Raw genomic sequence first — 72,089 nt, 5'->3', positions numbered from 1 at the left:
ATGCCAGGTGAGCATGAACAGAGAATCTTTGCCTCTAGCACTCCTAGCAATAGTCTCCCTAATGTGTAGAAACTGAATGCTGAAGGCACGCAACTGATGTGGGGGGTCTGCATCCACAGCTTAATTAAGCTCCCCACATTCTACACAGTGTCAGGTACCAGTGTCCAAAATTCATCCACAAAAGATGAGGTAGTACTTTCTTATTGACAAAGCTCCGGCTAATCCGCACATTCTGCTTCTGACAGATTGAGAGTCTGCCACACACTATGGCAGCAGTTTCTTTTCAGACATGAGATGCCCTCCTAAAGCTTGTGGTGAACTTTGCATTTGTGCTGTCATCTGGATAAGGCTACAGCTACAATGCAACCTGCAATCAGCCAATACTGGTTCAAAAGTCTGGATACAATTCTTGGCAAAGTAGTCATCATTGCTCTTTCCATTGGTTTTACTGTGGAGCTTCACATGACTTAGTAAAGAAGTATGAAAGATCCCTCTCAAAATAAAATATTTTGGGTTAACAAATGCTGCATTTTCCTAACTATATCTTAAAGCATTATAGTCTTAAACTAGCCAATTCTATTGGGTAAAGTCTGTCATATATTGAGGGGCACAACAAGCAATTCAGGGTATGCTGGCCAAATTCTCAGGAATCACCTCAGGTATAGAGCTTCCAGTGTATAACGAGACCAGTCTGGGGCTCAATCCTGGCAAGGCAAAGATTGGCTCCAGTAAGTCACTTCCCCAATGTAGAAGCTGGAGGGGGGGGGGTAGTAATGGAAGAACAAAATCCACTTTCCTTTAGCTAACTTTGTGAGTGGGTTGCTGGCAGTGATGTAGGTATAGTTTTCTATGGGGTGGGTTTGGGGAAGGAGTCATGAGCCCACCTGTCCCCGGGGACATGGCCACACCTTCCCAAGCCCACCCCATAAATCTATATAAATCTATATTTATATCTATAGAAAATCTATAGGAATAAGTAAGTAAAGTGAGTAAGTAAATAAATCAACATGGAAGAAAATCATAACAATGTCTAATTAGCACCTATTCTCCTTCACATTTTGCCACATATAAACCCCAGGTCTAACAGAATACATTAATGTATTCACAATGGGCAATTTAATATTTCAAAAATATACCATAGGCATTGCTCATCAAATTTCTTTTTTCTTGATTAAAAAAAGATTCCTAATATGAACATCTCTTGATGTGGTAATCCCCTCCCCCCACAAAAGGTACCATTTGCAGTAGTCCAATCATTAACATGGGATTTTGAAGCTTCATTACAAGCACATATGAAACTATTTTTTTTCCAATTGAAAATCTTTCCTCTATGGTTCATGCATGGTTCAAAGGCAAATGTAATTTATTGAAAAATGACTTTTTAAAGATGAAACCCGAGTTGTGCTTGGGAGCCTCACAGAAAATGTAAAAAAAATTGGTTTAAGTGCCATGGTTTATGCAAGAAGGGGGTAAAAATATATATCATAAGTATTCTTTAACAGTGAGTCTCTCTAGGGCCACTTCTGCACGGCCACGATGGGGGTTGGGTCAGTGTACATGACAGCGACCCAACCCCCCGGGACAATTCGCACGAATGGTCCCGGTTGCAGTGTGGAAGACGGCGCCATGGAGCACCATCATCCAATCGATCTACCTTCTCTGCGACTGTCCGGCGCATCACCGAGGCCAGGGGACACGCCCCCCTGCCTTGTGTGACCGCTCCGGCGTCGCAGGGCAGGGGGGCGTGTCCCCAGGCCTCAGCGACATGCCAGACGGTCACAGAGAAGGTAGGTCGACTGGGATGGCACCTTCCAGCTGCTGCCATTCGCACGGCAGCAGCTAGAAGCCACTGTTTTCCGTAAACCTCGCACGGGAAGCAAGGTGGGAAAACGGCGGCTTCGCACTGCTTGGGAGGAGCAAGGGCGGCGCGGCTGCGAAGCAGCTGCTCCCCCCATGCAAACGGCTCCCTGGGGACGGCGTTTTTGCCATCCCCAGGGCGCTGTATTAGGCCCGTGCGGAAAGGGCCTAGGCTTGTAGTGGTTTGCATGAGGCAGTCATTAAGAGGGTGGCAAAAGAGAAGCTCTAATTCCTTTCTCCTGTAGTTTCTTTATCGTTGGACCTCAAACATTACAAATAAGTTTATCACAGCAGGCTTGAACTGGAAGCCTGTCTTATATATCATAAAGAGTGTTCTTTAAAAAATCTGTAGAGGGAGGGGAAAAATTCTACTAATCAATGAAGCCCATTTTATGTTTCCCCAAGAAAAGGTGACTCTATTTTTAAACATTAGTTAAAAATCATACTCTGCAATCCTAAAAGAATCAGTTGGTTTAGAAGAAAGAGTGTAAATCTGCATCGTTAGCCACCTAAAATGACCTTGGAATTGAGCCAGAGTTGGACATGTTAGAGATCTGGTCAAATTGGACTGAGCTTGGGAAGGCATGCCAGAATCCTAATACACATTGTTGTCTGCAGATTGTGTAAGATACAAATTATCTCTTATAAACTCTGAAAGCCCAGTTTAGATAGATCTGATCAAATCTTGAAAGCTAAACAAGACCAGCCCTCATAAGTAGTGGAATGGGAGCCACTAAGGAAATCTCAGGTTGCTATGTAGAGGCAGGCAATAGCAAACCACCTGAATGATCCTTATCTTGAAAATCGTATGAAGTCACCATACATCTGCTGTGATTTGACAGCAACCCCCCCCCCCGCACAAAAAAAACAAGCAACAAACCCACTAATTTGAAGTATCTTATCAGATGTTCAGGCTTAATCAAGACCTTGGCAATCATGGAACTTTTTTTTAAAGTAACTGCCTATATTTACTAGGCATCTAGAATATTGTACTAAGTAGTTATGGCAAGAGACATCAGAGCAGAATGGACTTGGTATTCTGTTGGAGTTGCAACAAATCTAATAAAATATTGTTACAGCTTCATCAGTACAAGTGACTACTTGACTCACTAAACATCTGTATGAGCCAAGCGAACACGTGTTTGAGCTTGGGCTGAAATTCTGTTTCATCAAGCACAGACTTGGCCAGATTTCTGAATCCAGGATCATGCAGTACTATATTTTGAGATATGTGTCACGCAAATTCAGTAGGGGCAAAAATGCAGAGTTTATGAAATCTGGGAGATTCTGAAAGAGTTTGATAGAATGTACTACATGGCACTAAAAATGCCTTAAGGAAATAAAGGGCAATGGAATCCAAACTATTAGGCATCCAGCAGAGTCTTCTATTGCAGTTGCCTCCTAATCTCAAAAACATCTGTTCATTTTTAAAAGTCTGTACACAATTTACATTTCAAGAAGTGTTAGTTTCCACTTTTCAATTTCCTTTTGTTTCTTGATCAATCGCTGTATTTATAATGAGGGATTTTCGTTTTCTTTCTTCTGGCATCACCTGTACTTCTAGGGATGAAATTGATTTCCCTCCTCAAAATCTATTTACATTTTTGAAAGCAACGTGCTATAACACAAACTCCTTTAAGAGAAGGAAAGTTCCTTTAAGAATGCAAAGGACAATTTCTTTTTTTTCCTCAGAAAGCCAATCCCTCCGAGCAAATGCCACTCCCAGAACATGTTAGCTGTATTCAGAGGTACAGCTTGAAAAAAAAAAGCCAGGAGGAGTAAAGTTAACAAAGCCCAAATGAAATCAACATGCTCTCTGACAGTCTAACAAGCTAATTACTGTAGTCATAATTAACACCTAGTAAAGCACACAGCACAGCACCTAAAAGCGGCTAGGAACCTGTTAAGCGAGAACAGGATACACCTTAAAAGCAACACATTAATCTGCACAGAAACACACTGCTGAAATCATACCGCTCATAGTTGGGGGGGGGGGGATCCATATGCAATTAACTAACCATTGCAGAATGGAAAAGAAGAAGTCCAGTGGACAACAAGAAACACTGTCTTCTTTCTGGCACCTTTTTTCATTACAGATTTCCTCAAGTATCCAAAGCTGGTTACTGTTGGAGATAGAACACTGGGATGTTTAAAATGTTCATATGTGCATGGCTACATTCCTGTCTTCCTGATATAGCATTTTCAAATGCTCAGATGCACATATTCTAATGAGAATTATTCCCAAAAGAATGAAATGATGATTAACCTGAAGGGAACCGCCCCTATCCCACCCAGGAAAAACATGCAAATGTTGAATCAGGCAACACCAAAAACAGAACAATGTAGTAATTCTCAGGTAAAAGAAATAAATCATGAAAAGTAAGAATGAGAATAAAATTAGAATAAAACAGACAAGAAGATGACTTTGTTGTCGTTTTCTCTTTTCCCTTCAGAATCGGAAAAGGTCTGTTCCTTGACTGATATTCCAAGCTAGTTACAGTAAAGTTGATTCTCTTCCTTTGCCTTCCAAATAAGCATGCTCTTCTTCTTCTTCTTCTTCTTCTTCTTCTTCTTCTTCTTCTTCTTCTTCTTCTTCTTCTTCTTCTTCTTCTTCTTCTTCTTCTTCTTCTTCTTCTTCTTCTTCTTCTTCTTCTTCTTCTTCTTCTTCATCATCATCATCAAATTACAACATTAGGACAGCTAAAAATTGGTGGGAACACTGTCCAGAAAAAGTCACAGAAAATGAGATGGGCAAGATCTTGTGGAACTTTTGTATCCAAATGAACAAAGTGTTGGCACAAAATACACCAGACATCACAGTGATTGAGGGCAAGAAAGTACCTGGTGACAGCAGGGTCATTGAAAAATAACATGAGAAGGTCACTGAAATACCACAATTTGTACATCGAAATACAGCGACTATGGTACAAACCAGCTGAGATCATCCCAGTGGTAATCGGCACCCTGGGCACCATTGTGAAAATGCTAGGGCAGCACTTAAAACATCTTCAAATCGGCAAAATCAACATCTATCAAGTTCAGAAGGCAGCCCTGTTGGGATCCGCGTTAATGCTATGCCCATATATTACAACATCCTAGGCCTCTGGGTGAGGCTTGAATTGTAATGAAAAGCCAGTTAAAGAACTGGCAGCTGTGACATTAAAAATAATGATAATAATTTGTCCTGATAGCTTCCCAGCAGCAAGAGTTTTTTTTAAAAAAAAAAAATCTGTAAAAGGGAAGGAGAAGCTGGACTTGCTTACATCGTGAATTATTTTTAAAAGTTTTTAGCAGATGGTAGCATATAATTTTTTTAAACCTACTGATGTGTAGCCCTCCACATATCCTTCTGCTTCCTCAAGCCCAGGGAAGGAATAGGTTGATAGGCAGTCATTCAATCTAGTTGTTCACTTTAGGTTGATTTTAGGATAATATGTTTCCTCCATAGAGAAATGCATGCAAACAATGTCATGCCCCTTGCAATTCTTTCAGAAAGGAGCTGTTAAAAATAGTGGGATAGAACTAGTTCCTAGTGCATAGCATTTCTGGTCAATGTGATTTTAAAAAAAATGTCTATATAGTATCCTATGTCTACCACCTGGGGAAAATATTTTACTGTCCCTTAATTCCTGATACACTTCCCATTTCAACTAAAAAAATGCTTCTTGTGCATAATTTTTGCCTCTCCTATTACGTAGCTTTAACTGAAGAATAACATCCTACATCCATTCATGTCTGTGGCAGGACTAACATCAACAAATCAGCATTTTACTATTCTCAGTAACAGACCACATTTGAGCATAATGATGTACAACAGGCACAAATCCAGAGAAATCCAATAGTACATAATGGGTGCAATAATCAAGAGAAAGATAAGTGTTTTTTATCTGTGAGTCTCCATTGCATGCTATAGCCCTGGCCAAATGAAAGAACAACGAATATCGACTGTGAAGAACTGGATATGTTTTAGGATGCATGATAAGCCAATTATATAAAAACTTTGGAAATTCTGTACAAAGCTTTTTTGTGCAGACTTTCTTTTTTAACCAATAGTGTGTGTTTTCAGGGTAAATATGCCACATACTGCCCCATAGTCTGTTTGTATATCAAGTTTTCCCATGAATCAGATTCCCACATTGCTAAAGAACAACAGAGTCACACAGTGAGCCAGTGTGGTTACATTTGTCTGTGGGAAAAAAAAGATTCAGGTCTCTGCTCAGGTGTGAAACATACTAGATGGGCCTTGGGAAAGTTACTAAATCTCAACCAAATTCATCTGACTGGTGACATGCTGCTTTTTGGAGAAAAAGCAGGATATGCACAAAGCAAATGAAACAATTATGCCCGACTGCCAAGATGGCATCCAAGAAAAGGTTCTACTGTCCATCTTATTTTGTGTTTTCCAGTTTTCAAAAACTGATCTGATCATAAACCAAAATGAGCTCTCAGCTGCAGTCTAATTAGCACAAAGTAACCTCTTTTTGCTTGCTGTGCCACTAAGTATAAACAAGTTGCAGAGACAATAGGGTCATAGATGGAGCACAGGAATATTGAGTCCAATATTCTACTATATCTGTCAACTGAATGACATTCCTGGTTATATAAAATAATAATTACAGCTTGCATGCATGTGGAATCTACACAAGCATAACATATTAGCAATTGATAATTGTCTAAAGAAAAACACTGCATTTCCCTACACATCTCTAGGTGGATGCTCTATCTAAAAATACCCTAATGAAGCAAAACCATCCAATTACTTGTTTCTTGGATGAATCCCTTATTAATGATCTTGCAGTGCGAGGGAAAAACATTAATTACTGGACACAGTGGGATCTTTTACATTCTGCCTACTCTGGACAGCACCAATTAATAGCACAATTATTATCAACTATTGTGGCAGGTTCATGGGGCAGAACATCCAGCTGCTGATTGGGTGGGGAATATGGGACAGCTCTCCCACTGTGTAGACTCCTGACATGGAAGGGCCATTATGCTGCTAATAGAAGACATCAGTATAGATATTTTGGAATGTGATTTCCTTGGTCCACCTAAAGCTGATATTCGTCTCATTGACTTTAAAGCGTTCAGGAGGGAACAACTCTTTCTCACAAATGCATAATAAAGCTGCAAGAATGGCATATTAGAGTGAGGAGTTTCAGTTATCCTTCATCAGTGCAGTCAGGCCTAGGTTATGGAATAGCTACAGATGGGGAATACAGATGTGGAACATGAGGTAGGACACAAGTTGGGTGAACATGCATGAATTTTTAGGATACTATGTTTATTTGTTTTTATTTATACATTAAAATATTTATATCCCACCTTCCTCATGGTTCAAGGCAGCTTGCAATAATAGTTGAAAATATTTTCAGCTAAAACCAACAATAAAATAGCGAACTCCAAATCTCTCCTCCCTATCTCCTGTTATTCACCCCCCCCAAAAGGCAAAAAGGCAGGCCTTGCAATGCCCCATGAAGATCTCCAACCAGCCCCTGCCTTTTCAGGGAGCCCATTCCACCCATGATGGAAAAGACCCAGTCTCTAGTCAATGCTAGATAGACCACCCTAAGTGGTGGCATAGTCAACAGATGGCTGCCTGTCTACCATAGATGGTGCACAGGGAGATATGGAAAAACAAACTCTTTCAAATATGTGGATCCCAGGTCATTAAGGGATTTAAAAGTCATAATCAACACTTTGACTTGTACTTAGAAACAGACTGTCAGCCAATGTAGTTGTTTCCAAATTGGCAAAATTTGTTCTTAGTGGTTAGCGTGGTGACAATAGTGGGGCTGCCATATTCTGGACCAGTTGTAGTTTCTGAGTTGTTTTCAAGGGCAACCCCCCACAGAGTGCATTGCAGTAATCCAATCATGACATTACAGAAGCATGGATCTGACTGGCCAGATGGCCTGAGTATAGATGACAAGAGAGAGTACAAGTGCTTCTGGTTGAAATATGTTGCAGAACTGAGTAGAAAGGAATTGTCTTATTAAATCTTCTAACATGTTTAGAGAAAATGAATCTCTTTTTGTTGTATTGGAAAATATTGTGCTAAAACTACAACAATATGAAACCATGATCAATGTTAAATGGCTCTCAAAAGACAATTTGGGATGCACCAATGAACTGCAGAAAATTCATGATATGTTGTCAAAAATCTGAGGTCATAAATGTTGGTTTTATCTCAGAAAACTAGATACCAACTCTTCCATTTGATACCAGTGAAGGATATGAATTTCATTGGGATAGCAATTTCTGATCAGTGAAAATAAGTAATTTTTCAAATTATGCTAATAACTCCAATGTTGATTCTTGTGTTACCCATAAAACCTGCTTATTCCCACATTCAAATAAAATGACACCTCAAAAGGTATTGCTTTGTATAAAACTTTGTATGGTTTCCTCTTTGGGAGCAAGAGCTTACAAAGTTTGAAGATAACAGCAAATCACATATTTATCATCAGGGTCAAACATAATTTCTCTGGGTCTGGTACACATTTATAGCACAGTCTTTCTCCCCAACCTGTCACATTTATGCAACTTCATGAGTCACATCTACCTCACTTAATTTCCACACCACTCTAGTACATTTCTTAATGGAATAAGGTAAGTTCCACTCTATGGAAGCACTCCTAAACAGGTCTAAGAATCTTCCCAGATCTAATTAATGTTGCTTACTCTTAGTATTGCACTGCATGTATATCTATGCACCCACACATACTAAATAGTAAAGAACAATATATATCTATCAAAATCCATGTCTCTGGATATGATTTTCCAGTCAAGATCATCATCCCTTTCAATGACTTTTGTGTCTGAATACAAAAGTCATCTTGTATACACATCTCTCTTATAAACACTCTATCCCATCACCCATGCTTTAATAAAATGAAGACATGATAAAATACTCTCAATTAGGGGATAATCCATTTCCTCAGTAAAATCTAATTCCTTAAAGCTTCACATCTGTGAGGTACGTCTTCCAGAAACAACATTTACAGCACCAGGGAGTTGGCCTATCTAATTCTGAAATATTATTCCTGGAAAAGATGAATGCTATGTCTGAGGGTGGGGAGGTATTTCGTCTGGAAATATGCGGAAGAAGATTCCCACACCCACCTTCCAATAAGATGTCATGTCTGATCTGCACATTTTCCCCTCAAATGGAAAGAAATCAGTATAAGTAGATGACAACAATGGTGTTTTTTTTTAAAAAAATGCTGGTCATAGTGGCCAGCATTCAAGAAGACAGTGTGATATTTTATTATCATTAGAAAACCAGTGTGGTGGGAACAACCTGGCCATATTCAGCTTATCTGCCAGAAGGAGAATAAATTATGCAATTATGTATTGGTGCTTTTAAAAAACAAAAATGGAAACAAGTTATTTCAAACTGACAGAGATTGCTAATAATACCAGAGGAATTCCATTCATCTGATGATATGACCTCTGATTCATGGAAGCTTATTCTGCTAAGTTATACTGGATCATGTTAAGCTAGATGTTCTGTGAATTATGATAATATTAAAAGGTGTCATAAGGGATATTCTGTGGTAGCAGAACTGGAGCTCAGCTCCATGGGGCAAGATCACCCCAGTCAGTGAAAGCATTCATTGAAATAAGTGGATATTAAAATTCTTAGAATTGGTTGGAAAGATACTTGAGAGGCACTGCTAGTTCCTTTGTTCTTTTTCAAAAGTGGAAGGTTTTTTTGTATATATTTTTAAAATGTATGGGGAGGAGTAATAAAAAGAATAGCAATAATACATGTAATATGACTGCAACTAGAGCCTTTGAAATTAATGTATTTGTCTGAATGAAACAGGCAAAGGCTTGGAAGGCTTGTTGGCAAACCTTGGCTGCCTGATCAATACCTGCTGCTGGAAGCTTTGGGGAAAAAAAAGGAGGCAGGCAGTACTTCATCAGGTGTGAGGAGGAGGCTGGATGTCAGGAGATAAAAGGAGGGCTGGAAAGGAAATGTTTGGAATGGCTAGGTTCTTTCAAAAAGTTGGAGAACCCTCAGGAAAAGTAAGATGTTTCCAGAAAGTTCTCCGAAAAAATATTGAAAAGCTTTATAGAAAGACTAGCGCGGCCCTGTCACGCGTTGCTGTGGCTTATTGTAGTGAAATGGGAAAGGAACAGTAGCAGCAAATCAATTGCAGAGGCCAGCAGTATGTGCTCATGCAAATACGCAGCCTGATGCTGTGCGATGTCAGTGATCTGTGTGCCCGCATTCCTTGGGGGGGGGGGGATGGAAAAGCACCCCTTCCACACATCTAAGGAGGCTACAGCTGAGTCATGATCAGCTTTACCTGGGAGTAAAAGTTTGGTTGAGGTGACAGTGGGTGTAAGCTTCTGAGGGAAACCCTCTGAGAGCAGCGATGCAGCCATTCAAAGAGAGTATGTCATGGCTGCTGTGCCCGAGGAGCTTACTCCTGAGTAATGTCAGGCCTTCCCTGGTTTTCTCTAACTGTAACTGCAGTATTCAGGGGAATCTAGGGTGCCTGGCGCCTCCCTCCCATCCCTTGCATGTAAGCCCCTCACCCCTCTTCCACTCCCCTCACTTCTCTTCCCTTGCATGCCACCCCTCCCCCTCCCTCCCTTCCCTTTCCCTCCCTCAAGCTTCAGGAATTGGGTGGGTCATATCAAGATGCTGGGCCCCCTGCCTCTCCTCCCTTGCATGCCACCTCTCACTGTCTCCCCTTTCTCACTTCTCTTCCCTTGCATGCCTCCCCCTCCGTTCCATTCCTTTCCCTCCCTCTCTTCCCTTGCATGCCACCTCTCCCTCTCCCTCCTTTCCCTCTCCCTCATGTGTGTGTGTGTATGTTTTTCACTTCCACTCGAGTGACTGCCTATGTACTGTTTCCACTGTTCATATCTGGCCATCTGAGTGAACATTCTAAGCAGCACAAACATTCTAAGGGTGACAGTTACACACAGGCAGCTGCATGTCCTTCACCATGGAGCGCCAGGAAAAAGGAATTTTACCTGTGCCAGGTGTGAAATTTTAGGTATGTGAACATCTAAAAACACTCTCACCTGGCTGACTATAGTGGCTGGGAATTTTCAGAGAAATTGGCCCAGCAGTTACTGAGTTATACTATCATCAACAAAAAACACTGTTAGCTTTTTATATGTAGAGATGGAGTGAGGAGAGTTTGGCCCTTTCCCCACTTACTGATTGCTGCGCGCTACTCACGCTGAATGACGCGGGGTCTAGCAGCACTCCCCATGACAGGGGCAGCGACAACACAGCCGCCCTCACTCTGCCACTCTCGCGCCCCCTCAGCACGGGTCATTTCTGGCGCTGTTTGGAACAGCGCCTTTTGAATGACCCCGCACGGAGCGCGCGGCAGTGGGGAAGCCCAGGTGGTTACCCCGGGTTTCCATTTTCTGCTGCCTGATGACATGGACCCTCCTGTCCAATCAGGGCATGGCGGGGCGTTCGCGATGCAGCAGGAATTTTTTTTAATTTTCAACTGGACGAATCCTCAACTATTTGTGGACACAAGATGTCAACAAGATGTGTCCACAAATAGTCGTGGATTTGTCCAGTTGAAAATTTTTTAAAATTCCTGCCACATCGCGAACGCCCTGCCATGCCTTGATTGGACGGGAGGGTCCACATCATCAGGTGGTGGGAAAATCGTGAACGCAGTGGCCAATCAGGACACCCCCTGAACAGATTGTGGGGAGTCCTGCCTGGCTGCTGCGTGGCTGCCAGTGCTCATTTAGGAAGGGGCAGAAGCTGCAGTGGGGAACATGACCCTACGCTGAAAAGGTCCCGCAGCAGACGAAACCGGTAAGTCTCCACGTTATTTTTAGAGTGGGGAAACATCCAAAGTCCATCTCAACATCCATCCATCCATTCACATCCTGTGGCAGAAAGCTGGAGAAAAAGAAACATCAGAGTAGGTCTCTAAAATGTTATAATTAGCCAATTTTAATGCCCAAAGTACAGACTCATTTATGTTCCAGCCAAAGAGAAGTGGTTCTCTGTATCAAAATCAAAATGTATTGGAAGGACCAAATGGATTCTGTTCACTTCCTGTATGACAACTTTAGATATGAAAATAGAGTATTCCCTGAACTATAATTTTTATTGGGCTCTAGTCTCCAATATGAAAACAGCACCTTCCATCTTGCTTTCATATGAGAAATTTCCTGCCATACCTAAAGAATTGTTGTTTTGTCTAGTTAAACATTTTACATTAAAATGCTAATAATTAAACTATTATGACTAATGAACTCTACCAGCTATGGTCTTGTTAGATTCCTCACATAGTGAGGCTTCCTTTGTACTGAAAATCAGAGGTGTAGCTTGGTAGACTGGAGCCCGGGGACAAAACTTGAGTTTGGCGCCCCCGCCCCCCGGTGTGGGTGGCCATTTCCCCCCCCCACAACCAAACAATGATTTTTTGCACCAGGTCATTTCTAAATCACCATAGAACATGCCCCAACACAGCAATAGTCTATACCACTCAGCAAAAATCAAACATTTAGACAATTTTTTCAAAATGCTTTCAAAATGTTTTACTACAGCAGTCGTCCCTAGGCAGAAGGGAAAGTAGCTGCCACATTCCTCCAAGCCAGGCAGTGCAAGTAAGCATGTAAATCTCTCACAAATCACCCCCAGCAAAACATTTGCCAAACGAATGTCAGCGTCATCTCTCACAAAACACCTCCCAGCCCCAGCATAACATACATGGCTCTCTCCCCAATCAAATGTCTTTCCTAATTTTGTCCTCACACCAACCCTATGAGGTAGGTTGTTAGCCTGAGAAACAGCTCCCAGCCAGTGCAAGTGGGTATTAAGCATGCAAATCTCTCAAAAATCACCCCCAGACAGCTCTACTCCAGCTGTCAAGGATGAGTGGTGTCACCACCACCCCCTTCCTTGCCAGGCTCGTATACAGTGGTCCATGGGCTTAGATTGGAGAACTCTGTATAGCAGTGGTGGCGAACCTATGGCACGGGTGCCAGAGGTGGCACTCAGAGCCCTCTCTGTGGGCATGCACAGAGTCACCCACAGACACACACATAGCACAGCATTTATTGGTAACTGAAGTTAATCTGAGGATTTAATTATCTGCAATGACTGCATCCCAAGAGGAGGAGTCACCCGGTATTATTTCCCCAGCATTCCCGCTTCCTCTGGGTGCGAGGTATCACTAGAGTGCTTTTTAAAAACATTGCTTGGCTGTTGCTATTGCTATCACACCATCCTGAATTAGCCCAGTTGGGTTCAAGGGTTGTCAGGACTTAGAGGCTAAGTAGGGTCACCCATGGTCACTACTTGGATGAGGAGGAGACTACCAAGGAGAGACCAAGGTTGCTATGCAGAGGAAAGCATAATAGCTAACCACCCTCTGTTTCTTGCCTGGAATGCTCCATGCAAAGGATTGTCATGGAGTCGAGTTGCAACTCAATGGAATGTTCTCTTTTAATTTGTATTCCAAGAAGTGTGCACTTGAAGTTCTAAAATCCTTTGCCATGATCTCTGAATTCTCAGCTTTCATTAACACCCCCCCCCCTCAATGAGAGCTTATTCTTTGCACGGGAGTTATAAAGCTAGAAATTCCAGAAATCAGCTGCTGGTAGTATCTTTGGTAGTACACACACTTTCTGACCTCCCTAGAAAACCTCATTGTGAGGCTAGGGGATGGGAAGAAGCAGTGGTGGGATTCTAATTTTTTTTTAACAGCTGGATCTTTCCCAACCAGCTGGAGCAGCCTCCACTTGGAAAGGAGAGAGTTGCTCAAGCCAGCAACCCTCACCTGGGGGGCTGCTGGGGCTTCTCTCCTACAAGGAGGGCTGGGGAAGAGGTTGGCTGGGGGGGAAGAGGTAGAAGAGGGCACCACAGTTCCATCCACACGCGTAATTTTAAGCACTTCACTATTTGAATTTTTTTAAACAGGATATGTTGGGGATCCAGTAATAAAAGGGCAATCTGCAGGCTAAATCTCCTGTGCCTGTCACAGGCCCCCCCTCCCTGGCAGGGGTTGTCCCCCCCCCTACAAAAGTGCTCCCTAGAGGAGAGACTCCTAGTTTGGTACAGGGTGGGAGACCTTGCCCAGCCTGTGTCCCGCCAGGAGATTCCAGCTTGCCAACTTCCCTGCCAGGACTTTGGTCCCTTCCTTGTCCCAGCCCCCCTCATCATAAAGGCGCCGAGGCTGGCATCCCACCACCACCCTGAAGTTTTCCTTGGGGTTTCTGCATCACCTACCTGCACCCGCTCTAAGCCACTACTGCTCCCACAACAGTTGCCTGGCATACCCAGCCACAGGAAGGAATCAGGGAAACTGCCTGTTGGGGCCAGGGGGGGGGGAGGAGGCGATGGAGCCCACGAGAGGAAAACTAAACAAACCTTCCTGGTGGAGAACCAACAAAGCTGCTACTAGGACTGGAGTCCCCACTCCCATTCCCAGCCCTATTTGGGCGCCTCTAAATAAAGGGAGAGGGAGCTGACCAGGCCGTCCTAGCGCCCCCCCCCGGAGCCATTTGCCATGCACCCGCACCCCGTGAGCGTGTGCTTGCCGTCTACTCCACCAGTCCCTCTCCCAGCCCAGAGCGCCCTTCGGTTGCTGCCGCCCGCTCGTTCTCTGCTCAAGAACAGGAGGCCGTGTGAGGCGAGCCGCATCCCTCTCCCCCCGCAAGTGCATGAGGTCGAATGGCCGGACCTCCAGCACCCAGCCAGCAGCAACCCCCCTTCTTTCTCCCTCCCACTCCCTTCCTAAGCCTCTTCTAAGGCCAGTTGTTATCCTGCACCAGGGGAGGGCAAGCAAAACTAAACAAACCTTCCCTGGTGGAGAAGCAACAAAGCCCTGCAAGGACTTGGAGTCCCCCCTCCATGCCCACCTATTCCAAGGCGCCTCCTAAATACAGGGGAGGGGAGCTGACCAGGCTGTCTGCGCCCCCCCCCCCCCGAGCGTCTGCTTGCCACCTACTCTCTCAGCCAGAGCGCCCTTCCCGGTGGCAGCGCAGCCGAGCCCAGCTGGGCGTGCACGCCCGGCTCGTTCTCTCTGCCTTTCCAGAACAGGAGGCCGTGTGAGGCGGCCGCATCCTCCCACTCCAGTGCATGAGGGTCAGATAGGCCTCCGGTAGCCCAGCCAGCAGCAACCCTCTTCTTTCTCCCTCCCTCAGCCTCTTCTAAAAGGCCTTGAGTGAGTCGTTATGCCAGGGGGGGGGGGAGCAATGGAGCCCGCAGGGAAGAGCTAAACAAACCTCCCTCGAGGGAGAAGCAGCAAGCCCCTGCAGGACTGGAGTCCCACCTCCATGCCCTTACCTATTCCAGAAGCCTCCTAAACACCCAGGAAAGGAGGCTGGCAGCAGCACCCGGCCCGGCCCAGATGGGCGTGCTGCCCCGGTGCCCCTGTTTCTCTGCTCCAGAACGGGGAGGCTGTGTGAAAGGCGACGCATCCCCTCCCCGCGCAGAAGTGCGAGGTCGAGATGGCGCCTCCAGCACCCAGCCAGCAGCAACCCCTTCTTTCTCCCTCACTCCTTACCCTGAAGCCTCTCTTCACAAAGGCCAGTTGTTATGCCAGGGAGAGGGCAATGGAGCCGCCGGATGAAAAAAACAAACCTGCTTCCTGTGGCTGCGACTAGGAGGGACACAGGCTGTTAGGTCGGCACTGTAGCGGGACTTCGAAGGCAAAGCCCGAGCCAGCTTCTTTTGCCACTTGCGATGCCTGTGCTGCCTGCTGCTGCGGCTGCTTGCTTCCTCCCGGGCCTTCTCTCACCTCTCCTTCCCTTATGCGCTGCTACAGTCACTCAGCAGGGGAGGAGGTTTGTGCAACCTCCGACCACATGCGCTGAGAGAAGGAGAAGGAGGCAAGGCACGCTGGGTCAAAGGGAGGCGGAGCTTCCCCACCCTTCGACTCTGGTGGCTTGTCTGAATGGTGGGACTGGCCCAGAGAGGCTACCGTCCAGGGTGGGCGTGGCTAAGGCAGGCTGCCGACTGCTATGTGCTTGGCTTCACATAATCTGGTGCAGTCTGGGGAGGCGGGGGAGGGGCCCGCCGCCCGACATTTTGGCGCCCCCCATGTGACCGCCATTGTTGCGCCCGGGGACAAGGGGTACCCCTCGTCCCTATGGAGAAACGCCACTGCTGAAAATGTTAAAGGTTTAAGAGCTCTTGAAAACAGTAGAATCTAGAAGCAATTAAATTTTTTCCCCTGGAAACTAATGGTTGTTACAATAATATTTCAAATCACACTTGGAAGAGTTCCTATATTAGGAGGGTAATTCATTGACCACTAGAGTCAATAAGCACCTGCCCCTCTGATGGGTTAAACTGCTGCGTAGGCTTCAAATCTTGTATATTGTTAGTGGCAACAAAAGTGCCAAAGCCCACACACACCTTGATTCAGTGATCTTTTAAGAGATTGGAAGGATCAATTGATCAAGCAGTTGTGCTTCCACAAAGAGAATCAAAATGTATTGTGAAGAGCTCCAAACGGATCTCTTGAATGTATTGTTGAAGGCTTTTTTTCAACTGGTTGTTGTGGGTTTTCCGGGTTCTATGGTCATGGTCTGGAAGATCTGGTTCCTAATGTTTTGCCTGTGTGGTTGGCATCTTCAGAGGTGTATCACAGAGGGAAGTCTGTTACACACTGTGTCGAGTGAGAAGGGAGTGTTTTAATGCGGCATATATGTCCCTGTCCCCAGGAGGGACTAATCAGTAAGTGTTTGGGTGGAACTTGCTATGCAAAGGTGTGGTTGATAGTATTGTATTGCGGGTGAGGTTTTTCAGTCCAGGGAGTGGTTCACATTTGCATTCCCTGCAGCAGCAACAGTCTTAGTGAATGCAAACCTTGTGTCTGGGTGGAGTCCATTGTCCATGAACCTAGCATGTCCTTGGCCTTTGATTCTGGTGTTTTTAATTACTGGTAGCCAATTTTTTTTAATTCTCAGAGTCTCTTCCTTCTTTTTGAAGTTTTCTTGGTGTTTATGGATTTCAATGGCCTCCCTGTGTAGTCTGACATAGTAACCTTCCAAGTTGTCCAGAATTTCAGAATAGAATATTATGTCCAGTTTTGTTTAGAGCATGTTCTGCTACTGCAGATTTTTCAGGATGGTTAAGCCGACAGTGTCTTTCATGCTCCTTAATACGAGTCTGAATGCTGCGTTTTGTAGTTCCAATGTAGACCTTTCCACAGCTGCAGGGTACGCGATAGACTTCTGCAGAAATAAGGGGGTCTCTCTTGTCCTTTGCTGAGCGTAGCATCTGCTGTATTTTTCTGGTAGGTTTGAAGATTGTTTGTAGGTTATGTTTTTTCATCAGTTTCCTTATTTGATCTGTGATTCCCTTGAGGTATGGTAGAAATATTTTTCCTGTGGGCGGCTGTTTCTCCTCAATACTCTGGGTTTCTCTTGGTCTTAAAGCTCTTCTGATTTCTGTTGTGAAGTAGTCATTAGCCTGGGCTCTGGCTACCAGTAATTAAAACTATCAACCACACCTTTGCATAGCAAGTTCCACCCAAACACTTACTGATTGGTTCCCCGCCCTGGGACATGGACATATATACCCCACTAAAACACCCCCTTCTCACTGGACACAGTGTGTAACAGACTTCCCTCTGTGATATACCTCTGAAGATGCCAACCACAGATGCAGGCAAAACACTGGGAACAAGATCTACCAGACCACGGCCACCCAGCCCAGAAAACCCACAACAACCAGATCTCTTGAAATTAGTTAACTGGGTAAAATGAGGATTGAGGTCTAGGATATGTGTAAAGAGATGTGTACTGCAACAACAACAATAAAACCTCAACACTTTGCATCATACATTGGGCCCCCACTTGCAGGGACCTCCAAAATGTCCTACAGTTAACTGTCTTGCTCAAGTGTTGCAAACTAATGTCTGGAACTTCCTTTATTGAGTCAATCTATCCCATGTTAGGTTTTCTTCTTTTCCTACTACCTTTAATTGTGGCTTTTGCCACACAAGCAAAATAAAATGTTTTGAGGCAGGAAATAAAACATTTCCTCCACAGAGTTCCACTACGTTTTAACCCCAAAATGTTTTATTTCCAGCCTGAAAATATGGAGAGGGCTTTTCTAAGGGATTCTTTCACTGAAACATTTTCAAAATGTTTTGGCTTGCTGTGTGTATCTCTTTAAAACATTTTCCTTGCCTTTCTGCAGCACCCAGACTTTTTCCTCGGTGCCATTTTCTGTGTTTAGTCTGTCGCCTTGCCTGGTAATTTTCTTCAGTGTTTGTTTTTAATTGGGAGGTAATATCTTCAAAGCTTCAAGTGTACAACCTATGAAGAATCACAGCACGAGACTTTGAAACACTGAAGCACTGGATCCATGGAAAAGAAAGGAGAAGCAAGGAAAAAAACTTGGAACAAGCACAAAATTTTGGCCAGGGGATGAATGCAAACAAACTAGGGAGCGGGGGAGGTTGAAAACATTTTGGAATTGTTGTTGTTTAGGCTGTAGACCAAAAGACTAGCAATAATAGCATCATGTGAGGAAATATCTTCAAAATTTTAGACAAGTTATAACTTTTGCATAAATTAAAAATTGCTTGACCTTTGCCATCGCTGCTTAGAGTTCTTCAAACCTCATTCCATTACCCCATTTTAGGTCCTAACTTTGCCCTGTGAATATTTATTCCACTGAAACAGTACACTGTTTCCCTTTAACTACAGACGTACATTTCTGCTCCCACTTACAGGTGACATGAATTTGATTATCTCACTACTCAACCACCCAATAAGAAACAGCAGCTCCCACTGAGAAAACAAATCAGCATGAAATCACACAATTGATAGGGTTTCCTCCAAGGTGCCCTTAAAATTAATTACATTGCAAGGCCAAGTTACTTTCTTAAACCAAAAAGGCCCGACCTGTCAGCTCAGAATGAGCTGTGTTGCTTTAAGTATTCACACCAGCTCGGCCTTTAACTTTTGCAGATTACAGAGGAAAGAAGTTGAAGGTGCCAGCAAAAAAAGACACATCATGCACCTGGCAAAGAACTTATATGTGTCCTGCCTACATAGTTAAGAAACCATGCAGCTGTGTGAACGATTTCATGGGAATGATGTGGGGAAAATACATCATTGTTATAGATTTATATGTATATATGTTTATTTTCATTTAAGGTTATTTTTCAAAATGTATACACTGCTGTAAATAAAAAAACATTGTGCCAGCTCATGAGTGTTAAAATTAATCCCCAGTTGGCCTAACATCTACAGGCTTGTGGTTATTAGAAATGGCTGGAAGGGAGCCTATGTAATTTGGAATCTTGATCTACCATCAAGAGAGACCCCATTCATGCCCAGTCTGACTAGATCTTTCCTACATTTAGAAGATGGGTAATGCATATAGGGTGCCCTATATAATTTGGAATCTTGATCTATCATCAAGAGAGACCCCATTCATGCCCAATCTGACTAGATCTTTCTTACATTTAGAAGATGGGTAATGCATTTTTCCCCTCCTACCAGATTTTTGGAATTGAATCATTTCCACAGTATTGAATCATTTCCACATTATTATTTTTTAAAGCAAGGTTCTGTGTTACTGAACTGGTTTATATTTTGTGGGTGTATACCTCTTCTCAAAAACACAGAATTTATTATTAAACAATTAAAATTGATATTATAACCATGAAAGTAAGATTGAATCAAATGTCCAAATTATACATTAAAACTTATTTTGATGATTCATGCAAAACATGCATGGAATTTTATAAACTCAGCTGAAAAAAAACAACACCTTTCCACCAGATGAAATGGAAAAAATGAATGAATTTGTTAAAAGAATAATATTTAGTCAAACTACAAGCTGCATTTGGATGATGCTACCACATCGTTGGGTCACATAATATCACACAAAACAAATCAAAATACGAAGCAAATTCAAAAGCAAGTTGTGAGGCCTTTTACATATGTGAATACTCAGTAACTGGTTTGAAAGTACAACTGCTAATTTCAAACTAAAAGTAACTCTGGGCAGTTAAATATTTTCTCTAATGTGATAGAACATTGGCCTTTGTCCTCAACGTTGTTACCTAACCAAGACTTTATCTCTACCTTGGAAATATCCATTATGCTCTTTAGAGACTGCTACTGCTTTATGTTTGCAAGTAATATGGCTTTGATCCATAACAATCGAGACTGAGTAAATCTCAAATGACTCTTTTGCTTCAGCCATCTGGGTATGGTTTACCAAATGTATTCTTTCATTAGCAGACCTCACTGAAAGCTGGATCTTGCAAGATATTTTATACTCAGTTATGGATACTTGAGCACAAATGTGGTTTTTCATTTCCTATACTTATGCACAGGAGGTGATCTTCTGCCATTTGCTGTGCTGAGATATTTTAAAGAGGAAACATGTATCCATGTATTTGTAATGGCACAACATATCTCATGCAAAGCAGTTCTAACCCGAACATTGCTCTTGTTGCACATAATACAGGTAGAGCTTTTATAGTTATCTGGGGATGTGTGATAATGCCTGTGCATCTCTAGAAAGGATTAAATGTAAATGCTTGTGTAACCTCAGCTTGTGGGTTCTGTGGGGCAGTACTTGGAAGGAGTTGCAAAGAACCAAATTTAAACAAAACAGTTTACTTTACTTAACAAATAACACTTTTAAAACATTTAACATTTACACTTTGCAGTCCTGTTAAGTTTGCATTTTCAAGTCCTTATTTACAGTCTACTGATATTGCCAAGTCCAATTCTTCTTTGCTGGTGGTTGGTTTTGAAGACTTCTGAGGCTTGGTGAATGGGCTTCAAGATGATGAAGGTTCCCAGAAAACTCTCACCATTTACATACACAAAAACCCTTAAACAAGGTGTTAAGGGCTTAATAAAATCAATCAAGGTCCCAGCCTGGTAGTCTCGCTTCCTCCAACCTCATGAGTTCTGCAGCATTCTACTTCATTTCAGACTCCACCCCTTTCTGGGTCATCCCATTCTGACACAGGGGTTACACTTGCATTCCCAAAACCAATGCCACAACTTGTTAATTATATAATAGTTTGTAAAATTTGAAGACTTACCCCAAAATTCACTGAGAAGTAGTTTGTTATAGCAGTATCTCATTGGCAAAACATGTTGATACAGAATTCTTAGTTGGGCTAGCAGTGGATCCCTTAGCAGCTGGATCTCTTTGTCATGTTTGCGCTTGATTTTGTATGAGCACAATGATCAGTCTCCAGAGAGTACGATGCAGAAGACATTATGGAGAACCATGTACATGCACAACTAGCCCCAGGACAGTGGTCTGCCTTCATTTTAATCTAACCACAGAGGTTCTGTGTTTTCATATAGGCTATCTCCATAGCTGTGTTAGGTGCAGAAGTGTATACCAGGTTACAGCATAGAAATGCAGCATCTTTCATACCCCCAACAGGGCATTTATTTCTCATAAACCAGCTAGCTTATCTGTGTAGGTTGCTTTTGCCTGGACTACATGGAAGATTCAACTAAAACAATTCTTAGATGGAAGGAGCTGCTTGGGGAAAATAATTGCAAGTTATGGATGCATTCTAAGTCAGTATTCTAGGGCCACTTCTGCATGGCACAATTATACCAGGTTACAATCAGTATCTTACAATCCAGGTCTATTTTATCCTGGTTTCTCCCTTTCCATGGGTGCCCATTTCTGTGAAGGAGTTGAGATAAGATCAGGAGGAAATACTCCAATTTATTTTGCAAGAGCCTGGTTTTTTTTGTTTTTACAATGTAGATACAGCACGCCTGCTCGAACATCCCTGGTGTGGTGCATTCTGATTGGTTCTCCCCCCCCACCCTCCACAAAGGCAATGCTTCTGACTGACGGATCCACAGCAACCACAGGACATACACACCCCTTTTCTATAGATTTGGAAAGGAGCTGATGTAGTGAGCAACATGGCAAGCATGTTGTGCTACACAAAGTAAAAACTTTTGACCAATACTGGGCAGAGCACTCTGTCGCATCCACATTTAAAGGGGTGCAGGAAACCATAGCATGAGACACTCACTCAATATTTGACTGGTCTTTGGGGCTGTCATGGAATGAGAGAATCCTGTCAGGCAGGCGCTTCCCCACCCCTCCCCTCCCCTCCCCTCCCAGGATCCCGTTGGGAATGTGAGTTGGGAGCTGCAGGACTGGGCTGGCTGCAGCTTGGCTAGTGAGCGGCGCTTGGTTAGAATGAGCTAGAAGAGGGTGAGCATGATGTAAGGCAGGGAGATCATGTAGTGGGGTGGGAAAAATAAATTGGTTTTGTTCCCATGGCTTCTGCACGGAAGTGATTCAATGCGGGATTTGGGGGAAAGACCAACATTTTAGCAGTTTTTTTAAAAAAAAACAACAACCGAGGGATGAGGGAAATATTGCAGGACAAACCCACTTTAGGATTGGGAACCATGCAAACTTTTTGGCCGAAACGGGATATTTGTCTTGCTCAACCTGGGATATTTGGACCATGAAGAAACAGCCTAGGAGCTCCTGTGGTGATGATTTGCAGCCTGTCTTAGGCTCCTGTACATGCAGGATTGCACCCTGTAGATTTTGGTGGAATTGGAAAGACCTGCAAGTGCAGACATTCGTTAGGTAACACATACACCATTTTAGCTCTACTTTTCAGCATTTAAACACTGCCATAAAATTATGAGATTGGATCCAGTGGTCTGCCAGTGAAAGGTACTAGCAGAAGCAGATTTTCACTGTGTTCCCCTTCTCCCAGAAATTCTGTCCAACATTTAAAAAAGTGATTCTCAGGTTTCAGGGACCACAGGAACAAAACAGCTGTGCAAGTTGTGAGTCTGCACTGAGGTAAGGAAGGGGCTGAAATCACTCTCCTCTCTTGCCCATCAGTGAAGTTTTATTTTTGGGAGACATGGAAGGGGCCATTTTACTTTTTTCTCTTTCATACTGCAGTCCCCTGACCTGTATGTTTATCCTCACATTTGAGAGGAAAGATCTCTCCAATAAAAATTTCACTATCTCCTCCTTAGGAGGTTTTGAAAGAATGTCACCTCCAAGGGATATTTTTACAATTCTGGTCTGAATTGATTTAAGGGTCTCATAAATATTTTAACAAAGGTTCAGAATTGTCTTGTTATTACTGCAAAACATACCACACAGATTGATGGAAGGAGGAAGTGTGAAAAGGAAAAGGAAGAAAACAAAGAGAAGAAGCCTGCTTCTTTTTCATGTTTAACACCATGATGATAAAACAGATATGTGTGGCTGTAGTCCACTGCATGGCTCACTTCCTTAAGATATCTGCTTTACATGCATTTCCCATTTCTGGCTGCTGTGCAGTTGTATTTGATTATGTTGTTTTGCAGGGGCCTGACATTGTGAGAGGATGGTATTGCTTGGTTGTAGCGGTCTAATAAACATACACAATTTTACATGCTTAGATGAAGAAAGTTTTGGGGGTGTTTGAGTTCTTGGCCCACCAAGGCTTCACTCCAGCTCTTTTCTGTGCCAGGACAAATCAGGTTTCCTGGGGAATAGCAGAATCCCCACCCCCCTTTTGAAAACATCAGCCACCTTTGTAATAGGGAGGACTTATTGTATGTATGTGCATAATAATCTTCCCTCTATCACAGTGGTGGCTAATGCTTCCAAAAGCGGGGGTTCTACTTTTCCCAAGAAGTCTCGTCTCTGTGTTTGACATGCAGGTAAATAAATAAGCAGTTCATTTGTGTGAAAGGGCCATCCCAAGCAGATTCTCAGCTTCTTGTCCCAGGGCACTGAAGCAAAGATTGCATATCCAGATGCAAGCCAAGGCTCTTATGATTGGCACTTGTACTTGCTTAGAATTCCATTTACCTGACAACCTGGGGGATGTGTAATTAATACCCAATAGAAAGGTTACAGAAAAAAGAAAGGGGCACGAAGCAGACAAGTTTGGGGGAGGGAAGCACCCAAAACATGTTTGGTATGTAGAAATGTAGAAAGGACCAGATGTTTGCAATTCAGACACATGTGATTACATTAAACTTGGACATCCATAGATGTAAACAAATGCCTCCATAATATATCCTTCAAACTTAAAATACTGTATTTGGTTAGAGATTCACATGAAAACTTCTGTAAACGTTTGGGGACATTTGTCTCTATATATGCTGTGGGGGTGGGGAAGCAGATAGCAGGCCACCTTTTAACCACGAAAAGTTCAAAGCAAAACACTGCTAATGCCAGGCTCCAGTGGTGATGGGCTGTCTTTGTTTTGCGTTGCCATTCTAAACAGAGTTACTCCCTTCTAAACCCATTTACTTCAGGGGATTGAGAAGTCAGTTGCTCTGCACTGAATCACACTGTTACAGATTGCAGTGTTTGGACAGAAGGCTGGCTATAGTTAATGTATTATAAATATTGTTTTTATTTACTGTAGACCTGAAGTACCCTGGCAAAAGGATGGAGGTGTTGGGAAAACACACCACCTGCATAAAATCAAAGCAGTAGAATCATTCCTGTGTTTGTTTTCATTTGCATTCTGATTGTCTCAACATTGCACCAGAACTGGAGCAGACATAATTGCCACTCATGAGACAGTTTAACAGTGTAATAATCTCTAACCAAATCATGCAGGAGGCTGACATGGAGAAAAGTAGATTCCTGGAATGTAAAGTCATGGGATATAAATTTACTATAAAAGCCCTTTATATTATCCTGGCTGAATCTGGCAAACGTTTGAATAATCGGCCTCTAGGACTGGAATGCCTGTCTTCTGTTTCAGCCCCTTGCACTTTGGGAGGATCCTCTGCACCAAACACTTTTATCGTGATAGTCCACTGATGTAACGTTGCACATGGTGCAGCATGGAAAACAATCCCTGTACACAGATCAAGTTTATTCAAACAAACCTAGATGGATCAGCTAAGTGAGGGCCTAACTAAACAACAAAAGCTGCTTTGGGAGGAGCAGAAAAGGATGGGGAGGGGAGGGAGAGGGAGTAGTTCACCCATATCCACTGCTTTTCTGCTCTGAATTTCTCCCAAAATGCTTTCCACCTTTCGTAGGGTGTCCATGAGGTTCAGCAAACCTGGTGCTTTCAAGTTAGGGTCACCAACCTCCAGGTGGTGACTGGAGATTTCCTGCTTTTACAACTGATCTCCCTACAACAGAGATCAGTTCACCTGGAGATCATGTCTGGATGTGGATTCCATGGTGTTATACTCCACTGAAGTTCTTCCCCTCCCAAAATCCCCCTTCCCCAGGCTGCCCCCCCCCCCCAGGCACCAGCTCTCCAGGTATATTCCAACCCAGAGATGGCAACTTTGTTCTGAGTGGAGAAGTGACAAGTTGGGAAAGAATTAAATGCATTTCTTCCCTTGACTGCTCCAAATCACACACTCTTCTTCTCAAAGAAAATCAATTTAGATTCGCACCATAAACACTTGTGGTATTTATTGCATCTCAATTATGGAGCTTTCAGAGCACAAAATAATGTTAATATTCAATTCTTCAGTACCATCGAAATCCATATTTTTGAATTGAATGTTAATATTCAATTCTTCTGTACCATCAAAACCCAGGTTTTTGCATCCAGTTTTATGTAGCAGGGCAAGTTCCTAACAACCCCCATTCACTTCCAGCATCTTATAGGTTGGGGAATGAGAATAGGGAGAAATTGCCATATCCTTCCTTATGGTCACTTTATCTTTACAAAAATCCACTCATCCCAATAACTGCCAGGATTCTGAGTTTCCTCCAATCACAGTGTGTATTCTCATATCCCTCCAATAGAGAACAATTTTGAACTCCCCAGGCAGGGACAGAATTCTATACATGATTTGGTCCAATGACAGAAAGGCTCCAAAAAGCCACCAGTTGATTTATCCACAAGGGGATTATCCACCAGGGGAAAAAGGATAAAAAATAGTATCCCAGGAAGAAATGAAATTTAATCTGACCCCCAATTATTGCTCCTTCCATTGCACTCCCTGAACAGAGACCCCCTCCTTCCACTTGGATCCCTTTCCTCACTACTCTGGATTTCTTCAACCACATTAGAACTTCTCGACCAGGCACTATATGAAATGTTATGTTCTATTTTTTTACATTGCTCATTCCTCCTTCTACTAAGGTCCCACACTCCAAGTGCTGTTGGAAGAGAACTGGCACTCTCTACCCTCCTATCTGACCTTGTTTCTGGATAGACTGCACACTAGTAACACCACAGAGAATGGCTTCTGATTTTCTAGACCAGCCTGAGAGAAGAATATCCAATCTAATTAGTATGACTCTCATGAGGAATCTTCTGATTTGCTTGTTGTTGCTAGTTTCATATATCCTGGCATGCATCTTATGTTCTTCAGTCTACATACTTTATACCTTGAGCTACATGGCCTAGACTAACCTGATCTTGCCAGATCTCAGAAGCTAAGAAGATTCAGCCCTTCAGTTAGTGTTGGATTCAGTTAGTGTTTGGATGAGATACCACCAAGGAAGACTCAGGTTGGTATGTAGAGGGTGGCAATGGCAAATCTCTTCTTTGAAGACCTTAAGTTCTCTGTGACTTGACAGAACTTTGCTTCACCATTTTAATTTCTAGTTTGGTAATCTCCCAAATTTAATGTCTTCTATTGTTCTTTCAAACTATTAGAATTTTTTCTACTTTCCCTCCTGTTAGTTTTAAATCTTCATAAAGATTCAAATTTCAGTATTATTTCACCCTGCCACTTCAAGGCCCTCCCTAAGGCACTGTCCAAGTTTGCACTCATTTCTAGCACAGAAATATCCCCTGATGCAGAAATCTAGGAGTGCCTGTGTGAACAGAATTTGCATGTGCACTCTGAGCAGAAACAAAACGTGTACTCAAAAGGTGGTTACTTGGAGAACGTGCACCAGCAGCTTTGAAACTGTACCAATCCAAAGTCTTGGCCCAGCTACTGTATGGCATTTATTCTGGACTTCCAACCTCCAGTCTAACCCTATTAGAGAGGATAGAAACTAAGGCCCATCCTGCACAACCCAAATAAGATGTCCTAAGAACATGAAAAAAATGTCTTGTGGAGGATCTCTGCACAGCTTTTTCCCCAAGACATTCTCAAGATGTCTTATTTTAGCTAAAGACGTCTTTTTTAAAAAGTTGCTTAAATGTGCACCTTTTCTGCTTAAGCTGCCTGCATGACGTCTCCTGTCTGCTATGTGGCACTCAGGAGACGTCTTATTTTTCTGGCCTTCTCCTCCCTCCCATTAGCGCACTTACTTTCATTGTCATGGAAGCTTGCCCCTGCCATTTTCTACTGCTTGAGAGTTTCCCTGCTGCTGCAATTTGCAGCATTTGTTTCCCATGAGGGTTTCCTCTGCTTGCAGCTCATCCACTTTCTATTTCCTAGTAAAAAGTTTATGAATTAAGTTTGTTTTCCCCGGAGACCCCACAAATGTGTCATTCTCTCCCCCCTCCCTTTTGTTGTTGTTTAGAGGGAAGTGTTTTCATATCTACGCAGACAACATGTGAAAATCACAGCTGATTGGAGGATTGGACTAACTCCCTTTAAGAAACATTGTGTAGACCTGTCCTCCAACAGAATTGAGACTAGAATGACTCTATTATCAATCTTTTTTTTATATATAAACCTTTAATGGCATAATTAAAACAGCAGCAATATACCAGAAAAATGGCGACCTCAGTGTAATGATACAATCTCCAGTACAGTTATAACCGTTTGCTGATGACAGAGCACAAAAAGTTAGCCAACGCTTCCAATACACTTGCAGAACCACAATCCAACATCGTTACCACAATTGATAGATTAATATTATCAATGGGGGGTTTTAACCACGGGTTTAGATATTTATTCCTGGTTAATCTGTGTAACGGGCAGTGTAATATCACGTGTTGGATTGATTCTTCGTAAGCTGAACTGCAGGGACAAAATCTTTCTCATTAAAAAGGCACTTTCTGTAGTATTCTGCCCTGAGTGGTAGCTGAAGGGAGAATATTGCACCTAGCAAGGAGTCAGGGCTAAATCATAATTTAGGTTCCTAAGACCAAATGGAAATGCTTGGCCATGGTATACCAGAGGGTTTTTAATGGTATACCCAAAGTGCAAGGGAGAGCAAGCGTTTATTAGCCTGCTGCGTCAGGTGACTATACTAGAGATCATACAATCTCTTTTTGATAGTCAGCTTTAGCTCATTGGCATTCATTAAAACCAATGCATCCAAGGATAGACCCATTTCATGGATTTTCGCCTCAACAAAGGACCACCACTCGGTTTTGGCTATGAAAGAAAGAGCCTGGTAGGTAAAACTTTTGTGACAGTTGTTAAAGCACAATCGTATCCAGAATACGAAGGAAGGAAGGTCATGCACCATGCTCTTGTATGGAGTAGATGTTGGCCCACCTCCAAACAGACCGCAGCATATGGGACTGAGTGAGGTAAGCCGAGTATACTATAGAGAAAGCATGACTGAACTCTTTCCATATCGCAGCTCCATGCTTGTATCCACAGTGGCTATCAGTGGCTCAAGGTACACTCTGATCATAACGGCCTTTCTCCCTTAATAGTACAAGATGCCTTCCAGCCTAGATGGTTGCAAACATATATAATCTATCACCCAATGCCTTTATGGTGCAAACTAATGCTCTGGTGAAGTATTGTTAACCAAAGGGTACGAGATATACAGTGCCAGCAAGATTTGATGAAGTCACTTAGCTCTATGTCTTCTCTGACATGAAGATATTATATGACTCCCTAACTAACATATCTAGATGTCCCTCCTTTAGGAGACCCTTTACCCTGGCAAAGTCTGCAGCCTTGCTGTCTGTTGTTCTGGAAGGCAAATATAAGAAAATCCTTTATTCAGAAAAAAAATATGCCCTTGTCGTACAGGACAAATTGAGACTATGGGTCACGTTTTCTTCTGCTGCCCTTTTAATAAGGAGTTCCAGGCAAAGATTGTTCTCTTCCTCCTTTACAGATTTCCAGCATGTTCAGACAAGGCTTGTTTCTAAAAACTGTAAACCGATGAAAATCCAAATATCTTGAAGCAGGTTGCAAATTTTTGTGCCTATATACTTAAAACTCTTGGCTAGCTTGGTCATATTGCATTTTAAAATTAAATATTGTTATCCTTTAAGTAAATTTTTTAATTTAGTTTTAACTTCAAGTTTTATTGATTAACTCTATTGCCTTTTATTTTTCCCTATTTTTTTAATTGCAAGTTGTTTTTATTGTTTCCTTTGCATGCCTTCCATTTTATTATTCTTGAACTTGGGTTGTTTTACTCAATGTTTATTATTGGTCTATGACTAAATAAATTAATCACCAATCACAAAAGTGTTTACTCTGAGCAGTTACAAGGTAGAAACCAACTCCTAGAGAGCAATTGTGGTATAGAAGATACTGTTGGGTGTTGCTTGTGGGAAATACCTTCGCAACTCATTTGAGGTTTTTTAGGCAAGTCAATTTTTGTTTGCCTTACCTACTTGTCAAGGCTGGTGTTGCACTGAAGACCATAAAAAGGCTGTTTAAAAAGTAAGAAATAAAGCAAAGAACAGTAAATGAACCACTGTGAATGTTTTGGACAGAATGTCAACAAATCTACCAATAGATCATGTTACTCTGAATGCCCTTCTAGTCAAAAGAGGTCCTGGGGTATGGGTGACCAGGCTAGACTTTCATATTACAAAGGTCAGTTTATACTTCCATGTTTGTTCTTTGAATCCATTAAATTTAAAATAAGAATCAAAGTTAATTCTACAAATGACACCATCCTTTTGTCAAGCAAATGTCAGGAAGTAGGCAGCATTTTCCTTCCCTTTCACACACTTCTGTAAACAACTGGAAGAGCAAAATAAGTCTTCATTTTCTTTACTTATTTGCACACAATAACAGATGCTGTAGTTTTGTTTTCAGATCAGTTAGACTTTTCAATAAAGTTCAAACACCCTAATTGAATTAGCGTGGGTTTAACAATGAACTAGCAGTGACCTTTTCCCTTAAATCCTTTCTCCTTGAAGCAGTTGTGTGCCTTATTGTTGAAGACTCATGTTCATATCCTATTTAAGGTTACATATGGAAGTCAAGTTTGGTGGCCTTGCATAACCTTCCTATCCTCTCTCTTCCCACAGACAATGACCCACTTCAACTGGTGAAAACAGTCCAGTCAAATCAATGGAGACTTCTCAAAATTCAAAGCGTCTAATCTCAATGGATAAGATGAGGAGATGTGGTCTGGTATGGATTATTGGTTTGGCTGCCATCACTTGTCCTGCCTATTACCTGAAGTCCTATTTTATTAGCATAATGTTTATATAACATTTTGCAATTGTGGAAGATCAAAGTAGCTACAGGTATTATCCAACAAAGCTTGCTCTCTTCATACACCGCCGGCATTTCAGCAAATGAGTCAGATTCCATTGCCCTATTGAAAGAACTCCCATATGATCTATGTGTGCAGTGTACATCTGAGAAGATGTGGATGAGTTTATTGTATTTGTCTACTTTTGTTATAATTCATTACTAAAGGAGAAAATTGCAATGCTAAGGATCCGTGTAGGTCCATGTGAAACAATTCCAAAAATTGAGTGGGGAGGGAGAGATCCAGTAGTAGAAATAGAAAATATCACACACACACACACACACACACACACACACACACGTACGTTCCAGGCTTACACATGCAGATGTAAATTAAGAATACACTATTTTCTCATCTAAAATCATGAATTTTTATGAAGTATGCCCAGCTTTCCCATAATTCAGTCGGGTGCACTTTGCAGACCCTAAATTGCTGTCACTACCGAAGGTTTCATTGCTTGCACCTGCTAAAACATTTGAGGTATTTGAGAGGCAGTGAAACACATTTGCTTTTCATTTTATCTGACTCTGAAAATCTTTGAAGTGTTTAATAGTAGTTCAGAAAAGATTTCTGCCTCTTAATCATTTACTTGTAGGGCACATTCTCCACTGGTAGCTTGTCAAGCAGAAAACGAGTTTAGTCCAGTTTTATTAAGTGCCACATGCCGAGTCAGTGTTCATTAAAGGTGTTTTAAGGTTTGAATTATGTAATTTATGAGAAAAAGAAATAAAAAATTCCATTGTTTTATTAATATGCAGCACAGGATATACTGCTAATATAACATACATTTTAAACCAACTCTTTTATAAAAAATATTCTTTACAGGAGGCCCCAGATAGGTTTTAAAAGCTCCCTTTCACTGTTCAATAAAATTCAGATTTTAATTCAGTCAACATAGATTTGGGAAAGGAACTATTCTTGACCTTTCCTCAATGCCAATTTTCCTTGAAGCAGACTGCACTCAAGGGAGGGATTTGAAAAATCTATTTTTAAAAAACAGAAACTACAATACACATAATTCTAAACTCAGGTCATTAAACCTCAAAAATTGTTTTAATTTGTTCCCCATATATTCTGAGCTAATAGGATCTTTCAAATTGTTCTTGGGTTAAGCTGAAATGTTTTGGTAGCCCACCAAAATATTTTACAGCTGATCCTGGATTAAGACTGTAAATAGACTTCTGAGGGAAGGAAAAAAGTTTTTAAAAATGCAGACAGATAAGAGAATAAGATTCCCCCTGAGATTTATCTGATTTAGGTTATTCTAAAACCTGAAAATTACAAATCAAATCAAATGAACGCTTTTCAACTATTCACGCAAACACTCCGTGCTACTGTTGCCAGAGTAATTGTGACTGATAGTATGAAGCCATGAATGAACTTTCTTTGAGCAGCCCCTCCTCATTTTCAGAAAAGGAAGAATGTGTAGGGAGCTAATGGGAGGAAAAAGTGAATACTGAGATACATTGGGGAACAAGACTTATTTGGGGGTGAGAGACTAAAAGCTGTAATGCTGAAAGCAGGTAAACATTAGGAATTCCTGCCATTACTGATATGTTTCAAAGTATGAGGAAAGTCTGAGGTACACTGAAAAACTAGTATGGCAGAGTGTTGGGCTAGGATTTGGGAAACCAAGGTTTGAATTTCCACTCTGCCATAGAAACTTGCCAGGTGGTCTAGGGCCAGTTGCATACTCTTAGCCCAACTACCTCCCAAGGTTCTTGAGAAGGTTAAAAGGAGGAAAGGACAATGATGTAAGCTGCTTTGGGTACCCATTGGGGAAAAGACTGAATAAAATAAATATAAATGCTTTTTTCAGTCAAAGTTTCAACAAATAGACCACATGTACATTTACAATCATATAAAACCACACGTTTGAGAAGGCTTCTATGAGGACTCAACATCCTATGCAACCAATGAACTGTCAGTCTACTGTTGACATGGCATAGACTCTAAAAGCCAGCGTGGTGTAGTGGTTAAGACTGATAGACTCTAAAGAACCGGGTTTGATTCCCCACTCCTCCACATGAGTGGCAGACTCTTATCTGGTGAACTGAGTTTGTTTCCCTGTTCCTGCACTTGAAGTCTGCTGGATGACCTTGGGCAAGTCACAGTTTGTTCAGAACTCTTTCAGTCCCACCTATCTCACAAGGTGTCTGTTGTGGGGAGAGGAAGAGAAAGACATTTGTATGCTGCCTTGAGATTCCTTACAGGAAAGATGGGGTATAAATCCAAAACTCTTCCCCTGTCTATTGAAATATATCTTTTTTTGAATGAGTCTGATCCATTTGGAAGCAGTAATGTATATCACACTGTTGCATATCATTGCAATCCCACATACATCGTCTGCTCTTGGATTTTTAATGCAAGATACGATCTGACTCAGAGGAACAAAACATGTGGCATTAAAAATGACACACACCACATACTGCTCAGTTCACTCTTCAGAAAAGATCAAATCAAAAGGTCGGGGGAAGCATTTTGTACAACTGAAAAGATTTACACTTTCCTCCTTGAGGGCAGCAGATTACATTTACCTGTCAAATGCAAGCATTCTTTTGCATGATGAAGTAGCAAAGCATTTTTGAGACCACTTACCAAGAATAAGCAACTTCTTTTAGGCTTAAACCACATAATATTGCAAGCTGTGTCTTAGCATGGGAACAAATAAAGTCTTCACCTTATAACAAGGGAATTAGGCTTGCTGATTTGGTAAAGCTGTATCAGGTTTTTTTTTCTTTTCTTTTTTTACTGGTAAAAAGCCCCAGGTGTATACAGCTTTTAAAATACGTTTGGGGCTGAAAAAGCCAAACAACATTTAGCTTTTTAGGCTTTTCAAATCTCTCTCCCCTTCCCCCATAATTTCCCAAGCAAAATCCTGCATGCGGAGCTGATGTAGATCAGTCCTGCTTGCAAGATTTCTTTCACAACGGTGATTTTCAAGCTTTGCTAGACGAAAAGCACCAGTGGGGGAAAAGGCCTGCCAGGTGATGCGTGTGGGGCCAGAGGCTTACCTAGAAAAAATGGAGCCCGGGGCAAAACCTGAATCCACCCCCCCCAGCGCCCAGGTCTATTGCCCAGAGCCAGTGAGTGTGGCCCAGGCCTGGCTCCCCTCCACAGAATTAGATGGTGTGTACCCGGGGACATGTCCCTCTGGCAGATACACCCCTGTGTGGAGCTGACTGCCATCAGCCCTACATGTAGATCTATCCCCCGCTAGCACTCCTCAAGGCTTGGAAAAAAGAATTGGGGAGGGGGAAGAACTGAAAAATGTCAGGGCAGGGGTTTTAACCTCGGATATTATTATTAATAATAGAATAAAGTCAATGGTTAAAAAAAGGAACCCAACATTTACTTAAATATTATATATATATATTTTACTTATATTTTCTATAAGCTCAAGCCTCAAAGAATGTCTGATCTGTTCTTTATGTCATTTTCTTCTGCATGGCCTTTCTATTATAGACTGTGTTTACAAAAGCCTGATACTGGCAGGCATCCTTGGCCATACAGAAGCTGTAGACAGATGCTATGATCGAATTATTACAGAAAGAAAAAGTGAGCAGACTTTTTATGTGAGTCTTGCTAGTCTTTGTAGTAGCAATGCAGCAGTTGCAAAAGTGTGAGTCAATAGAGACAGACTGCTTTCACTTTCAACCAGCTTGCTCCAATGAAGTGAAGGAACTCTGGAACCAGCTAGATCTCTGACTGAGCTGGCCATGAATAAATGTTGCTGTCATACCAAGAGAACACTAAAAATGATTGACTCAAGCATTTATATTTCTTTGTCAAGAAATAGTTACACACTAGTGTGTCCAGTGCTATGCTTTGCTCACAGCACAGCACTAACTCTAAAACAGCAACATAGCAGTTACTCCAGAATGCAATAAAATGGACCAGTGGTAGTGTAGTAGGAGACCTTATCTTTACGTCTTGATCTTGGAAAAGCCATTCCTCAGAGTTAATGCCACAATGTTATAGCGGAACATCCAATTAACTTTACTCACAGGTATTGTGTCCCAGTGGCCTTCTGCAATGGAAAATTTCCAGAAAGACAACAGTAAAGACTGAGCTGGAAGTAGGTGTATAGGACTTGAACACCTAACTCTAACCCCTCCCTCCCCTCCCTTGCATGCCACCCCTCCCTCCCCTCCCCCTCCTCTCTCCTAGCATGCCACCCCTCCGTCCCCTCCCCTCCCTCTGCTAGGGTGGGTGGGTCATGTCCAGATGCCGGGGCCCCTCCCCCTCCCCTCCCTTGCATGCCACCCCTCCCTCCTCCCTTCCTCTGCTAGGGTGGGCCATGTCCAGATGCCGGGCCCCTCCTCCTCCCTCCCCTCCCTTGCATGCCACCCCCTCCCTTTCCTCCCTTATCTCCCCTTGCATGCCACCTCTCCCTCCCCTCCCCTCCCCTCCGCTAGCATGGGTGGGCTACTGGTGTTACCATACTGCCCTGGCATAGCGGGGGAGAGTACTTATTCACAGGTATCCCTGCCCACGTGCCAGCCTAAATGGTGATGTTGGCATTGCAGAGATGGGGAGCTCATTCTCTGGCAATAGCCAGGTCTATCTACAAGGGTTGAATATTGGAAAACTCTTCCTTTGCATTGCTTGAAGGATTATGGCAGAACCATAAATTAAAACTGATCTCTATGACTGTCAAACATCCCTTTTCACACTATGATGCCCTTCTGTGTGGTGCCAGCACAGAAGTAACAGAATTGGCATTATAGTTATATTATTTGTCCAAGAGAAAAGCTCAAGGCAGAACATAGTTTGGTTAGGTGTTTTTTTTTAATATTAGCAAGAAACAAACCAGCTGGGTTTTGCATGAGCACAATGCTAAGCAAATGTGAAGCTTGCTGTAAGGAAATCAGATCATCAGCACTTCATAATTGTCCTGGTGTTTAATGTGCCACATTTGATTATCCTCATCTGTTCTGAAAGGTCTCTTTGAGACAGGAGTAGATAGCACCCTTTCTTATGAAAAAAAAAGGAAAATTATACCCAGGGGCAACATCCCTGCACAACAGGAAAAGGCCAGCCTCCTCCCAGGAGATATGGCCCCAAATTAAATGCAAGTAATTTCCTGGCTAACCTGTGATTTCTATCTGGTTGTGGCTTCTGGCATATAACTGAGTCTCAAGTTCTGCTATTTCTGTTTAGCAGCTCTCACATGTGCTCTTGCTTTCATTTCCAAGCTTTAATATGCAACAGCCCATCCACAGAAGGCAGTGGAAGGCCAAATGTCTTGGCTGCTGCACTGGGAGTGCGGCTGGCTGGTTACTCTGCTGTAGCACTTTCCCTCACCTCCAAATACACCAACATACGACTGCATAATAACTGCATACCTGGCAAAGTGCAAGGAAGTTTATGAAATCACCTGTGCCATCCCCTAGATACATGGTATCAGTATAATTTTATGTATCATGCCAGAAGTCAGTTGTGATTTAACTGCACAAACACATAAGCCCCAGTAATCAGAAATATGTGTGTGTGTATGTGTGGGGCCGGGGGAGAATAGCTGACTCCTAACAGATAAAGAAATGGGGGGAATCTGTAGTCATCCAAATCTCATTGACCCAGCTGTCTCTTTCCAATTGATCTGGCAGACATAAAAGTGAAAAAAAAGAATGACAAAGTATTTTGGTTTATATTGCAAGTGCCTATGTAACACAGAAACTAGTGTAGTTTTAATCTGTTATAGCATATGTGTTTTGAACTAGGGCATGTCCAATTTTAACTTCCTTGACTATCATATGTAACAAAGTTACAAAAGTAATCAATATGACTTTAGAATGCCATGCCACAGCTAATAATCTACCGGTGGGAAGTAAAATCTGAATGATATTTACAGTAAGTAGTTTATTCATGAATTCATGAATTTGAACCAGGATTTCTCACTACCATTCTGAGCATGCCATCCCTTGAAGCAGGAGGACTCTTATATTGAAACAGATTATTTGGGATCTACTGGAAACCTTAAGGTGTACTGTATGAGATTTTTAAAACCTGTTTTCTTTGAGCCCCAGCCCCATACCTTGTTGCAAGCTGCTTTTGAAAGTCCCCTCATTTTCAACCATGATTTGGCCATGATTGGGATCTGAATGGGCAGTTCAGTGGATCCTGGAAGTTGGAATGTGCCTGTGTGAACTTTCATCATCAAAGAAATGTACATGGATCTCTTGAGTACCATTCATTCACCAACCACAGTGAATTCTCATTTGTTGTGGTAGGTGCTAGGCAGAGGATTGTAATGCATGCTTTCAAAAAGGAAATACATCTTCATTTAATGCTTTAGCCTTACTGATTTTGCTGGGATATGACCCCTTTTGTGGTTTCTTATGTTATTTGAAAAAATGGTAAAATTTCCTACAAAGCCTTGCTATTTTAATAACATTAATATACTTACAGTTGTAAACCTGTCTAGGTTTACGCAGCACCTCCTGTGATACATTCTAGTGATGTCATTAGTCCCTGATTGGCTGGAAGCTGAATACACAAGCAAGTTTTATTGTAAGTATCATTTACGGTTTTGACAGTTTTACAAGGGTTAATGGCTTTGTATTAAATACATTTTGTGTGGAGGAAGCCCAACATCTTGACATGTCTTGTAGGTCTTTTAAACAATATGCCAGGGTGTTTCATCTGAAAGGGTATTTATATAAGAAAAATGGAACATGGCACTCAAGTTGTAAATGTTGCCTTATTATACCCTGGTCACTATTGCTGACTTATGAGAACAAAGATCAAACCAATAGTTCTATGTCACACAGAGTTGCATTCAAATTGCTATCATAGAGATCATCTATATGGTTTATGTTGGTAAAATAAAGTGTTGAAACAAAATTATACCCAGATTTGGCACTTGGTTTAAACTTAGGACCAGATTCAGTGTTACCTTAACTTACTTGTGCTCGTGACTTGATGGCACTTATGCATGTAACAGTGCCTTGAGACCACTCGCTGAAAGACTCCATGTGCCCCAGTCCCTTTGAGCTCTCACACTGTCTCACTCCTATTTACCTGTCCTTATATGCAGTGGTGGGATTCAAATAATTAAACAACTGGTTGTTTACAAACACCATTTTAACAACCTGTTCTGCTGAAGTGGTGCGAACCTGCTGATCCCACCACTGCTTATATGGTTTGATAATGGCCAGGTTTTCCAGCAACAAATATATTAGAGCTTCAGTTCTGTGACAGCTTACCAGATAGTCCTGGAAAAGCCCCTGTCATCTCCTTAGTAGAGATACTCCAATTTGAACCCCATTCTCCTCCTGAGAATTTTGAAGGGCACCCTCTTGGCCCTGCCCCGCCAGGCCCTGCCGCCGGCTAAGGTAAGTGGGATGCAGGGGGTTGCAGGGGGCGAGGCATGGGGGCAGCACGGGGGCCCATGGTGGGAAAAGAAAACTCAGAGTCTGCCCCAGGCTCCATTTTCCCTAGCTATGCCCCTGCCTAAATGACTTGGGTCCTACCTACCTAAATGAGTGCCGACCCCCATATGAGATGACCCATGCATTGAGGTAAAGTTGGGAGGTCTTCGTGATGATCCCTTCTGTCGCCAAGGTGCGGTGGAAGGGGCACACAGAAGGACTTTTCTGTGGCAGGCCCCAAGCTTTGGAATAGCCTCCCTGCAGAAATTCACCAAGCCCCAGCACTTTATGGATTTTGGCACCTGGTTAAAACTTTCCTCTTTACCCAGGCCTTCAATGGGTGACCTCCAGGGTCCCCTGTATCGATGTCAGCTGAAGGGTGTGAGGGGTGGGGATTTTTAATGGGTGTTTTTATTGACTGTTTTAAAGATGTTTTATGGTGGTTTTTAATGTTTCATGTTTTAATGTTTTTAATGTTTCATGTTTTAATGTTTCATTATGTAAGCCACCCAGGGACTTCAGTGCAAGGCAGGGTATAAATGGAGCAAATAAATAAATAAATAGCAGTATCTGTACATCTGGTATGCTGCCATTTTTTGCTATCAAATCACATCTGATTTATGGAGTCCCCTGGTGGGAGTTTCAAGGCAAGAGATGTTCAGAGATGTTTGCAACTGCCTTCCTCTGTGTCACGACCCTGGTATTTTTTGGAGGTCTCCCATCCAAATACTTGCCATTCTAAGATCTGATGAGATCAGGCTAGCATGCTGCCATGGCCAACATAGAGGTCTCCACACAACACCCTAGTAATTTTGAATACTAAAAGGAAAATGCAACAATTGCATTAGAGTGAGAAGTTGCTGATCATGGATGGTGCATATGTATTTACAAAATTTACATCCCATCTTTCTGCTCTTACAAGAGCTGCCAAGGCAGCTAACAATTTCAAACATATCTGTTAAAATTATATCATAAAACCATAAAAATATCCCCCAAATATACCTCATTAAAACAATGTTAAGAAGAGTTAAGAAACAGAGTTAAAACACACAAAAACAGTTAAAATACAAAACATTTAAAAAGTATTTACCCCTGGTGGAAGGTCGCAACTCAAAGTGACAGACAAATCTCCCTGGAGAGAGAATTCCAAAGCTTTGGTGCCATGACCAAAGAGACCCCTTTCTGGGATGCCTTCCACCTAATCTCAGAAGGTGGGGACACCCAAACCACAACCTTCAAAGACATCCATAACTGTCTGACAGGTTCATAAAGCATTAGCTGGTCCTTCAGGTAAGTTAGCCCTATTGATATAGAACTTTGAATGTCAGGACAAGCAACTTGAATTGTGCCCAGACAAAAATTGGAAGCCAGTGTAGTTGGTCAAGACTGGAATGATATGGCCACTATGGCCCAGCCCAGTCAACATGCTGGATGCAGCATTATGTACCAACTGAAGTTTCAAACACTTTTCAAGGGCAGTCTGCATAGAGCACATTACAGAAATCTAAATAGATTTAACCAGGACATGTACCATAATGGCCAGATCTTTTCTGTGCAGAAAACACTGCAACTGGGTCACCTGTTAAAGTTAGTGAAAGACTGTCTTGGCCATAGCTGCCACCTGTTTATCCAGAAGTAGGCCTAGATTCAAGAGCAGTCCTAGACTATGGATCTGTTTCTTCAAGGGGACTGAAACCCCATCCAAAATCTAGCACCCAAAATCTAGCACCTCAAATCTCTTGTCAGATACCTACCAGCAGCACTTCCATCTTGGCAGGATTAAACATCAGTTTATTTGTCTGCATCCACTCCAAAATTACCTCCAGGCATTGGTTCAGAGTTTTTATAGAGTTTCCTCCCTGGGATCAGCTGAAAGTGCTAGATAGAACTGAATGTCTTCTGCATACTGATGACAGCCCAGCCCAAATCACTGAATGACCTAGCCAGTGGTTTCATGTAGATGTTAAAGCACATAGGAGACAAGATGGAACCTTAGATGACCTCCTAGGCAAAAGGTCAAGGGGCCGAAAAGCACTCCCCCAACACCACCTTCAGAAACCTATTCTCTAGATAATGGCCTATCTGCCGCAGAACGGTGCCTCCAAAAGAAAGTAATGATTGATGTAACTGAAAGCTGCTCAGAGGTCCAGGAGAATCAACCAAGTTGCACATCCTCTCAGTGGAGTACCTGCAGAAAATGGTGCCCAGGGAAAGTACTGAAATTGCACCATCCCAAAAATAGTGCCCTCCCTCCAAAATTGCACCCCTGAGGCAGGGTGGAGGGAAAAGGTGTCCACAACTGGCTATTTCCTAACACTCTGGCAGATGGGTAGGTGAGCGAGAGGGCAGGGAGGCTGTGGGCAGGCAGGTGAGCCAGTGGCAGGCAGGCAGGCAGTGGGTGGCCGGTGGGTGGGCAGTTGGTGGGTTGGAGGCAGGAGCCCCCCACGTGATACTCACAAATGGTGCCATGGGTGTCAGCTCCCTCTGTCACCCCCTCGTATGCCACTGCTTCTTCTGTCCATCTCCTGGTGCAAGTTATCCACCAAGGTAACAAACACTGTTTCAGTGCCATATCCAAGCCTAAAGCCATATCAAAAAGGATCTAAATAATGCGCCTTTCCCAGAAAAGTTTTGAGTTGCCTAGCTATGATCCATTGAATCACCTTGCTCAAGAACAGAACATTTGAGACTGGCTGACTACTTGGACTTGGCTCCGCACAGCTTTTGACTGTCAGAAGAACCATCGCATGCTCCTCCATCCAGTTTGGAGCACTAGAACCTCTTGTAAATAATTATCAGTTCAAGACAATAGTTCAAGTGAAGAAATTCAGCATTCATACTGCAGCTTATTTCTTCTTCCATATATTGTTCCTAGTTCTCTTAAAGTTCTCTGTTTTCTTTCTGACCCTGGCTGCTACTGATGCGTGTAGGCAGTCATGATGTTGAGCAGCAAAAGAATGGGAGGAAATCCCCATGGTGGTTTCCTAGTTATTTAGTAGCTGCATAGCCACACAGTGCTGCATTCCCAACTCATCACATTGTTCTTGCTCTTCAAGGTACCCCACTGGGGAGATGGGAGCAAAGACCAACTTGGTCATGGCTCAACCATGATAGTGAACTCTTCCACTTGAACATTCTGTTTATGACTTCCATTGATTGCTCAATGTCCCAGCACACATTAGCAGATTCATCCACACTAGATAGAAAAGTGAAGTTAGTAAGATCAAAAGGGATTTTTTAGAAAAATCATGTCAGGGAAAAAAAAGAAAAAGGCAAAAAAAGGCAAAGATATAATAACAGTGGCTATAGATCTAGTCATAAGTTTCTATAAATGGTTTCCAAATATCTAAAGATAAGTCCTTGTGTAATGACTGTCTATATGACATGCATTCAAATATTGATAGAGTTCTAAGCTCCACAATCCATTGATGTATCAGAGGTGGGCTTTCATCTTTCCGCGTTATAAGAATTTTAGTTGTAGTAAGGGCACAGAGGATCACAAAGATGATCACATGTACCTTCCATTCCTTAGTCATCCTTCCATATATATTCTCACGTACATGATTTAATGGATAAATTTAGTTGAGATGAATAGTCTAAAACCCTCCCTCTTTCCCCATACATTGTTCTGTACAAGGCAGGTTGCCAATAAATGAAACACGTCTTCCAAAACAATAAAAACCACAACAGCATATTTAAGTTAGTGGGAAAAATATTCATTGGATTCTGAAGTACAGGGATGGCAGATTGTTATGTTTTAGAAATATGAAGTATCTAGCACATCATAAGTAGGCCATTATTTTCTTGACAATGAAAACAAAATAAGTTGGATCCAAGCTTCTCTGAATTGCAGTTTGAGACAGCAGATCTTTCCCTGTTCCCTAGCAGCTGTGTCCTCACAAAAGCTAATGCTGAGGGTTGGAGAACCTCCTAAACTTTATGACATATTGAATGTGGAGCTGCAGCAAGAGGGGAGAACCAGATAAAATCATCTTGCCTCCCTGGTTTTTGAGGCTGAAAAAATGGAAGTTTAAGAAGATATGTTTCCATGAACTCCTTATATTAGTGATGAGTGAGGAGGAGGTGGGTTGGTGGGGAATCCATTTCTGCTGGAGAAAGGGTGCTGGGGAGTTAATTTGAACCTCAATGAGAAATGCACACCAATAATAATTCTTGAATGTTTGCCTGCTTCTCGAATTCAAGAGCCAAAATTCCAAACCAAATTTGACCCTGTGTTGACTATATCCAAAAAATATTACATTAAATATTTAACATAATATAAATAGTTTGCTTACTGGCTTGTCTGTACTGCAAGGAAAGTGAACTGCCTAGTGCAATCTTTAAAATATATCCTCTTGAATATCAGTAGTAAATTAGTTTTAAATTAACTAACTAGCTTTTGGCACAGTTCTGTAGCTTTTAAAGCCCTATCTAGGTCAACTGGCTACTTTCTTTATTTTGCAATAAACAAAGGCAACCTTTAGGCTGCAAATTTGTCAGAGATAAGGATACCCACTCTCCCAATAATCTATAAATTCAGCTTAATGGGGCAGATATCAGAAAAAATGTGTTGGATTGAAGGACAATAAATCACATGTGCTTTCCTGGCATAAGCTGGCACTGTGTGCCTTATATTTCAGTCAAATTATTCCATTTGTTTCTGAAGATATTTTAATCCCACATGACCTCAAACTTCCCATGAACCAGGGTCTGAACAGAAGGCCGCCCAGTGTCTTTGCAGTAAATCTGTTGTCTCCTTTCTAGGTCCTCAACCTGGGATCATAGATCACCCCAATCCTGCATCTTGCATCAATTTACTCAATTAACTTGAGTAAAGCACTTGTAAGTTTGCAGATGTTGCTTTATTATCAAGACCTAAAAATGTACAAGAGAGTTCAGGAGCCTGAGGTTATGGGAAGGTTGTGGAGATGGGGGAAGGGCAATCCTCCCCCACAAAGCATGCTTTACAATTGTTTTCTCAATGTGGACAGAAGGCAGGGGGGGAAAGGACACACTGTTCCCCCAATAAGTTTATTGAAATCATAAGATACATTTAAGCATTGCAAATGGAGGAATGTTTGATGTTATCTTTCAGAGAGATAGGGTATGAAGAATAGGCATTTCACCTCAAGATGAGATAATGTTGTGATTAACAGATGTTTAATTGAGCCATTCATCAAATGAGGAACCTGCCTAGAAGTCAGTAAGGCTAAGTAAATTATTTCCACCCCTGCAGGTGTTGGACTGGCAGTTCTATTACTCATGTAGAAGTGAGCTTTAGAAGATGTTTCCCCCAAGAAAAGATAATTTATTTCATTTGTATTAAAAGGTATAGTACATTTAGTATAGTACACTTAGATCTGTCTCCCTATTTGCTGTTGAGGAACCGCACTGAGCTGGAGAAAAGGTTAAAAAAAGTTTTAAAAAATATTTGTGACAGGTTTTAATGTTGGTTTCTAGCAATTTCATTTACAGATCCGTTCCAAAGCTTATGAAACACCAATATCCCAAAGTACTGTAATCCTTTTACAGTTCTTCCAGAGAAGGTCTGGGAAAGAGGGGGCCACTCCCCACTTACCTTGTCTGAGTGCAACCCTGCAGCGACCCCTTGTAGAAAAGCCTCCGTGGCTTTTGACAACGGAGACATTTGTTCCCCACTCATTTTCTATTCAGGAAATAGCGCGGGGTTCCACATCACGAGTCAAAGACTTGCAATCGGAAAGCATTCTTGATTGGCTGGCTTGCGTGTGTGCATCAAAATTACTGGCACGATGGGAGTTGCAGCCAGCGGCGGGGCTCTCCATTTTGATTGGCTGACCTCGAAAAGTTGGTTTTGGATAAGCTGAAGCGCATTGTTTTAAGACGTCTGCACATACGCTGACGTCACGCTACCTGTTGCAAAATTAGCTTGGGCAGAAAAATGAAAGTAAATATCAGTTTCGGTTTACACCGCCGACAACCCTGTGCTCAGCAGCACTTTGCCAAGCTGCAAAACAGTGGAACCTGAGCAAAAAAGAGCAAAAAAAGAGCAATGTTGGCACGTCTTGTTGTGTACACGTCTCAATTTCCGAGCACTTTCTGACGGGAATACCCTCCCTAAACAAAATGGCGGTTCCTGTTTCCTGATTGGCCGGAAGCTGCGCGTCAGAGCGAATCAGCCGCGCATAAACAGCCGAGGTTCCCCACCCCCCTGCGGCACCTGCGGGGGTTTTGAAAGTGTTGCTCTTTTCAGAGAACCTAATTTGCCGCGCGACAAGGAGGTGGGAGAGCAGCAAATTAAGGGCAGCTGCGCAGTGGGCACTGGTGACGTGGGGAACGTCCATCCTCCTCGTGTCTTTTAAAGAGGTGACCCCGCGGCTTATGGTGAGTGGGGAGTGGCCCAGGGACAATGTCACTGACTACTTTTCAGAAGGATTTTCCCCAGTGCAAGGAGGTGCCATCTGTGGAGAAATTGTTAATTTTGGCAATGACAGACTTGTCAACATATTTTGGATGTTAAGGTGGGGGAGGGCTGCACTGAAGAAGTGGAAGTGAGAAAATCACTCTTGTATTCCTCTTCCAGCATCTGATGGATGGGACACTGTACTAAATTCACTCTGTGGCTGTTAGTTCACATGGGTCTTGCAAACCCAGGAATCTACTTTCCCATAGTCGGGTGGGATTACTGGGGAAGGGGAACATAGGAAAGATCTATGACCATTAGTATTGTCCACTGACAGTTCGCCAGATCTATCACATCAGGAGGTATGGCATAGGCAACTAATTTGGAATACTAGGATAGTGGCATTAGGAACAGAAGGTTGTTTCCTGTCTGCTGTATACAGCCATCGTTTTCCATACATTCAGCATAATTCATAAACTATTTAGCTGAGTCATCTTCCAGGCAAACTAGTTTGGAGTTAATGGGATTAAGCCCATTTAAGTGCAGTTATGTTTGTTGAATCCTTTTTGGAAATTGCTGCCTGTGAGACACTTGGACTTTGACTGTATTTAAATAATTAGCTTGCTCTTATAATTTTCAGGTTTTCCAATCATTACTTCATCCTTTGTCCTTAGCATGACCTTACAATTTGTTATTTTAACAGTTTAAGTAGACAATAAAATATAACCATATTCTAGATGACCCAAAAGTTGGTTACTTAAATTACTGAAGTAATGATTTATGAGGTACAAATTACACTCACAAATCAGTTTTAAATGGTTAGCAATTCCCTCCTGAATAGTGCATGAAATTTTCTGAAGAAATTTCTTTTGTCAAAAAGAAATTGGAAATCTTTATCACTTGTAGCAGAAACACTTTAATACTAAAAATATTGGAGAGATTCATTTGGATACATCGCTGTGATAGTAAGTGGTATCAGGAGCAAATAATTGTGTTATAATAGAGTTTATATAAGGGTCCATAATTTGGCCACTGAGCCTGCCATGGAAATGCATTGACTGCATTTTGTTCAAATGTCTCCCCTGAATTGTTTCTGGCAGAAACCGACTATGCATAGGTCTAATTGGGTGAAGCCACCTTTCCCTTTTTGGTGCAATTTTTAAGTTGTTTTAAAATTATTCTACTTCAAGTTTTGTTTTTAAAAGATAAGTGTGTGTTTAATTTAACAAACATATGTGAAATGTTCTACAATTATATAAAAGATGAGAGCAGAGCTAATTCTTAGTGATCCTGGGGCCCTGGGTGGGGCCACAGGATCACTGCTATTGTGCCCTGCTGGGGTCATACAAGAAGCAGCTCTTACCACAAGTGATGGGGGCAGCAGCCATTGCTGCCACTGGAAGCCAACTGAACTCCAGCCAGGGCAGATGCAAGTGGTGTCCAAAGTCTATTCTCTTCTTCTCTCCTCCTATAAGAGGGTGGGGCTGCAGGCAGTCAGGCCACTCAGAACAGCTGCCTGTCTTACACAGTTTTCCCCTTTTCCATTTTATCCCCACAACAGCCCTGTAAGGTAACTCCAAGGTCACCCAGCAAATTTCAATGGGAGAGTGAGGATTAGTATATCATTTATATACATCCTCGACAAGAGAGAAAGTTGGGCTTACACTTGTTGGGAAAAAAGCCTTAACTTGAAAACGTTTTTTTAAATAATAAACAGGAATGTTGTGGCACCTTTAAGCCTAACAAGATTTTGTGCTAGAATAAATCTTGTTACTTTTTTAAGGAAGAACTAGAGTCCTATTTATTTTTGCTATAACAAGATGGCTTCCCCATATGGAATTGTTTCGTGGTATTTCTGTATGCATCCTGAGAGTATTTGTATAGGCAATAAACAGAGTTGCAGTGCAATCACATGCTTACTCAGAAGTGAGTCCCACTGAACAAAATAGAACATACTTCTCGATGTGTTTACTGTCACTGTTAGATATTATTCCAATGGCCAACATTTGGTATGCAAATTATTTTTCTTCATTTGTGATCCCTAATTTGTATTTAGCGCAGATCAGACAATGATTATACATACCTATGTGGTCTACTGATTGATGAAAAATTCATGTTATATACCTAGTGGCATCTTATGGCTAGAATCTGGACAGAACACTTGTTTCTGAACTAGGTTAAGGGCTTCCTGAACCGCTGGTATACAATTTCACAGTTACCTTTCTTGTGACTACTGGTTTTCTTAAAAATTTATAGATTGGATTCTATTCATTTGTGCCAAACTATATCCAAAGACTGCCTCTCATGAAGGATCCTTATGATTGGCAGCAATTAGGAGTTGTTCCCTCATGGTCACTGCAACTGATTATATTCAGTGCAACAACAACAATTCTACTTGGCTGGTTTCCTCATGCTCTTCATGCCCCAGTCTTCCAGTGTAGTTATTCCCCAAATGCCATCAGAGTGGGGTCAGGAGCTTTTAAAAGTTTTTTAAAAATGAAAAATGTACATATCAATATATGGTTACAGTGTCGTTTGTGGGAGGTATAACAGAGGTGTGAAGGTGGGGGTAGCAGGCAGGGGAGATTTCAGGAAAAATAGGAAGAGAACTGGGGTTTAAAATTCTTTGCCCAAGGACTTTGGGTTCCTTCTCTAGGCAGTCATGTTGTGAGCTTTGAGGTGATGAGTGAACTATCATGCATCTCAATAGCACCTAAGATTATTCTGCTCCATATTAGATTGCTATTACTATCTGCACATCAGTCTATATATTAGTCTCTATAGAATGCAGGTTTTGGCCACTTTCCACACGGGACAATAAATACGGGTTAAGGGCGGAATAAAGCCCGGGTTGCCAGGGAACTTCACATGGATCCCGCTCCTAAAGTGAGTCTGCTCTGGGCTCCGCCCCCACCCCCTCAGGGTTTTCAAGAATGGTGATTTTCACAATTCTTTTGTTTTAATGCATCTTGCAGCCATGGCTGTGCAAATGGCTGTGTCTGCAAGGCGCATTATGCAGGTGCGATTCTCTAGTTTGATAAGTCCCTGGCTCACATCTGCAGACCTATGCAGGGAAAAAGGGCTTCCCTGTCCCTGGGGGTCGGTCGTCCCTGCCTGCAAAGCTGACTGTCGGGGTGTGTGTGTGTCAGAACCATAACAAAAGATGTGCCACCGCATGAATGGGCCAGGATCATGTAACCTGCTTTTCACCTGCGTTTATTGACCTGTGCAGAAAGGGCCATAGTGGCTTCATAGCATTCAACCTCTTTGATAAGTGTGATAGAGTCAGTATCAATAGTCTTCAGGGGATGCAGTGACAGTGTATCAGCAATGACTAGAGTTGAAGTTGGATGGTACTCTGCTTAAGGATTACATCTCATCAAGGATAGAAGGAATGTTTGACATCTCATCGGAACTTTATCCAAATATTTGAAGTTTATCAGTTTATCAGGTCAAAGCTATTCTTATTCCCTTCTGCTGAAATCTGCAGTGCCAGAGGAGGTACATCAGGGATCTTACCAGGTGTTATTTAAAAAGACATTTCACACCAACTGGATTAGTGCTAATATTATTTGAATTACGTTTCCATCCTTTTTAGCAATTTATAATGTTTCAGGGTTTTCTCACTGTGTATGAAATTGTTTGTACTTGTAAGTTAGGGTTACAGTCTCAGACACAAGTGTAAAATATAATGATTCAATGGCTGAATTTTGCATTTCCTTGTCTTTTGGTTGTTTGGTTGTCCCAACCTTGTGGCTTAACTCTCCACTTAATGGAGCCTTTCTTTCTTTCTTTTTTTTGTACTGCTGAATTTATAATAAGAGAATTTGAACAGCTTGCAGCAAGAGGAATGACACATATAATTTTGAAGGCTAAAAATCTAAAACCTTTAAGCAGTGATTTAAAAGCTAATTATTATGGATATAGCCATTCAACATTCATTTCTTAATATTGTTCCCCTAAGAAACAACAATTTAGTCAACCAATTATTTTATCTCTTTTAGGGATATTTTCTTAATTTGCGAAACAATCTACAAATATAATCAGCATGCTAAATACATGTGGTATCTTGTTCAGAATGCCACGTTGGGGGGAAGAATGCAATTAAACTGTCAAAATATAATTGTTTTCTTATATTTAATTTAAAGAGGATGATTCACATTGGCTTTTCGTGTTTGTGAGCTAAAAGACAAAGGAAGTCACTAGCACAACTAACAGTTTTCTTAAATAATGGAGATGTAATGCTTGAAGTATTTTAAAAAATGTGCCTATGATAAGGTCGCTGCTATCTAAATACATAAAAAATAATTCAAGTCATTTTTATTTCTCCCTTTAAATTCTACTCTTAGGAATGTATTTTTGAATTTGAATTAACATGGAAAGGACAAATAAGGAAGAGAAGGAAGAGGATATGCCTTGACCTACCTGTGCACGGGCAATGCAGCGATGGATAATGTATCCTATGCAGTATTTCAGACTACTCTGAAAGTACTTTGCAGGTGAAAAGGAGGCTCACAATTAACTTCTGCATTCTTTCCCCATGCCTCTGATGTCTTATGCAATGGGGAAACCCCTGCATCTCCCACCTCGTTCTTCTACTCACTTTTTTTTAATCCACATTCCTTTTTTGCTGCCAAAATGAAACCTACTTGCCACAGCTGGTAGCAGAAGAAAGTAGGTAAAAGGACCAGGGGAAGAGTGATATGAGAGACACAGTAGCTGTATCCTGTCTCACTGCCTGGAAAGAAAACCCTGTGCAAACCACACCAACATGAGCAAGCACAAACGTATCTCAGGCTGAAGGAATTTTCTAATAAATGTAACTTTAGTCATTCAGAGAAGAGGCATTCTCATATCACAATCCATGTCAGAGATCAATGTTGCAGATGGGAGATGAATCTCTACAATTCTGAAAATTCAACTGGTTTAGTAGAAAAGGATATTTATTAAAATAAATTATACCATGTTTTCAATGTAAACAGGTTTATGAAATGGTGCACAATCATTTAAACATAAAACAACAAAGCACACACACACACACACACACACACACACACACACACAAAGCTCAAATAGTAAGTTAAAAAGCTCAACTTGGAACTGCCCATATACTCACACACAGTGGTGGGATTCAGCAGGTTCGCATTACTTCGGCAGAACCGGTTGTTAAAATGGTGCTTGTAAACAACCAGTTGTTAAATTATTTGAATCCCACCACTGCTCACACATACTCAGTTAAAAGGCCAATGAAAAGGACCACTGTAACTTGGCACCTTAAAATACCAAATTTAGGCATCAGGAAACAATCCACTGAAAAGGACCGCTGCCATACAGTACCACCATAGAGTGGAATCTAACTGTCTCCACTTTAAGATGTGGAAGCACATGGAGATTAGCCTGCCCAGAAGATCTTAGTAGGCTGCAATAGATGGAAAGTAGTACATGATGCAAATAAAGACAAGCCAAAGTAAAGCTTGAAAGTAACAAGATTCAGAGGAGAAAAACTGGGGTCGATCAAAATATACTAACTGTTAAATATGTGGCAACACATTGTACAGAACTTGCTGCAGTAAGAGGTGGATCACCTTTAGGTGAGGCACCACCCCTAAGGAAATCCTGACCTAAAACACAGCCTTTTGTTAAAGATGATGGCTAAATAACACTAAGCCTGGAGGGTCCATTGAGGGGGCCACTGAGTGCATCAAAGGCATTCACTCACCAGTTCTTCCTCATTACCCAACAGTGTTAATTTACGTTGACTTTTGCCATTATTCACTCACCCTGGACAGCAAGAAAAAGGGTGTGAAGCCTAGACTGATTTCAAAGTTCACTTGATGAAAGAAACATTTCTCCTTCGAAATACTTTCCGATGTTTCTGACATGACTGTAACCTACACAATCTTTTTTTAAAAAAAAGAATCCAAGGGATCAGAGATTAAGATCAGAATTAGTTAAATAAAGGAGAAAGGCAAGTAGCCAGAAAACATTGGTTTCTTTTATGAAAAAGTACACAAACTTCCTGCATGGCTGAATGTGTAATTTAAAGATGCCTGAGGCACAGGTACCATATATGGTACATAAATGAGGCAGGTACTGTAGAAAAATTCAACCATGAAAGTACCTTGAACAGGTGTCAAACATTACTGATTATAGCAGTTGAAGAAAGTAAAAGAAAAACTGCATATGCGATATCTAGGTAAAAACAGGCTGCACAAAAACACCTTCTTCAGAAAATATAAATTATTATACATTATTTATATATTTTAAACATTGTTATGCTGCCTTTCCATCTGATCAGTGTCCCCAAGTTGCAAGCATAAAAAGTTAACATGCTTGGACAATTGAGGACAACATTTAAAATGATAAACATCATTCAATAAAATAAAATACAATTCAAGAGTCTAATTGGATCCTTGACTAGGATCAGTAGCCCTGTCAGCCAATCACCACTGGAGACAAGACTTAGGGGAGGAATTTTTAAGGTGCCCAGCTGCTGCTGTAAACCAGATGAGATTGTCAGAGAAGTGAGAGACTCTACACACCAGGAACTCCTTAAACAGTAGTAGCAAAAATTAAGGTACCCCATAGTTGATGCCATAGTTTGGACAAAATACCAGAGTACCTCCTTTGACATCACTGATGTGATGACATCACTTCTGAAAATGATGTCATTGTGTTGGAAACATAGAAGCCTAGGCCCAGTTTTAAGCCTGGTAAGTCCCGGTGCACCCACTAACCCACCCTCTAGTGGCTGCTGGGGGTGCTTGGCAACCCGAGGACAAGCCAACATAGTCATAAATTCTTTTCACATTCATTACTGTTAGAACAGAGAGATCTGTTCTAACAGTTCCTTTAGTTTGGAGAGGAGACGTCTGAGGGGGGATACGATTGAAGTCCTTAAAATTATGCATGGGATAGAAAATGTTGACAGAGAGAAATTTTTCTCTCTTTCTCACAATACTAGAACCAGGGGGCATACATTGAAAATGCTGGGGGGAAGAATTAGGACTAATAAAAGGAAACACTTCTTCACGCAACGTGTGATTGGTGTTTGGAATATGCTGCCACAGGAGGTGGTGATGGCCACTAACCTGGATAGCTTTAAAAGGGGCTTGGACAGATTATGGAGGAGAAGTTGATCTCTGGCTACCAATCTTGATCCTTCTTGATCTGAAGTTGTAAATGCCTTAGCAGACCAGGTGCTCAGGAACAGCAGCAGCAAAAGGCCATTGCTTTCACCTCCTGCGTGTGAGCTCCCAAAGTGGGCACCTGGTGGGCCACTGCGAGTAGCAGAGTACTGGACTAGATGGACTCTGATCTGATCCACCAGGCTCTTTCTTATGTTCTTATGTTCTCCTTCCCCATATAGGTCATTCCTCCACGTCAGCGCTTTGCAAGTGCAACCTCCTTCTGCACATGTTGACTGTGTCTGGGTCTCATCCCCTCTGGTGGGCACTGCCTTTCTAAGACCTCAAATAAAAGCTTTCCCCTACTGGGATTGCCACCCAAATGCTGGCAACTGTCAACAGGTGTACAGGGTAGGGAAATACAAAATAGCTACTGCAACAGTGTTACTTCTGGCACTAACCTGTTAAGTGATATAAGTGCAATGGTGTGTTCTAGGATTCCAGTAGAACTCTAGGGTTCCTATGACTGTGCACAGTGTTATGGACTTCCTCGGGTTTTGAGAAAGGACCTGACCTCAGACAGATTTCTAAGGCTCAGCAGAACAGAACTTTTCCCAAACCCTTGTGACAGCCCATGAGTGGAGGTTGTGGTTTGCTTCCTCTATTCGTATTTCTTTTGATATGAAATTATATTTGTTTTTACATTTAATGCAACCTTCTTTAAGCCTCTTTGAAAGAAGAAACAGAAGGATGGGGCAGTCCAATCCAGAAGGGGAGACAAACCCACCTCTGGAGCTAGCACAGTCCTGCGCTGGTATGTTTGTCCACTCCACCAGTACAAGGGGCAAATGCACTAGTGGGGGGGACTTACCCAACTGGACCGGTGCCATGTAGCTCCATGGTGCCTGGCTCAGAAGCTGCTGCCCTCGCCTAGGCCCACTAACACAGGAAGCTGTGCTGGCATGGCCAGGGACATTCCAGGGATTGGCCAGGGGGTAGAACTGACCATTTCCACTGCCTGCCTAGTGCTCATGCACTGGTGGAGCCAGCCTCAGATTTGTGCTATCCCCTAGGGATTCTTGTAGCCAGTTTTCATTGGGAGGGGTTGAAGGGGATGGTGAGATGCCATATTTGCCCACCCACACACTCTGGATTGAGCTGTGAATATTTTGAATTAATAAATATGCAAGGTTAAAGAAAGGAACCTTTTATACCTCACACCAGTGGAAGCATATGTTGGCATCTTTCTGCACTTCCTAGAAGTATGCTTTATTGCATTTTCTATTGCGATGCATCAAGACACACTGCTTTTCAGTCAACAGCCAGATGTTGCAATCATTTCAAAGATTGTACAAGTAAGCGAGGTACAAAAACAAAGCTGGAAATATGTGTTTTGTCATTCTTTACCCATTCTAAATTTTGTGCTGGATTTTCCAGACAGTTTTTCTGTAAATAAAAACTTCTAGTTAAGCACAAATGTTTCTAGTATGTATGCTTAAATTAAATAAATGCTCTAAAGTCTCTCCACCTTATCCTAGTTAGCTTTACACCATTCGTTTGTTCTTGTACATGAGCAATTAATTAAGATGAATTTAAAAACCCAGCTTTCTATCCCAAAGTGTCTTTTCTTTTGGGGTGGTTTCTGCTTTCTGGGTGACTAGAAGTAATCTTTATGTGCATAGCACAAAAGCAGGATTTGGATCAATTTAATTGAGTATATTTAATGACTTCTTATCTCTTGATTGCTTAGTGCTGAGCATGGAGCTTCAGCCAAAATGCCTTATGTTTTAGTTTGAAGTCTATGATCATTAGGCAGTGATCCAGCACCTAAACTCACTTGAAAAGAGTCCAGATCTGTGGGTGTGCCATAATCTTCTAGGATTGGGTCCAGTAAAAGCACCCCAAGGGACAACTACAAGAATATTAGAAAAAGATGATCAAAGAAATATTGCTTCTTTCCTCCTTTCACCAAGCAGATGTGCAACGTGTCTTGGGAAAGAAATAGAAAAATTCCTGAGTGATTTATTTGATGAACTCTGTTTTAACCTAGCTTATTGCATGCCTGATTTCATGATGGTGGTTATTAGTTTCAAGTTGAAAATGACCAGATAGTGATTTGTTCACTTCATCAATATAATGCATTTATTGGTTGATGGGAGAGTCACATGGCAACCGATAAGTAAATCTTCCCTTTTGTATTAAAGTGTATTTTTCTATTACCAGATTGTTTGAAGTATGGTTAAAATAGTACTGCTTTAAAAATATATATTGAATTTAAAAGGCAACAGAACATACAACTATATAGTCTTAGCATTTGAGACATTAAAAGCAGATGCATTGTTTATAATGTTAGGATTTTATCAAATACCTTTGTAAATTAAAGAATCATATCTACCATATGTATATCTGAATCAAATAGTTGTTCTCACTGTCCCTTCTCAATGAAAAAAAGAACATTAGCTACAAGACATAAGATTATTTTTCAGAGAAATGAACGAAGACTCAAACATATGGAAAATTACTAAGAGTATTTAGGCAATGCTAAAATATGGGGGGGGGGGAGAGAATCAAAAGGCATTTGAGGTATTATAAAATGTTAACCACAATCTGGAATATTGCCTTTAAATTAACTAGAGAAAATCAGAGTATTCACAGTGGATTTAACTATAAAAATCAGCCCACTGGGATGGGCTAGTATGACTATTCCTGTACTATTAAAATTGCTATAGATATTCAACACAGATATTAAAATTGTGGAAAATTATCAGCCCAATCTGGGGGTACAGGGTGGAGTTGTGGGACAAATACACCAAAGGGCAGCTACTGGTGTAGCAGGGGCATTCCAGAGGTTTGGCTGGGGCTGGAGCTGACAGTTAGCTTCCACCAGCACCCAGGGCATGATCCCAATAGTGAGCTTTTCAGCAAGGTTTTTTTAAAAATATATTTTGCCTCCCTGTGCCACCAAAAAGGCCTCTGGAGATGGCAGGGTGGTGCTTTAGTAGTTCCTTCCCTGACTGCCTCATGGCTCTCGATTGGGCTGTAAGTCTTCTTTAAAAGGATCTTTGTATGCCATTGAAGGTTCTTGACTTGACATGAAAAGGAGCTTTCTGCATTATGAAACAAAACATTTCCCCAGTATATTTTTATCTCTTTGTAACCTCTGAGAAGGCAATGTTAGTGCCATAAAATGGGGATTATAGAGAACAATTTTGCTGCTTTTTAAAAATCAACCCTTTTACTAAATTAATTCTTTGACATATAGGAAAAGGTGAACACAACTTGCAAAGTACTTAAAATGAAATTATATTAAAGACTCCTGACATGGTGAAATAGTGCAGCAGGATGCAGAGGAGATTCACCATGCCTTTTTTTTAAATTGCTGGGTACACACTCTATAATAGTATTGGGGTTGACTGGTAGGGAAGCAGATGGCTACGAAGGAATTTAATTTAAAAAAACACGCCAAATGTTCACCTAAAGGCACAACACAGGCTGTTGGGGAAATTTTGTTGCTCATCACTAATGCAGCAGTGGCGTAGGAGGTTAAGAGCTCATGTATCTAATCTGGAGGAACCGGGTTTGATTCCCAGCTCTGCCGCCTGAGCTGTGGAGGCTTATCTGGGGAATTCAGATTAGCCTGTACACTCCCACACACGCCAGCTGGGTGACCTTGGGCTAGTCACAGCTTCTCAAAGCTCTCTCAGCCCCACCTACCTCACAGGGTGTTTGTTGTGAGGGGGGAAGGGCAAGGAGATACTAAGCCCCTTTGAGTCTCCTGCAGGAGAGAAAGGGGGGATATAAATCCAAACTCTTCTTCTTCTTCTTCTAATGGTGTTCCAGGGAATATCCAGTATGTGACTGTATATATTCAACATGGTACACACAGTCACAATGGATACAGTATCTTGAGGGAAATACTGGATTTTATCTGATCCAAATGTTGCTTTTGAGTGTCTGAAAATATGATATCATGTGGGGGAAAGTGGGTATTAGATCTTGGTGTCAGAATGACAAAAGCAACTAAGTGAGAATCCTGGACAGGTTTACTTGGGAATAATTAAAGCCCATTTTATTAAGTGAGAATTACTCCCTTGATGCAATTATTCCTAGGATTGCATTCACAGAAGCACCAATGATGCTTAGATGATTTCTTTGGAATTCTAAGACTTCAAATACCAGCCATGGGAAATATTCTGGAAAGTTTATATAAGCAGTCTGAAACATACATATTTAGTCTATGCATGTTTAGTCAACATAACATAGTAACCTAATTACCCATTCTCATCTCTCCCTATCCCACAAATATTTTTTTATGAAACATCATTGAACTACACAGTGATTTTTCTTTAGTTGATACTGTTGTATCAATGGCTGGGGTTTCCAGCAGAGGTGTTCCTCCCATTGCGCAAAGTGGACAGTTGCCCAGTGCTCCCCTTGTGGTGGGCACCAAAAATACAGGTTCGTTTGTGGGATTTTTTGTATTTTCAGTGTTTTTTGTTTTTGGCCTGCAGGGGGCGCAGTTTGTAGGCTAGCAGCACCAAAATTTCAGGGACTTTTCAGGAGACTCTCCTGAAGATATCATCCAGGTTTGGTGAGTTTTGGTTTAGGGAGTCCAAAGTTATGGACTTCCAAAGGGAGTGCTCCATCCCCCATTGTTTCCAATGGGAGCTAATAGGAGATGGGGGCTACACTTTTGAGAATCCATAACTTTGGACCCCTGAACCAAACTTCACCAAACCTGGGTGGTATAATCAGTAGGGTCTCACGAAGATACACTGAAATTTTGGTGCTGCTATCATAATAATTGCACCCCTGACAGCAGGCACCCCTTAAATTTCCCGAGATTCTCCTTTTAAATCCACCCCCTTCCTGCCAATGCTTGTTTTCTTTCTTTCTTTTATTCTATCAATGCCTAATAAAAGTTAATATTATTATTATTAAATCCACCCCCTTAGGCATGGATTTAAAGAGAGAATCTGAGGTCCCCAGTTTAAACATTGAAAGTGATGCTGTTTCAGGGTGGGGGAGAATCCACCCCAAAATAGCATCACTTTCAATGTTGTTTAAACTGGTGACCCCAGATTCTCCCTTTAAGGTGTATTTAAAAGGAGAATCTGGGCTCCCTAGTTTAAACACCATTGAAATTGATGCTGTTTGGGGGTGGATTCCAGCATCACTTGTTTAAACTAGGGAGCCCAGATTCTCCTTTTAAATCCACCTTAAAGGGAGAATCTGGGGTCCCCAGTTTAAATAATATTGAAAGTGATGTTTCCCCCAATTGGGGGGACTGGATACAACACCATAAACTGTTTTCATAGCAGTAATAACACATTTAGAAAGCATTTTGAAATTGTTTTCAAAAAATATTTCTGCTGTGTGGCATGGCCCATTGCTGTGTTCAGATTTGTGAGTTGGGGCATGTTCTATAATGTAATGGTGACTTTGAAACGACCTGGTGTAAAAAATCATTACTTGGTCATGGTGGGGGAGGGTGGCTGCCCATGGGGGGGCATCAAACTCAGGTTTTGCCCAGGGCTCCAGTTAGCCTAGGTACGCCACTGGTTTCCAGCATTGTCCTTATAGCAAAGTGCAGACCTTTATTATGCCTATTGCTTTTGGGTGCTGTTTCTTGGGAGCAGTAAAATAGAATGGCAAGACCCAAGAGTCTTTTTTGTGAAACCAAACATTTAATTATTTGTTCGTAGTTTTAGTAAAGGAAAGTCATTTTGATTGATCTATATATTTCATTCATTGGAATCATCCATTTGCATGAGCAATGTAGTGGGTAGACATATTTTCTGTGATGAGGATAAAAACAGACTTTATATAAAAAGAGGATCTTTGGTGAATTCTTCAGCTACACTGTGAAGTCATCATCACAATGGAAATGAGAGCCAGAACAAGGAATATTGGCCCAGCCTTTCATCTTGCTCCTTTGCACCCTTTGTCATCTGCACATCTGGTAGAGAGACTGGACAAATAGCTGGCAATCTGGTGTCCAAGAAGGAAGGAGGCTACCTCATCTTATAGCTTATGGATTCTTGTGTATTCTTCCAGGTTCTTACAGGATAGGGCCAAACTAAGATGCAAACCACTCCAAAGAATGTAAAAGGGAGCTTACTTGGTTGATAAATTTATATCTAAACTTACAAGGTAATTTAAAAAGCATGAAATGCAATTATTCTTGCATTCTCTTATTACATTTGTAGCATTGGCGGTTGTAATAGCTTGCATCATTATGGGACTCATTATTCACAACAGAATGGGTTTTATGAGCAATGGTGGAATTACAGTTTCTCAGCCTTACGAAGTTCGAAGTTCTTCTACTCTACCTGCACATGCAACCTTATCCACATATGTCCAAAATACTCAGGAGGAAACACTGAAACAAGGTTTTACTGCTTTTGGTTCTTGATTAATACCACATGTATTGTTGTAAGGTTAAGTTATTAAGTGATATACAATAATTGTCTGTGCTCCAAAGGAGACATTTTCATTTAACTATACTCATGTGGATCTGTTTCAGTATCATTTATCAAAAGCAAAGTTTAAGAAACATCTCAATAAGCCGCATCTCCCCACCGCCATCTCACTTTTTAACAAGACTTACTCAGAAATTAAACACACTTACCTTCCAAACTGCACAAGCATTAGAGGTTAAGTATATATTCACAATGCTATCATCTCAAAAGCAGAGTTAATTTTACTAGGATTGGTTCACTTGTTGGAAACCTGTATGTAAGGGCATACAATGACTCTGTTTAGTTTGCAGCTGAAAATGATGTCATTTGCAAGCATGCTTTCAGCTGTGATATTTTATAATTGTTTAGATGAAAACACGATAATCCTCTCCTCCTTCACATAAGCTGCAATCCATCTTTAAAACTGTATTAATTCATAAAACCTGCAGCTTAATAAACCAACAAACCCCAGGCCTATGGTATTTTAAGGGAAGTCAATCTTTGATCAGTCAAGCTGAAATGGGTCTGATAAGTGGAGGCCTTACTTGCAGGGAGCAGCTCTCCAGTTTGTTATTGCTATTTGCTCATCATCCTCAAGTGCAAAATAAGCAGAAGTCTTTCCGAGCGTCTTATCTCTTTTCACTTTCTTCTCGAGATCTCTGTCACTTTAATCCAGCATGTCTGCTGCTGGTTAACAAGGAAATCCTATGTCAATTATCGCCAACAACTTCCCGCTGTGAAGCTGTGGGGAATTGAAGCTTTTGAGAGCCTTTTCACACCAAAGAGTGGTGCTGGGCCTAATTAAATGGCCCTCATATCCTGCCAGCCTACCAGTGGCCACATGATAGATACCTAATGAATGAGAACCTAATTTCACCAAGAGCTGTTTTGATTCATATGGCCAGTTGGGTTCTCAAGTCTATTGAATTTAGGTGCTTGTTGTTTGCAATTATGATGTGAAGAGAGAGCACTGAAAGGTAAAACTTGGAAAGATATCCGTCTCATTGGCTCATTGTGCGCTGAGCTTTGATTGTCGAAGAATATGCCTATTGCATATCAGAAGGGATATTTGCTATATTAAAAAATTGCTTTGCTGAAATAGGTTGACCCCTGGGCTAGGAATGAATTGCTGTGGTGACTCTTACCACATGTGTGCAGCAAAATTGTCCCATAAATCCCACTCATACGTACTATCTCCACAACTATTATTTTTACAAAATTGCCGAATGAGGTATCACCATCACTTACACACAGCTGTCCCAATCTTCTTTCTTTAATTCTCCTTGCAGAGTGAAAGGAACTACTTTCCATGACTACTTCATGTAGAAAACTGTCTGTATTTAATGCTTGAAATGACAAAATAATATACACAAGGATTGCTGCTAATCAACTCTCATCTAATTGATTAACCTTCTTGCTTTTGACTAGTGTTTAATAAACGTTACCTCAGCACATGATATTTTGATAATATTGAATGAAGATAAACTACTTTCCCTACTTTTTGTTTAAATTATTTTTATATGGTTTTTATCATATATTTCTAACTTTATAACATTCAGGGTGGCTTGCAAAGGATTGTCAAGTGGGTGCTGATTAGATTTGCTTAGCTGAAGCAATGTTATCATATAATGCGCACTGTATTTTAAAAATAATTTACAGTGAAAGCCTAAGAACAATTTCTTGGGAGTAAGTCCCATTAAACTGACCTGAGTACAATTCTGAGTAGACCTGCTTAAGATTGCTCTGTTATTGTAGGAGCTAAGACCCCATTCACCCATAGGTTTTGTGTGTTCCATGGACTCATTAGTACTTAATTTTGTACCTACTTGATTTAGGTGACTCTCTTCATGTGTTTTCTTTATAGGAGAAGAGCAGTGGCAGAGCTACCAGGGACAGGGGGTGCGCCACGCACCGGGCGCATGGCTTTGGGTAACATGGAAGGGTGGAAAATTCCCCCAACCCCTCCCCCTTCCCCCCACACCCCCCCACAGCGCCTCCCCCCACACTTACTTTAGCAAACCGAGCAGGCTAGAGAACAGGCCTGCGTGTGGGGGGGGGCGCACCGCGGGGTGTGTGTGTGATTTCCCCCCTTGTGGCGTCCCCCACACACTTACTTTAGCAAACTGAGCAGGCTGGAGAACAGGCCTGCCTGTTCCCTTCCAGGCTGCAAAGGACCTGATGGGAACTACATTCCCCAGGAGAACTTCTATGCCTCTGGAGAAGAGATCTGTATGAACTATCACCATTGCACAAGGATACTGCTGCCTCAATTAATGCAAATTAGGGTACAGTATAAATTTTTGATCCAAAAACAGCAAACACATCTAAAGACTTCTTCCTGGAGTTCCACCACTGGATGTTCTTTGGTTACTATCCCAACCATCAATACTTCAGAAAACAGGCTAATCTAATCAGCATTAATCATTAAACCTTTTCTAAGCCTGCCGACTCTTAAGTTAGGGTCCAACCAGTTTTCCCTATCTAAGTCACCCCTTCACTTACAATGTTCAGCAAGTGGGGGGGGAGGTCCTTCTTCCAGCCAATTAGAGTAAAGCTTCAAAATTTATCATTTTGTCCTGGTAACAAGCCATCCCTACACTGTCATGTGAAAGGGAGGGGCAGCAATGCCACTCACTAACATAAGCAGGCTAGGATACAAGTGAACTCTTTAAGTAGCTTTCCCTCTTACCAGACCCCATTGGCTAGAATGGATGTTTGTATCCTATCAAGTCCATAGCTGTCAGCCCATCTTTAGAAAAAGGGCTGGAGGCAAACTATGCCTGCATTAAAAAGGCAGAAATAGCTCTTCTGACAATTTCAAGAATCTATAGAAGTCACGACCTGGATAACCCAGGCTAGCCTAAACTCATCAGATCTCAGAAACTAAGCAAGGTTGATCCTGGTGAGTATTTGGATGGGAGACCACCAAGGAACACCACAGTCATGACACAGAGGCAGGCAATGACAAACTACATCTGAATGTCTCCTGTCTTGAAACCCCCTTGAAAGTCAAATGTGACTTGATGGCAAAAAAAAAAAGAGGAACTTGGAAATTCAAAATTAAGACAGGACCTCCTGTCTTATGAATGATGATGACACTGGTGCCAGCCTTCGACAGGAATAGTAACCAATGAAACCAGCCTCTTGCATGAACACTTGTAGAGATTATACAGAAAAGTCAAGCACATCTTGAGCATGCAACCATTGTTCCTCCAACAATCCCAGTCAGACTGAGGCGGATTCCGCACAGGCCCTTACAGCACCTTCCCACCAGCATATATGATGCCTGTGGAGCCCTGGGGCCATTCGCACACTGAGGTGCAAGCTGCTCCAGAGCGGCTGTGGCCCATTTCCCCAAACTTACCTTCTCTCCTTGTGGAGCTCCTCAGGGACAGAAGGTAAGTGTAGGGAAAAAGTGGCGCCTCCAACTCGTCCTTTGCATGGCACCAACTGGGAAATACTGTTTCCCAAAAACCGTACTCATCGAGCAAGACAAGAAAACAGTGTTTCTGCCCTGGTACAGGGGGAGCACAGCGCTGCCTCGGTGCAGAGACGGCAGCCGTGCGAACACTGCCCTGGAATGGTGTTTTAACCGTTCCTGGGGCACTGTTTTTGGCCCACGCAGCCTCCGCCTGAGAGTTAACTACCATTTATATCACCTTTTTGCCATTATGTCACATCTGATTTTTGTTTGGAGGTGGTTTGCCATTGCCAGCCTCTGCATCATGCCCCTGGTATTCTTAGGAGGTCTTCCATCAAGATCCCTTCCCTCATTTGACATTAGCATTTGAACATTCTAAGCTAATATATCAATTCATAGTAATTCTGGAGTTTCAAGACTGTTTGATTCTGTAGCTGTCCATATGTATGATCCCACCTAAAAAACTACAACAGAGGTAAGATACTCAGAGAAAGATCCTTGCATAATTTGTATCAACATGCTTTGAACATGATCAGTGCCAGCTCATTCCTCAAAGAGGAGTAAAAGGAACATGTAGAATATTTTTCATTCATTACCAGGTCCGTATTAAGGTTTTTGTAGGCCCCAGGCACTCTTGTATTAGACTCCCTGCCTTGCCCTGACATACCACTAGGGACAGACAGACATCATTCCAAAAACTGGCCTGTCCACCTCTATGGACCTCAACATGTGCATATCTGTTAAAAACTGGAGGTTGATTTTTTTGTGTGTGTGGATGAAAATACAAAATATCTTTATTTTGATTTTTTTTGTTTTTTTCCTTCCCATTTCTGAAAAAAAATTGTTAATCCTGTTTCATAGGCCCTAAAAATTTCGTAGGCCCTAAGCACTGTTCCTAATGGATAAGGCGACCCTGTTCACTACAGAATAATTACAGCCAGGACCCAGCTATCTGGGATTAAGGAAAAGGATTCAGTTTAGATGCTCAGATTCCATCAAGTTTACAGTTCATGTCTTGTTGATTTAGACTTTAAATGTTGGTACATACATAAGGGAGTCTCTCTTTCAGTTATTCATTCCATGAGTTCACACATGCCTTAAAGTGTATCACTGAAATTAATGCTGGTGCAAAGTGGAAAAGTGGTATTGATGATGACATCTACAGTGAACATGAAAGAAGAGAAGGAGATATTCAAATAAGTCTCTTACTAATGAACATGGCACAATGATAAAACTTGACTATAACCAACACCTAGGAAGCCCTGTTTGTTTGGCAGGAGTTTCTTCATTGTTGCCACGGACTGAATTAAAAAGGACATAACCCGAATGAATAAATGAAACCGGATGTAGTCCACATTTAGTACTACAATTGCATTGTTATTTTAGTACTCTCTAAATATAAATGCAGGAAATACTTATTTCTATTCACGCCATGCAATAAAGTAGACTGTTTATTTCAGTTATGATTTCCTATATGTCTATAATAAGGAGAGTGTGGCAATAAAGAACAAAGCCAATAAAGATCCAAAACCAAAAGCATATGTATTCAAGGTTAATACACGCAGCACAATGTTGACTGTTAAACAGATGAACCCACTGAAATGCAAAATATTCCACCAAGGGCTTGACAGCTTTGAAATGCTATACTTTCTAGATTTCATCTGTTAATAATCTGAAGAGACTTCTTTCAGTTAAGCAGATTATCTCACTGTGTTTTATGATAGTGAGGGTGTTGGTCTCCCCTCTGCCCCAGCAACTTCATTGACAAACAAACTGAGGGAGTGAGAAAATGGCACTATATCACAGTGGAAACTGTGGAAAAAAACAGTTTCATAGGAAAACAGCAAAAGGCCACAGACAAATCAAAAGAAAACAAACAGGAGAGTTATAAGGACTAGAAAACAAAATCTTGACTTGTATTTATAAAAAAATAGACCTTAGGTTGCAGAGAATGTAAACTATAAATTATTCTAGAATGCAAGGTATATATCCAGATATGATCTTCTAAGACGTACAAACGTAAATTGCTAACACAGCAAATTGTTCTGAGAATTGTCCTCTTATTTCCTGGAAATCACAATGCTCCAATGTGACATACACATATACACATGAAACTGCCTTATCCTGAATCAGACCATCGGTCCAGCAGGGTCAGCATTGTCTACTCAGACTGTCAGCAGCTCTCTGGGATCTCAGAGAGAAGTATTTCGCATCACCATTAAAAAAAAAACTGGAGGTGTTGGGGGTTAATCCTAGGACCTTCTATATGCAAAGCGAAGGCTCTTCTGCTAAGGCATGACCACTGCCCAGTCAACTACTATCTTAATGCTAATTAAGGTAATCTGCCTACTAAGAGGAGTTTCAAGAAATGCAGTGGCCTGGATCATACTAAAAGTATCCACCAACAGGAGTATTTCAGACAGTGGACTTCTATTCAGATGCTCCCACCAGTGACCTTGCTATCTCCTGCGTTACTCCCATGCTATAGTCTTCATTGTTACTCATACTTCTATTCAGATGCCCTCAACTATTGACCTGGTTGCCTTCTTTGTTACTCACAGACAAGGTTTCTCCACCCACCCTGGACACTCCAACAGATATATATACTCCACTTGCTTTCCCAACATCAGATCCTCTGAAGATGCCAGCCACAGATGCAGGCGAAACGTCAGGAGAGAATGCTGCTAGAACACAGCCATACAGCCCGGAAACCACACAGCACCCAAGTGGATTACGACTTTACTGCCCCCTATACTTCCCCCAAAATGCTGTTTTGAGAGACAAGGGACTCTTGGGAATTGGAGGTCTAACTTAGGAGGAGGGAATCACCCAAAATTGCCTCACCTTCTGGCAGCAGATATCTTTTGTGTGATCCAGCCTGGTGCTACTTAACACCAATTTGGGAAAATATGAACACATGAATCTGAATCTGATACTGAATCTGATTATTGCAGTGGTGGGATTCAGCAGGTTCGCACCACTTCGGCAGAACTGGTTGTTAAAATGGTGCTTGTAAACAACCAGTTGTTAAATTATTTGAATCTCTCCACCGGAACAAGTTGTTAAATTATTTGAATCCCACCACTGGATGATTGGTCCAATTAGCTCAGTACTGCCTACATCAACAGCCACTTTTCAGTGTAACAAGTAGAGACTGATGTATTTATTTTTTAAAGTCACTCCATTCAGCCAAATTTCAGGCTGCAAATTATATGTAAATAGTCAAACATACTACTAATAGAACAATATAAAAGAAATCTTTTAGTGGATATACTGGAGACTGAATTGAAACACTCTGAATGTAGAGGATGTAACCAGTATAGAAATTAATGGGTATAAGGGTTAATGGTGGAAATATCATTTCTGAGTGTTCTGCGGCATGCCACTATTTCTTAGCCTGAACGACCTAAAAAGGTTCAAGGATGTATTAAGTAGATACTTAAATGTCACATACTTGAATTGTAAATTCCTGTATGATAAATGTAAGGTTATTTACTATCTATAAATGCTACTTTAGCATTAGATGATTTTATTGTACATTTCTTCTTTGTAGACTATGACAGATTAAACTTGAGTAAACTTCAAGGTTTGTAATAATGTGATAATCATTAGGGATGACAAGTACTAATATAAACAATAACTTCATTGAATTATGATAACAACGTATAAATATTTTATTAAATACATAGATAAATTTGAAAAAAAAAATCACAAATGCCGCAAACCTGAAGAGAGCTATTTTGAATGTTTGAGTATGGTTAAAAGTCTTTTCATCTGCCTGCTTAGTTTGGCACATCACCTTCTGCTTTTAGTTTTCTGGCCAGAGGCATGACAGCAAGAAGTCAGAGAAAGAGAAAGTCATCAATTATGTGACTGACAAAGATGTAGTCCAACCAGAACAGTTAGCTCATCTTCCTGCCAAACAGGATAATTTATTTATTTTAAAATGTATATGCTGCCTTTCCTGCATACTACTGTGGCACAAGGCAGCTACAAAAAGCTTGGCACGCAGCCAACAATGAAAGACCAAAAAAAAGATGAAAAACAACTGCACAGAATGATCTGCCAAACGCCCACCTTAAAATAATGGCTTTGCGTTTTATATGGAAGGCAAACAGAGCAGCAGCCCTCTTTATTCCTTTTTGTTTTATAACACAGTAGCTATCTGTATTTCCTCAAGAAGTGTCTTCGATAGTGATGGGGGGCACTGCAGAGCATGCTGTGGCTTGATTGACAAGATGGGAGGGCTACAGGTGAGTGGAAAGTCTGGCCTGTCTCACAGGTGCCACGGAACTCCAGAAAGGACAGTTTATTCAACACTTCATCCCAAAAAATGTTGTGGGGAAGATTGGGGGCAGAATGGAAATGGGAAATAAACTGAGTAACATAGGAAAATGAAAATGGAACATTAATGCAGTTTAGAAGAGGCCATGGTCCTAACTTGCCATGATTGCGGATGTAGTGTGTGTGTGTGTGTGTGTGTGTGTGTGTGTGTGTGTGTGTGTGTTGGGGGTGGTGATGGTGGTTGAATTAAATAACTGATGAAGAAAAGTTGTGATATATGATGCTTGGGAAATGAGCATTAATCCTCTTCATTTCTTTTTTCTGGGAACTTGGTTAGTTTTATTATTTGTTCTTGAAGCAAAATAACATGCACAACTAAGGCAGCAAGCTTGCAATGCTAGCCAGACACTAAATATGCTAGATTTTTTTTCAGCTTATGAGGAACAGCAAATCTTTTCTTTCCAGGAAGAGACATTTCAAGTGTCAATAGCCATGTTTTAGCCATGTGTGATAGCGACAGTAATATTGGAAATGGCGCCTCTGAGTCCTTAGCTATAAGAAAGGATTACTAACCATTTTTATGCCTTTTTTGCTATAAACTGAGACAAACTGTGAACTGACATTGACATGTACAAGTGGGGGTGGGGAGAGACAAAATCGTACACTTTTCAGATGCCAATTGTGCACAAAAGGTTGGATCTAGACATTATTATAACAGAGCCTTTCATGTTGCTATAGCTATGCTTGTGTTTGCATTTCCATAATAAAACCTATTTTCAGGGGGTTTATAACTCAGCTGTAAAAAATTTTCTCTGTGCTCCAACTTGGCATAACAAGGTATCAGACAGAGAGCTGTAGTCCCATGCTTTAAAATTCCAGCTCTTCTGCAGGAAGGGAGAGTCTTTTGTATAAGGCATCATTGCTGCTCATTGGAATTTACCCTAAGGCAAGAAACTGCCGTTAGAATTCTAAAGCTCCAGGAATAATCACTGGGCCAAAACATTACCTTCACATTCCTATTCGGGGAACAAGCCTTCAAAAATGACTAGATCCATTAGGAACACAGATTTTTGCCCAATAATTTCTTAATCAAAGCAGATACCTATTAATGATCTCTTAGATTATATTTATTACAGTGTACCTTCTGTGTCTCTGAAAGCCTGGGGAAGGTTGTATAAGCATCTGATGGATAGGAGATGAGTCTCTGGTCTCCAGAAAACTCATAGTGTTAGACAAGTACCAAAAGGCCACAGAAAAAGGTAAACCAAGAGGGCTGCATTCAGAGGTGTATCTAGGCAAACTGGAGCCCGGGGACAAAACCTGAGTTTGGCATTCCCCCCCCCGTATGGGCATCCCCCCTCCCCACCACGACCAAACAATGATTTTTGCACCAGCTCACAAAACACCTCCCACCCCCAGCAAAACATACATGCTCTCTCCCCACCAACTCTCTTTCCTAATTTTGTCCTCACACCAACCCTGTGAGGTAGGTTGTTAGCCTGAGAAACAGCTCCAAGCCAATGCAAGTGTGTATTAAGCATGTACATCTCCCAGAAATCACCCCCAGCAAAACATTTACCAAACAAATGTCAGCATCATCTCTCACAAAACACCTCCAGTGGAATCCACCCCCAAACAGCATCACTTTCAATGATGTTTAAACAAAGGAGTCCAGATTCTTCTTTTAAATCTACCTTAAAGGGAGAATCTAGGGTCCCCAGTTAAAACAACATTGAAAATGATGCTGTTTTGGGGTGGATTCTCCCCCACCCTGAAACAGCATCACTTCCAATGTTTAAACTGTGGACTTCACATTCCCCCTTTAAGTCCATGCTGAAGGGGGTGGATTCAAAAGGAGAATCTGGGGCAATTTGGAGTGTCCCTGCTATCAGGGATGCAATTGTTAAGCTAGCAGCACCAAAATTTCAGGGTATCTTTGGGAGACTCTCCTGATGATATCACCCAGGTTTGGTGAAGTTTGGTTCAGGGGGTCCAAAGTTATGGACTCTCAAATGTGTAGCCCCCATCTCCTATTAGTACCTATTGGAAACAGTGGGGATGGGGCACCTCTTTTGGGAGTCTATAACTTTGGACCCCCTGAACCAAACCTCACCTAACTTGGGTGGTGTCATCAGGAGAGTCTCCGAAAAAAATTCCTGAAATTTTGGTGCTGCTAGCCTAAAAACTGCGCACCCTGCAGGCCGAAAACTGGAAAAAAACACACACAAAACAAAAACCCCCACAAACGAACCTGAAATATTTGCGCCCTCCACTAGGGTGCACCCGGGGACATGGCCATGGGGTACCCCATGTCCCCTAGGCAAATATGCCACTGGGTGCATTTCTTAAATCGTGTACATTTGGCAGTTTCTGCAGAAGTGGTTGAGGGTTCCTTTGTAAACTCAATCTAAGGAAAGGTTGTTATGACTTTAAGAGTGTAGAGAAGGGGGAATTTCAACTGGTGCATCTTTCCATGCTATTGCAAACCCATTGGGGAGAGAAGCTGAACCAGCTGAATTCTCCCCTTTTGCAGAGTTATGAAAAGCACAGGAAAAACTGACATTTGTAACTAATTCCAGATATAAGGTCTTGTCCAGCTGTGCTCAGTACTGAGATTTTCAAAAAGTAGCCCTCTGCTTGGAGTCCAGGCCTCACCCATCTGAATAGAACAGTGGCTTCTCAACCCATCTAAAGGAAGCCATCAGGGCAACAATATTCAGGGAATCATTTATTTTAATTTGCTTGCCTTCTTTATGTAGACTCAAAGCAGATATACATGTAACTCCTTTAAAAGGCTTTTTGGAATATCACAGTAATAGAAAATAAAATCAACACATTATGAAAGGTTTAGCAGGACACAATTCTTCATCAAAATGATTCAGATATGGATCTGGAAGGATGTGGCAACTAAGTCAACAGTGCCAAGGAACAGAAAATTATGACATTCTGACAAGCATTGCACAGCAAAATACGTATCATAAAAGCATTGAAAAAAGAGAATTGAGCAGGAGGCCTCTACACCTCTTTAGTAGACACAGTTCACAGAAAATGGACTTTTCACTATTTTTATTCGGATTAAAATGGATCTTCTCTCAGGTGTTGCGGTGAACTAACAGTTGAGTTTACCATTCAAGCAGCATTCAAACTGATTGTAACTGCATCTCAAATATATATTCCAGATATCTTCTGTCCATGACAATGTGTGTTGTACATTTGTCTAATGTTTCATTTGTCCCATTTTCAATCAGGCAGTAACATCAACAATTGTCATGATCTGGCCTGTTCTGGGCCGATCCTGTCACATCTCCCAACCAAGATGTGGGATCTTCTGTTTTGAAACTGCTATCTCTTGCTTGCTCTTTAGATTCACTTTTAGGCATGGGCTAATCTGCTCATTAGACACCTGCTGGTTTCTACTCTTCAAAGCATTGGGGAGTATGGGTTGCTTTGCTTTGTTGAAAGCTCAGCCTTCACCTTCCATGAGAATGGAGGGTGCTGTTCCCACCCTTGGGAACTGGTACTGGAAGGTGGTGTTAAGCTGCATAGAAAGGGGGGAATGGACTGAGGGTATATTGGAAGCTGTTTTGGCACCTATTCTTTAGTTCTGTCAATAGAAGGCTGAATGCTTAATCCTGAAGCTGTTTTCAATTTTAAAAAATCATTTGAACTTGAAGTCTCATTATTGAACAGTCTGGGGGCACGACAACAGTATCCATTTAGTAAAGAGACACTAAAAACATATTAAAAGGGAGTATGTTTCACCAGAATTCCTGGGATGTACACATGTGAGAAAAACTTGGCTCCACGCATATGCCCTTGGCATACTTATGAGCTGATGCACTGAGAGTGTGTAAACTCCTTTCCATAGTAAGGTGGAGCACAGGTTCTCCAGAGACCCAGAAATATCTCCAGCCCTAACTCTATGTCATGACACATATATGCACTTCATCTGAAATAAACCATCAATTAAATGTCTTGCCAGTCCTTCAAATACAAGGATTTTTTGCATATAAAGCGCAGCATATTGGCTGGAGTTAGACATTCTCTGCTGACTTCCAGATAAGAATATTACATGGAACTAACTCAAATAATTGAGCCACCCCAGCATTCTGTTCCTGCTGCCTTAGTACACTCTTATTATACCCAAGACCGGAAATGTTTTTATCAGGAAAAGAGGGCAAATGAGTATACTGGGGTGGAATCTATTCCCATTTACTATATTTGTAGACCCATTTTCTATTTGAGACTCAAGATGGATTACATGGTACAAAGCACTGTAATCAAACAGCATGAGAGATCTCTTAAGCAATGCCACAGGAGTAGGGTAGGGTTAAAAATTCAAAAAGTGCAAGAAAGTATTCAACATGCTATGTCAATGAATGCAGAAAATGGAATCACAAAAAATGAAAACAATGCTGTAAGATCATGATAAAAAGCATACGCTGTGGCATAGACTCCAATCCTGTTCTCTATTAGCTTTATAAAATGCCTTCCCAAACAACTATTTACATAGTTTGCAGAATTAAAGTGTGGAAGTCTTTCTTCAGATTCTTAACACCTGAAACTGCATCTGCAAATACAACCTTCTTTTCTCCATGAATTTGCTGCAAAGGAAGTAGAAAGCTCTGTCACTCCAAACAGTTTCAAAACAAGAATGCTTATCATACCATCTGTAGCTAACTGTTCAGTGTTCTTATTTTGTTTTGGGGTACATAAGCTGAGATTTTCTGTACCTAAGTCTGGAGAACAAATTAATTTAATTATTTAAAAACTCAGGCAGCTCCATCCACAGGTCAAGATGACTGGCCGCACCATTCTGTTAAATAACAGTGTCCCTGGACTGTTCAATAATGAGCCTTCAGGTTCAGACACTTCCTTTATTGAAAACAGCATCAGGATAAAGCATTTAAACTTCTATTGACAGAACTAAAACTTAGGCACCAAAAAAGCAAACTCCACAAGTTTAACTTCAGCAACAAAGGTCCACTCATCTGCTGCTTGGCACCTTGCTTGCTGACCTGGTCTTCAGTGCCATGTAGGCAAGGTCAGCCCCATTTCCCTGCAGCCACAGAGGGTGGTCATTTCTTCATCCATCAGGTCCTCGCTTGATGTCTCGCTTTTCTGTGTGGATCCTGGCACAGTGGTTCCCAAACTTGGCTGTGAGGTGGGTTCCAGGTTTCTCCTGGTTGTTTTAGCTGTGCTCTTTTTTCTTGGTTCCTTCCCCCAACCCCACAGTGGGTCGGAATCCAGCCTGGGGGCAGGGAACAATTATATGGTCCTCACCCCAACATCACAAATACAAGCCAAGGTGATGGCGGTAGTCCTGCTCTGTCTCCTCTCTGGGTTTCGAACGTTGAGCCCCTCCTTTCGCTGGGGCCTCCACTTAGCTTGGGTGGCTGGGGGTACCTTGGCATTGTCTGGATTGTCTCACTGCCTGCAAGCACCCTTCTGCATCCCCAGCCAGCCAGATTTATCCCATGATTGTCCCAAGACTGTCCTGCACCAGGAACCATTACAGCACCTCTGCAACCAAATCATCCTTGAAGAAATTCACCAGAGTAACTTCAGTCCAGGTGTGGATACGGCTAGCAAAGCACTCAAACTTGGAGGCGCACTTGACATTGGATTGGGTCCCTTGCCTTGGCGCTGCAGCTGCATGCAAGCTTTTTCCTCCTGGAACAGATCCTCAAATTGATCATGCGGGGCAAACATAAACTGGTTAAAGTTCCCCAGTTTGGGTGTGCCCACCTTGAACAGTCCCATGAACCAGGTGGCTGCTTCCCCTTCCAGCTGCGCCCATACATAATGCACTTGCCTCTCCTGGAATGCAAATGAAGCAGCCGATCATGCATGAAGGCTGCCAGTAGGATCATAAAATATGGCAGGAACTGGCAGCACCAGCAGCTTCTACCTCCCCTGGCTATCCTCCTACTCCTACGGGACATAGTATGGGGGGGATTCACCATGCCTTGAGTTGCTTTGTCATCTCTCTGAAGTCCCTCTGCATTTCACCTATTTCCCTTCTTAGGGTCTCATTTTCAGTTTCCAAGTGGCAGAGGTTCCAATCCATGACAGCTTACTGATAGGACTTCCTTGCTTCCCCAAGTTCAGCCTCACTCCAGCTCACCCCTGCTCAGCGGTGTCTTGACAGGGCATGCAGCCAGGAAGGTTAGGGTTAGGGTTTTCCAAGCTATGGAAAACAGTCCAGTCCAGCCCCATCTGGTCTTGTAGGGGTAGGATTCACTGCAGCTCCCACTGGTTTGGAAGGTTTCCCCCCCCCCTCTAAGTCTTGGGGATCCTTGTTTCCCTTATCAGTTGGTTGTAGAGAGGTACCCCCATCTGCATCAGGGTCGCTGGCCATGGCTGTCACTTGGACCACAAACTCCCCACAGGATGGACACAGGAAGTTCTGTCAAACTGTCATATCCCTGGACTGTTCAATAATGAGACTTTGTCTTCAATTGATTTCCTTTATTGAAAACAGCGTCAGGATAAAGAGTTTAGTTTTATTGAAAGAACTAAAGATTAGGCGCCAAAACAGCTTCCATTATACCATCACTCCACCCCACCCCCTTCTACATATCTTAGCACCAGCTTCTGGTGCCAGTTCCCAAGGGGGGGAACCACACCCTCCATTCACATGGCAAGACGAGAGCATGACCTTCATCAAAGCAAACCAGTCCACATTCCCCAAGGATTTGAAGTGCAAAAACCAGCAGGTGTCTAACAGCAAATTAGCTCGAACTAGAAAACAAAGCTACAAAGCAAGCAAAGCAGACAGACAGCAGACTCAGACAGGGGATTCCACTTCCTGTTCAGGAGACATGACAGGATCAGGCTGGAGCAAGACCAGATAATGACACACTGGGACATTGGATTGCAATTAGCACTGTGTT

Source organism: Sphaerodactylus townsendi, linkage group LG08 (genome assembly GCF_021028975.2).
Source record: "Sphaerodactylus townsendi isolate TG3544 linkage group LG08, MPM_Stown_v2.3, whole genome shotgun sequence".
NCBI classification, from domain to species: Eukaryota; Metazoa; Chordata; class Lepidosauria; order Squamata; family Sphaerodactylidae; genus Sphaerodactylus; species Sphaerodactylus townsendi.
This window is presented reverse-complemented; position numbering follows the sequence as displayed.